This window comes from Eptesicus fuscus, chromosome 3, assembly GCF_027574615.1.
Source record: "Eptesicus fuscus isolate TK198812 chromosome 3, DD_ASM_mEF_20220401, whole genome shotgun sequence".
NCBI classification, from domain to species: Eukaryota; Metazoa; Chordata; class Mammalia; order Chiroptera; family Vespertilionidae; genus Eptesicus; species Eptesicus fuscus.
The window spans coordinates 790,689-860,639 of record NC_072475.1 but is presented as its reverse complement, the minus strand read 5'-3'; the positions used below and the strand labels follow the sequence as shown (position 1 = coordinate 860,639).

Genomic DNA, 69,951 nt, shown 5'->3' with positions numbered 1-69,951 from the left:
CCCGCGTCACCTCTGAGGCCGCCGCTCAAGGTCAGAGAGGTCATCCGACAGCCACACAGGAGACCACCTCCCGTGTGTCTGAGACGCAGAAGGGGAGCGAGGAGCCAGGCCCGGGCATTGCAGTCTGTCTGTCCGTCTGCCGGCAGCGGGGTGCCAGGTGACCTCGGCGTGGGGACGGGGCTGGCTCCCGGGACAGGAGCCCCTACAGTCCTCAGGGCGTGTCAGCTGGAGTCGCGGGTGGGCCGAGGTCAGCACCTGTGGGCACGGCGCCCTGGACTCCTCACCCTGGACCCTCACCCGGGACTCCTCACCCTGGGGCACCTCACCCTGGACTCCTCACCCTGGACTCCTCACCCTGGACTCCTCACCCTGGGGCACCTCACCCTGGACTCCTCACCCTGGACTCCTCACCCTGGGGCACCTCACCCTGGACTCCTCACCCTGGACTCCTCACCCTGGACTCCTCACCCTGGGGCACCTCACCCTGGACTCCTCACCCTGGACTCCTCACCCTGGGGCACCTCACCCTGGGACTCCTCACCCTGGGGCACCTCACCCTGGGGCACCTCACCCTGGGACTCCTCACCCTGGGACTCCTCACCCTGGACACCTCACCCTGGGGCACCTCACCCTGGACTCCTCACCCTGGACTCCTCACCCTGGGACTCCTCACCCTGGGACTCCTCACCCTGGGACTCCTCACCCTGGACTCCTCACCCTGGGACACCTCACCCTGGGGCACCTCACCCTGGGGCACCTCACCCTGGGACTCCTCACCCTGGGACTCCTCACCCTGGACTCCTCACCCTGGGGCACCTCACCCTGGATCCTCACCCTGGGGCACCTCACCCTGGACTCCTCACCCTGGACTCCTCACCCTGGGACACCTCACCCTGGGGCACCTCACCCTGGGGCACCTCACCCTGGGGCACCTCACCCTGGGACTCCTCACCCTGGACTCCTCACCCTGGGGCACCTCACCCTGGGGCACCTCACCCTGGGACTCCTCACCCTGGGACCCCTCACCCTGGATCCTCACCCTGGACTCCTCACCCTGGGGCACCTCACCCTGGGACTCCTCACCCTGGGACTCCTCACCCTGGGGCACCTCACCCTGGGACTCCTCACCCTGGGGCACCTCACCCTGGATCCTCACCCTGGGGCACCTCACCCTGGGACTCCTCACCCTGGGACTCCTCACCCTGGGGCACCTCACCCTGGGACTCCTCACCCTGGGACCCCTCACCCTGGGACCCCTCACCCTGGGACCCCTCACCCTGGGACTCCTCACCCTGGACTCCTCACCCTGGATCCTCACCCTGGACTCCTCACCCTGGACTCCTCACCCTGGGGCACCTCACCCTGGACTCCTCACCCTGGGACTCCTCACCCTGGGACTCCTCACCCTGGGGCACCTCACCCTGGGACTCCTCACCCTGGGGCACCTCACCCTGGGACTCCTCACCCTGGGACTCCTCACCCTGGATCCTCACCCTGGACTCCTCACCCTGGACTCCTCACCCTGGACTCCTCACCCTGGGACTCCTCACCCTGGGGCACCTCACCCTGGGACTCCTCACCCTGGACTCCTCACCCTGGACACCTCACCCTGGACTCCTCACCCTGGACTCCTCACCCTGGGACTCCTCACCCTGGACTCCTCACCCTGGACTCCTCACCCTGGGACTCCTCACCCTGGGGCACCTCACCCTGGGACTCCTCACCCTGGGGCACCTCACCCTGGACTCCTCACCCTGGGACACCTCACCCTGGACTCCTCACCCTGGGGCACCTCACCCTGGGACTCCTCACCCTGGACTCCTCACCCTGGGACTCCTCACCCTGGACTCCTCACCCTGGACTCCTCACCCTGGGGCACCTCACCCTGGGGCACCTCACCCTGGGGCACCTCACCCTGGACTCCTCACCCTGGACTCCTCACCCTGGGACTCCTCACCCTGGACTCCTCACCCTGGATCCTCACCCTGGGACTCCTCACCCTGGGGCACCTCACCCTGGACTCCTCACCCTGGACTCCTCACCCTGGACTCCTCACCCTGGACTCCTCACCCTGGGACACCTCACCCTGGACTCCTCACCCTGGGACTCCTCACCCTGGACTCCTCACCCTGGGACTCCTCACCCTGGGGCACCTCACCCTGGACTCCTCACCCTGGACTCCTCACCCTGGACTCCTCACCCTGGGGCACCTCACCCTGGGGCACCTCACCCTGGGACTCCTCACCCTGGACTCCTCACCCTGGGACTCCTCACCCTGGACTCCTCACCCTGGGGCACCTCACCCTGGACTCCTCACCCTGGGGCTCCTCACCCTGGGGCTCCTCACCCTGGACTCCTCACCCTGGGGCACCTCACCCTGGACTCCTCACCCTGGATCCTCACCCTGGGGCTCCTCACCCTGGGACTCCTCACCCTGGGACTCCTCACCCTGGGCTCCTCACCCTGGGACTCCTCACCCTGGGGCACCTCACCCTGGACTCCTCACCCTGGACTCCTCACCCTGGACTCCTCACCCTGGGACTCCTCACCCTGGATCCTCACCCTGGACTCCTCACCCTGGACACCTCACCCTGGACTCCTCACCCTGGGACTCCTCACCCTGGGGCACCTCACCCTGGGACTCCTCACCCTGGATCCTCACCCTGGATCCTCACCCTGGGGCACCTCACCCTGGGGTACCTCACCCTGGGGCACCTCACCCTGGACTCCTCACCCTGGGACTCCTCACCCTGGACTCCTCACCCTGGGGCTCCTCACCCTGGACTCCTCACCCTGGATCCTCACCCTGGATCCTCACCCTGGGACTCCTCACCCTGGACTCCTCACCCTGGACTCCTCACCCTGGATCCTCACCCTGGATCCTCACCCTGGATCCTCACCCTGGGGCACCTCACCCTGGACTCCTCACCCTGGGGCACCTCACCCTGGGGCTCCTCACCCTGGGGCTCCTCACCCTGGGGCTCCTCACCCTGGACTCCTCACCCTGGATCCTCACCCTGGGGCTCCTCACCCTGGATCCTCACCCTGGGGCACCTCACCCTGGACTCCTCACCCTGGGACTCCTCACCCGGGACTCCTCACCCTGGGACTCCTCACCCTGGGACTCCTCACCCTGGACACCTCACCCTGGACTCCTCACCCTGGGACTCCTCACCCTGGACTCCTCACCCTGGGACTCCTCACCCTGGGACTCCTCACCCTGGACTCCTCACCCTGGGACTCCTCACCCTGGACTCCTCACCCTGGACTCCTCACCCTGGACTCCTCACCCTGGGACACCTCACCCTGGGACTCCTCACCCTGGATCCTCACCCTGGGGCACCTCACCCTGGACTCCTCACCCTGGGGCACCTCACCCTGGGACTCCTCACCCTGGATCCTCACCCTGGACTCCTCACCCTGGGGCACCTCACCCTGGACTCCTCACCCTGGACTCCTCACCCTGGACTCCTCACCCTGGACTCCTCACCCTGGACACCTCACCCTGGGGCACCTCACCCTGGACTCCTCACCCTGGGACTCCTCACCCTGGACTCCTCACCCTGGACTCCTCACCCTGGACTCCTCACCCTGGACACCTCACCCTGGGGCACCTCACCCTGGACTCCTCACCCTGGGACTCCTCACCCTGGACTCCTCACCCTGGACTCCTCACCCTGGACTCCTCACCCTGGGACTCCTCACCCTGGGACTCCTCACCCTGGGGCACCTCACCCTGGACTCCTCACCCTGGGGCTCCTCACCCTGGATCCTCACCCTGGATCCTCACCCTGGGGCACCTCACCCTGGGGTACCTCACCCTGGGGCACCTCACCCTGGACTCCTCACCCTGGGACTCCTCACCCTGGACTCCTCACCCTGGGGCTCCTCACCCTGGGGCACCTCACCCTGGGGCACCTCACCCTGGGGCACCTCACCCTGGACTCCTCACCCTGGGGCACCTCACCCTGGACTCCTCACCCTGGGGCACCTCACCCTGGACTCCTCACCCTGGGGCACCTCACCCTGGGGCTCCTCACCCTGGGGCTCCTCACCCTGGGGCACCTCACCCTGGATCCTCACCCTGGGGCACCTCACCCTGGGGTACCTCACCCTGGGGCACCTCACCCTGGACTCCTCACCCTGGGGCACCTCACCCTGGACTCCTCACCCTGGATCCTCACCCTGGATCCTCACCCTGGGGCTCCTCACCCTGGATCCTCACCCTGGATCCTCACCCTGGGACTCCTCACCCTGGATCCTCACCCTGGGACTCCTCACCCTGGATCCTCACCCTGGATCCTCACCCTGGGGCTCCTCACCCTGGATCCTCACCCTGGGGCACCTCACCCTGGGACTCCTCACCCTGGACTCCTCACCCTGGACTCCTCACCCTGGATCCTCACCCTGGATCCTCACCCTGGGGCTCCTCACCCTGGGGCACCTCACCCTGGATCCTCACCCTGGGGCACCTCACCCTGGGGCTCCTCACCCTGGGGCTCCTCACCCTGGGACTCCTCACCCTGGACTCCTCACCCTGGACTCCTCACCCTGGACTCCTCACCCTGGATCCTCACCCTGGATCCTCACCCTGGGGCTCCTCACCCTGGGGCACCTCACCCTGGACTCCTCACCCTGGATCCTCACCCTGGGGCACCTCACCCTGGGGCTCCTCACCCTGGGGCTCCTCACCCTGGGACTCCTCACCCTGGACTCCTCACCCTGGACTCCTCACCCTGGGGCCCCTCACCCTGGACTCCTCACCCTGGGGCACCTCACACTGGACTCCTCACCCTGGGGCTCCTCACCCTGGGACTCCTCACCCTGGGACTCCTCACCCTGGACTCCTCACCCTGGGACTCCTCACCCTGGGACTCCTCACCCTGGACTCCTCACCCTGGATCCTCACCCTGGACTCCTCACCCTGGGACTCCTCACCCTGGACTCCTCACCCTGGGGCGCAGCGGGCTCTCCTGCAGACATCTTGTGTTTCTTGAACTTTCTATGTTCACTTGTGTTCCCTGTTCCTCACAGAAATTTCAACCAAAAAACAACAAAAAATGCTCCTTTTGGGTGATTTCTGGGGCAGCAGTGACGTGGGGGCTGCTGAGGAGGGGACGGGGCTCGGGGCGCATCTCCTGGGCTTAGGTCCCGGCTCCCTGTGAACCAGGGGCTCCCGCAGGAAAGGGCTCAGGCGAGGGTCCGAGGGTGGAGCGGCTGCCGCGGGGCTGAGCCTCCAGCGGGCCCGGGAGGATCTGGGGGGGCCCGGGAGGACATGGGGGGCCCGGGAGGACCTGGGGGGCCCGGGAGGATCTGGGGGTCCCGGGAGGATCTGGGGGCCCGGGAGGATCTGGGGGGACCCGGGAGGATCTGGGGGGGCCGGGAGGATCTGGGGGGGCCCGGGAGGACCTGGGGGGCCCGGGAGGATCTGGGGGGGTCCCGGGAGGACCTGGGGGGCCCGGGAGGATCTGGGGGGCCTCGGGCAGGGGCCCAGCAGGAACCAGAGAGAGAGCTGAGGCTCCGTTCGGGGCGGGGCTCAGGCCGGCGCCCCCCACAGGCCGGGCCACGTGCCAGCGTTTCCGGCCCCCCCAGCGCGCCCCACGGTCTCCGGGGGCCTCAGCGCCCGCCCCGCGCAGGTGCCCGGGGCCGGACACGGGGGACACAGACCCGCTCCGCCTGTGGGCCTCCCGGGGCTCCCCCCCGCCCCCCGGGGCCGCCCGCCCTGCCCCCCTGCGGCGGGAGGAGGAAGTGCGGGCTCGGCCTCGGGGCGCGATGCTCCAGCTGCACCGAGGCCGGTAGCCAGAGCGGCGCCTGCACTTCCTCCCGGCGGCCAGCAGGGGCCGCTCTCCCCCCACCGATGTTTTTGGGGCGCAAAGCAGACTCCAGCCCCCCTCTGCCCAGAGGACCGCTGTTCTCATTTCAGAAAGAAGGTTCCTTCCCGGGTCCCACCGTCTCTTTTCTGCTCCTCCGTCCACCCGTGTGACCCCAGAGGCGGGCCCACGCGCCGCTTCCAACGGGGACAGTTAACCAGCAAACCCGTTATCGATTAGGAAGGAATCGATCCAACCTTCGTTACGACGTCGCCTCCATTTCGGTTTCCTCGGCGAGGGCAGCGGCCGTGACCCCAGAGAGAGGCTGCGTGTCCGCAGGAGGCTCACCCCGCCCTGGGCTGGGGGACCCCTGGGCTTTAAGGACGGGGCTCCCCTGGGGGGGAGGGAGGGAGACGGCACCCCTTTAATCAGCGCCGGGGAGGAGGGTGCGGGTGCCGCCCTCCCCGGACTCAGCGGTCCCTCCTGGGGGACCGGAAGCCGGTCTCCGGGCCCCCGCTGTCCCGGCCACAGAGGGGGGGCTCCTGGCGGCGGCCAGGCCGCCCAGATGCCACTTTGGGGTTCCTCCCGCCTCTGGTCTGAGGAGCTGACCCTCCTGCCCGCCTCTCCCGGTTGCATCAGGGTGACCGGCCGAGGGAGGGCGTTTCCTGCAGAAGAAACTGCTCACCCCGCAGTCAGCTGGGGACGGGGGGGGGGGGGGGGGGGGGGGGACGGGGGGGGTGGGAGGGGGGGGGAGGGGTTGAGGGGGTGGGGAGGGGGGGTGGCGGGACCCAGCCATCCAGGCCCCAGGCCCCACCGCACGGGGCGCAGCTGCGAACCCCGCGGACTCAGGATGCTGCCCGAAAGGCCGCAGGTCGGATGTGCAGAGGGAGAGAGTGCAACATTGTAACAAACAAACAAACAAACAAACAAAAACAACAGAGAAACAAAAAAACCACCCAAAACGGTCACAGCCCAGCGACGCAGGAGGCAGGACCAGAGGGGGGGGGGAAGAGGGGGGCAGTTCGGGTCTCTGGTCCCGAGAATCAGATCCAGCCGCGAGGGGACGGGCCCGGCCTCAGGGCCACGTGGAAGCGACTCAGAAATGTGGGGGGGCGGGGGGGGTGGCGGTGTGGGGGTGGTGGGGGTGTGGGGGGTGGACTGTGAGGTGCTGTGCTGGTCACGTGTGAAAACGAATCACAACTGCGCTCACACTGAGGTCAGTGGGGGGCACGGAACGACCGTGCACGGCCGGAATCCTGGGTGTTTCTGGGGAAGGGAGAGGAGGCCGGAGGATGGGGTGGTGGGGGGGGTGGTGGGGGGGAGAGGAGGCCGGAGGATGGGGTGGGGGGGGGAGAGGGGGGGGTGGGGGGGGAGGAGGAGGGGTCGGGGGAGAGGAGGGCGAGGTGTGGGGGGAGAGGAGGAGGGTTGGGGGGAGAGGAGGGGGGGAGAGGAGGGCGGGGGGGGGGGAGAGGAGGACAGGGTGGGGGGGGAAGAGACCAACGTGATCACTTGTTTCCCAGAAGGAGGGGAGCGAGCCTGGGCGACAGTGGGGGTTTGGCAGCCCTGGCGATGGGTCCCGGATGGCCCGGTACCGGCCTCTCTATTTCTTTCTTCTTTTTAATACATTTTTATTGGTTTCAGAGAGGAAGGGAGAGGGAGAGGGAGAGAGACACATCAATGATGAGAGGGAATCACTGATCAGCTGCCTCCTGCACGCCCCCCACTGGGCACGTGTTCCCCGCCCTGACCGCCTGGTCATGGGTTGACCCGGTCACGGAGCCACGCGCTGGGCCTGCGTTTCCCTTTATTTATTATTTATTTATTTATTTTTTTAAGGAAGGAGAGGGAGAGAGAGCTAGAAACACCGACGAGAGAGAAACATCGACCAGCTGCCTCCTGCACGCCCCCTACTGGGGATGTGCCCGCAACCAAGATACATACCCTTGACCGGAATCGAACCCGGGACCTTTCAGTCCGCAGGCCGACGCTCTATCCGCTGAGCCACACCGGTGAGGGCCTGCGTTTCCCTTTAAGCCGCGGCGCTGAGGCTGGTCTCCGCCGGGCCTGCCGGGCGTGCACCTGGGCCCCCGAGACCCGCGCCAGGTGAGGCCGCTCGGGGCTGGACCGGAGGCGGAGGGCGCAGGGCGCCCTGACCTCACACCCGGAGAATGGACCCGGGTCCCTGCGAGTGGAGAGCCTCACCCCGTGGGGGGCCCTCGGTGAGCGAGGCCCCGCGTGGGAGCCGCCACGGTCGCCCCGAAGGTGAGTGAGGACCGGCCGCCCTCGCCGCACCTGCCGGTCACGGAGGGAGGGGGTGGGGAGACGGCCAGGACGTGGCGATGTGGCTGTTGGGCCACAGCCGGTCCCAGGACGCGCTCTTGCCCGGGAAACGCGGCTCCTGAGCGGCCCGCTGGGCCCCGCCGGCCTTTAGGCGGCACCGGCACCGGCACCGGCACCGGCACCGGCACCGGCACCGGCACCGGCTGCATCTGTGTGAGAACCGCCCCTCCTCACCGGGGACGCGGCCCGGTCACCCCCAGGGTCTCCTGTCCCGCCCGTTTCGTTCCCACCGACAATGCCCGTCGGTAAGAACCCCCCTCCCCGGGCCGTGGGCGATGCCCCCATGCAGCCAGGTGCTGGCGTGTCCGTGGCCGCGGGAGCAGGTCCCGTGGGTGAAGCTTTGTGGGCACCTTGACGCCCAGGAACGCAGACGCCGCTTCCGCTCCCCCCGCTGTCCCGGCTGCTCCCGGCCGGGCTCTGCCATGTGGATTTTGAAAAAAATGTGAGCAGTTACCCCCACACTCAGTGTGGTTCTGATGAGAAGCGCCTTTAACCTGCAGGTTAATTTACAGAGAATCCCCCGATCTATAAACATGGTATCGTTTCCACTTAATTAGAACTTCTGTGAAGTCTTTTTTTCACCCGAGGGCATTCCCCCCCCCTTTTTTTTTTAGAGAGAGAGTGGAAGGGAGGGATGGAGGCTGGGGGGGGGGAGGGAGAGAGAGAGATCAATTGGTTGCCTCCCACATGCACCCCCCTGGGGCCAGGAGAACGCATGCCCTTGACCGGGATTGAACCCTTGACCCTTCGGGGCACAGGCCGACGCTCTAATCACTGAGCCACACTGGCCGGGCCAGAACTCAGGTGAGCCCCTGTGTTTTTAAAGATAGTTAACATATCGATAAAGGTTTTATACACGTTTTGCTAATTTTATTCCTGTGAACACACACACACGCACACGCGCACACTCGCTACGATTGGCCCGGTGAGTGGAAAGACGGGTCGGATGCGTTTTTCCTTCCTGCTCTAAGTGGCCGTCTCTTGTTCTGGGTTGGCAGACGTTTAGGTGTTTTCGTTAAATCAGGAGACAGTTTGTCAGGCCCACAGACTGTGATGTGTTTTCTCGGACGGCGAGCCGGGCGCCGCTGCCCGTTTCTGTGAGCCACAGCGGGCGTCGCTCGCGATCGAGGCGTAGCCACACCTTCTGCGCCGCTGCTCCCGGCGAGCGTCCCTCCTGGCCCGTCCGTCCCCGGCGAAGGCTCTGCTGGTGATGGGCAGCCGCTCGGGGCATGTGTCTTGTTTGTCTGTTTATTTTTAAGGAAAACGTTTTGACCGAATCCAGTGTCACAGCCTGAGAAGCTCGTCCACGGTGTCTAACTGCCCGGGGCGGTTGGGTGAGTGGCTGGCGTGCGGCTGCTGGGCCCTTTGAAGACCGGGCGCGTCTGTAATTTTGTTGTGTTCGTTCCCACGTTACTCACTCCCGCTCCTCGGGCAGACCTGCCGGCCGCGCGGCGAACCCGGTTCCCCACGGCCATTCCTCTTCGTGGCCGGCTCCCTCCCTATTACTTATTTCCGTCCCTTTATTTCTTCTCCCTCCGATGCTATTTGGATACTAGATACCTTTCAGCTTTTTACCTTTTCGATTATAATCACCTTACACTATAAATTTCACTCAGGCTGTGTTGCCTTTATTTCACGAGGTTGACGGGACATGTGCTACTTTTGTTGTGATTTCAGTTCTAAATATTTTATTAGTTCCCTTGCGATTTCTCTTTGACCTCTGAGATAGTAACCGTGTGCTTTTATATGTCCAAATATGTGGGCGTTTTCACCTCTATCTGTGGTGTTAAAGTAATAATTACAAAATTACTTTGTAGTTAGAAACAAGGACCTACATGATATCAATTCTTTGACGTTTATAAAGTGACTTTAACTCTAGTAAGTGATCTGCTTTTATAAATGTTCTTTTATGTACTTGAAAAAGTGTGTATTCTGAGGACACAATTCGACATACGTGCATTAGGCAGTGTTCTGTGTGTGTTCTGTTCAAATCCACGTCCTCACGAATACGTTCTGTTCTTGACTTATTGTTGGGAGACGTAAGGGCCTGCCCGTCACGGCGGAAAGGCCGGTAGCCCTGCCCGTCGGCCAGCGTTTGCGTCACGGGTTCGAAGCTGCGCTTCTCGGTGTCTTTTGTGTCAGCGGAATCCTGGGAGGGCGGGCGAGCATGGCTGGCTCGATTGGGGTTCGTTTCCGTGGCGTCACCAGCTCCCCAGAGATCTGTCCACGTCCCGGAGCTCACGGCCACAGGCAGGCGGGGCGCACGGGTAAGGGAACGCACCGGCCGTGTGAGCCACGCAGCAGCCCGGGGGACCGCGTGGGTCTGGGGTGTCATTTTAGTGCCGGGGAAGCTGGTTTGTGTCCTCTGGTTGGATTCGTCACATAAACGTGTTCCTTTGTGACATACGTGCTGCGTGTCCTTGTTCATGACTCTGAGTCTGTTCTGTCCGCCCGGGGGGGACCTTGGTGCTGGGCCGTGAGCAGGGAGGGGAGGAGGAGGGGAGAGGCCAGGCGATGACCGGTGGGCTGACCTCTGACCCGTCTGAGGGTCCTCGCCGCATCTTCTCCCCCCCCATCCCCCGGGGCAGCACGTGGCCCTAAGGAGGCAGGAAGGAGGGGAGGACTGGGCTCAGTTCCCTCTGCCTCACGGGACTCCATCGCTCCCCACAGTGGGTGTGAGCAATCACACCTCGCACACCCGACGGGCTGTGGGAGTCCCAGCTTGGGGCACCATTTTATTGTATATCTACATATCTACATAACTATCTACATATCTATATATCTACATATCTACATAACTATCTACATATCTATATATCTACATATCTATATATCTACATATCTACATAACTATCTATCTAAATATCTACATATCTACATATCTACATATCTATCTATGTATCTATATATCTATATATTTATATATCTATATATCTATCTACATATCTACATATCTACATATCTACATAACTATATATCTATATATCTACATATCTACATAACTATATATCTATATATCTACATATCTACATAACTATATATCTACATATCTACACATCTATATATCTACATATCTACATAACTATCTATCTATCTATCTATCTAAATATCTAAATATCTACATATCTACATATCTATATATCATCTACATATCTATCTATCTATCTACATATCTATCTATCTACATAACTATATATCTATGTATCTATCTATCTATCTATCTACATATCTATCTATCTACATATCTACATAACTATATATCTATGTATCTACATATCTACATATCTATATACCTACATAACTATATATCTACATATCTACATATCTACATAACTATATATCTACATATCTACATATCTACATATCTACATATCTATATATCTACATATCTACATATCTATATATCTATATATCTACATATCTACATATCTACATAATTATATATCTATCTATCTACATATCTATCTATATATCTACATATCTACACATCTATATATCTACATATTTACATATCTACATATCTATATATCTACATATCTACATATTTATATATCTATATATCTATCTATCTATCTACATATCTACATATCTATATATCTATATATCTACATATCTATCTATATATCTACATATCTACATATCTACATATCTACATATCTATCTATCTACATATCTACATATCTACACATCTACATATCTACACATCTACATATCTACATATCTATATATCTACATATCTACATATCTATATATATATATATCTACATATCTATCTATCTACATATCTACATATCTACATATCTATATATATACATATCTACATATCTATATATCGATCTATCTATCTATCTATCTATCTATCTATCTACATATCTACATATCTACACATCTATATATCTACATATTTACATGTCTATATATCTACATATCTACATATCTATCTATCTATCTATCTATATATCTATATATCTACATATCTATATATCTACATATCTATATATCTACATATCTATATATCTATATACCTATCTATATATTTACATATCTATATATCTACATACCTATATATTTATATATCTACATATTTATCTATCTATATATCTATCTATCTATATATCTATATATCTACATATCTATGTATCTATCTATATATCTATATGTCAATACATCTATACATATATATATCTCTTTCTCTCTATCTCTATCTCTATCTCTACCTCTATCTCTATCTCTATCTCTATACCTATATCTATCTGTCTATCTCTCTATATACTAGAGGCCTGATGCACGAAATTCATGCACAGGTAGGGTCTCTAGGCCTGGCGGGCGATCAGGGCTGATCTGTGGGGCGACCAGCGGGGCGATCAGGGGGCCCCCGCTGGCACCTGCCTTGGCTGGCCTGGGTCCTGTGGGCCGGGGGAAGCTCCTGCGTTGAGTGTCTGCCCCCTGGTGGTCAGTGCACATCATAGCAAGTGGTTGAGTGGCCTTAGCATATCATTTGCATATTATGCTTTGATTGGTTGAAAGGATAACCAGTCGGCTGGACACTTAGCATATTAGGCTTTTATTATATAGGATATTGGTCGGCTGCCTCCTGCACGCCCCACACCGGGGGTCAAGCCCACACCCGGGCACGTGCTCTGACTGGGAATCGAATGGTGACCTCCTGGTTCTAGGCTGACGCTCAGCCACTGAGCCAGGCCCGCTGCAGGCTGCCTGGAATCCTAGCGAATTCAGAACAAGAGAGCAATTACTCCTCATTGTCAGCTGAGCAGGAACAATGGGTTTTGGCTGACGGAGGCCGGTTTGAAGTGCGCCATCAGGAATGGAAATGACGGAAATGACGGGGTGGCTGTGAATATGCAAATGCGTCCCCGCAGCAAGCTCACAATTAAAGAGAGATGGGTTTGACGCTGAGCCCTCCGGTGGCTGTAGAACTTCACATGGGTAATTAGGCTCTGAGAATAGCGCCTGTTCTCCGTGGGGTGGAGAGGGGGTGTCATCCTCTCAGCCGGCAGATGCATTCCAGCTCGGGCCGTGCGTCTCTGGCCGGCTGTGCAGCAAAAACACACACAGGCGGGTCCTGTTCCTCGTGCCGCTCCCCCCTCAGAACAGTCCCCACGTCGGTCCGTCCCAAACACACTGCCCGCGGGGCCTTAAGGGACCTGCCAATGGGCCGTGCTGGGTCCCTTCGTGGGCGAGCCCTGAACCGAGGGCGCCCCTGGTGGGGGGAGGAGTGAGAGAGGGCTGAGGGCGCCCCCTGGTGGTGGGAGGAGGCGGTGTCTCTTGGTCTGGAAGTTCATGGTCAGAGGGCTCATTTCTGATGGGCTGACAGGCGGAGCAGACCAGCTCCCAGGTCAGGGGTCAGGCTGCGGAGGGGGGACCCTGTGGGGTGGCCTGGCGAGTGAAATCAGTGCATTTCCTCGCAGCTTCTCCCCTGAAAGGAGACCCTCCCACCCCCTCGCCGCGGCTGCAGCTCCTTATCGTTCTGTTAATCCTCCCCCGAGGGCACTCCCCACTGATTTTAGAGCGAGTGGAAGGGAGGGGGAGAGACTGAGAGAAACACTGACGTGAGAGAAACACATCGATGGGCTGCCCCCTGCACGAGCCCCGGCCAGGGCCCCAGGCCGGGGAGGAGCCTGCAACTGAGGTACGTGCCCTTGACTGGAATCGAACCCGGACCCTTCGGTCCGCAGGCCGACGCTCTATCCACTGAGCCACACCGGCCAGGGTTGCAGCTTATTTTAATTTTCAGATGTCGGTCTCACTGTCATTGGGGTGGGATTCCGTCAGAGGGCTGCAGACAGGCCCTGTCACCCCGTCCCAGGAGGAGGGGGCGCCAGGCCAGGCAGGGCCATAGGCAGCACCTGGCCGCGAGGAGGCAGCGGGACAGGAAGCCGAGGGGGTTAAGGAGGTGCAGCCGGAAGGAGCAGGCCAGGCAGGTGAGCAGGCCTAGGACGGGCCGTTAGGACGATCTCAGGGGCTGGGCATCCGGCTGTCCTCTGGGGGCACAGGGCTGTCCTCTGGGGGCACAGGAATGTCCTCTGGGGGCACAGGGCTGTCCTCTGGGGGCACAGGGCTGTCCTCTGGGGGCACAGGAATGTCCTCTGGGGGCACAGGGCTGTCCTCTGGGGGCACAGGGCTGCCCTCTGGGGGCACCGGGCTGTCCTCTGGGGGCACCGGGCTGTCCTCTGGGGGCACAGGAATGTCCTCTGGGGGCACAGGAATGTCCTCTGGGGGCACCGGGCTGTCCTCTGGGGGCACAGGGCTGTCCTCTGGGGGCACAGGGCTGTCCTCTGGGGGCACAGGGCTGCCCTCTGGGGGCACAGGAATGTCCTCTGGGGGCACAGGAATGCCCTCTGGGGGCACAGGAATGTCCTCTGGGGGCACAGGAATGTCCTCTGGGGGCACAGGAATGTCCTCTGGGGGCACAGGGCTGTCCTCTGGGGGCACAGGAATGCCCTCTCGGGGCACAGGAATGTCCTCTGGGGGCACAGGAATGTCCTCTGGGGGCACAGGAATGCCCTCTGGGGGCACAGGAATGCCCTCTGGGGGCACAGGACTGCCCTCTGGGGGCACCGGAATGCCCTCTGGGGGCACCGGGCTGCCCTCTGGGGGCACAGGAATGTCCTCTGGGGGCACAGGAATGTCCTCTGGGGGCACAGGAATGTCCTCTGGGGGCACAGGAATGCCCTCTGGGGGCACAGGAATGTCCTCTGGGGGCACAGGAATGCCCTCTGGGGGCTCAGGAATGTCCTCTGGGGGCACAGGGCTGCCCTCTGGGGGCTCAGGAATGTCCTCTGGGGGCACAGGGCTGTCCTCTGGGGGCTCAGGAATGTCCTCTGGGGGCTCAGGAATGTCCTCTGGGGGCACAGGAATGTCCTCTGGGGGCACAGGAATGTCCTCTGGGGGCACAGGAATGTCCTCTGGGGGCACAGGGCTGCCCTCTGGGGGCACAGGAATGCCCTCTGGGGGCACAGGGCTGTCCTCTGGGGGCACAGGAATGTCCTCTGGGGGCACAGGGCTGCCCTCTGGGGGCACAGGGCTGCCCTCTGGGGGCACCGGGCTGTCCTCTGGGGGCACAGGAATGTCCTCTGGGGGCACAGGAATGCCCTCTGGGGGCTCAGGGCTGTCCTCTGGGGGCACCGGGCTGTCCTCTGGGGGCACAGGAATGTCCTCTGGGGGCACAGGGCTGCCCTCTGGGGGCACAGGAATGCCCTCTGGGGGCACAGGAATGCCCTCTGGGGGCACAGGGCTGCCCTCTAGGGGCACCGGGCTGTCCTCTGGGGGCACAGGGCTGTCCTCTGGGGCACAGGAATGCCCTCTGGGGGCACAGGAATGTCCTCTGGGGGCACAGGGCTGCCCTCTGGGGGCACAGGAATGCCCTCTGGGGGCACAGGAATGCCCTCTGGGGGCACAGGGCTGTCCTCTGGGGCACAGGAATGCCCTCTGGGGGCACAGGGCTGTCCTCTGGGGGCTCAGGAATGTCCTCTGGGGGCACAGGGCTGTCCTCTGGGGGCTCAGGAATGTCCTCTGGGGGCACAGGAATGCCCTCTGGGGGCACAGGGCTGTCCTCTGGGGGCACAGGAATGTCCTCTGGGGGCACAGGAATGTCCTCTGGGGGCAAAGGAATGTCCTCTGGGGGCACAGGGATGTCCTCTGGGGGCACAGGGCTGTCCTCTGGGGGCACAGGAATGCCCTCTGGGGGCACAGGGCTGTCCTCTGGGGGCACAGGAATGTCCTCTGGGGGCACAGGAATGAGACGGAGGAGAAAAGGCCCCGCTCTGGGGGTGGGACTCCCTCAGGGCAGAGGGCGGGCGGCTCCTCGGCCTCGGGCCTCTGTCCAGCAGGGCGGCTGCCGGTCGTGCCGATGAGTCTGGTTTGGGGACGAGCGCTGGCGCAGCCACATTTCCAGGCCACTGACCAGGCCGATCGGACGCCGAGGAGCGTGAACAAGACCTGACCCCCCGCTCAGCCGCTGGGAGAGCTGGCCGCCCGCGGGAGCCGCCGGGTCGGGAGCCACATCTGAAACGCGACGGCCTCCGGGCTCAGTGAGTCCTGCGCGAACCACGTGACGGACTCCGCGCTCCCACCTCCGCGTGTCAGCTGGGCCCGCGTCCGAGGCCTCCGGGGGCCAGGAGGAGGGGGCTTTGTCTGGTGTGTGTGACTGTGTGTGCGTGTGTGAGATTGCATGTGTCTATCTGAGTGTGTGCATGTGAGTGTGTGCGCGAGCATGTGTATGTATACTGTGCGTGTGTGTGCGTGCATGTACATGTGCACATGTGAATGTGTGAGAGTGTATATGTGAGTGCATGTGAGTGTGTGTGCACGCACGTGTATGCATACTGTGTGTATGTGAGAACGTGTGTTTGAGTGCATGTACATGTGTGAGTGCGCACACACGTGCACATGTGAATGTGTATACATGTGAGTGTGTATATGTGCGCACACATGTATGTATGTGTATATATGTATATGTGTATGCGTGAGTGTGTATATGCGTGTGTGCATGTCAGTGCGTGTGTGTGTGAGTGTGGATGGATTGCTAGTTGCTTCCTCCGTGGTCCTCAGGGGGGCGTGTGCGGCCAGAGGAGGCCTGGCGATCCCCAGAGGCAGTTCGGTTGCCACACCTGGGGGTGCGATTGGCATTGGGGGGCAGGGTGCTGCTTTGACCTCCCACGATGCACAGGACAGCCCCGCCCCCCGGAACGGCCAGGGCACAAGGTCAGCTGTGCAGGGCCCAGAAGCCATCATTCCCACGGGGCTGTAGACGGGCGTCCGGTGGGTCCTGCTCTCACGCTTCCCACGGAGCCGCTGTCCCCTCGGCGCCCCGTGCCTGCGGGGCGAGGGCTGACGTTGGGGTCCAGGCGCTGTTTGGAGGGGGCCCCAGGCCCCCAGGACTCTGAAAGGTCGGGGGCTCGTGTCCCGGCCCCTCAGGCTTGGCCTCCGCGGCCACACTCCCAGGCGGGGCTCCGGCCTCCTGCTCCGCGGCCTCCGACCCACGTGGGCACGCCACCCTCTCCTTCATCGTCACGGACGCCGCCTCACGCCGGCGCCAGGGCCACGGGCTCTGCTGACGTGGTTTTGGGGAAAGTGTTTACTTTTCAGCCACAAGAGCAGCCGCGGCTGTTAACACGCTTCTCAGCCTCCACGCTGCCCCCTTCCTTCCCCGCGTCCTCAGTCCCCCGCGAGGCCCGTGCCCTGCGCTCCACGGCACCGTGACCGCGTGGCTCCAGCCCTCCCACCGGGTGGGCGCATCCTGGGCCCTGCGCTCCCTCAGCCCCAGGCCAGAAGACGGCGGGACCTCTGATGTCTTCCTTCCTGACTCTCAGACCAGACAGACGGACGGACGGACGGATGGACGGAAGACACACGGAGACGCTGTGCGCCCCTTCCGGTTCCGCTCAGGAGTTAGGCTGGGCTTCCCACCCCCCCTTCTCCCCGTGTACAAAGCGGTTGGACCCCGGGCCAGCGCCCACGCTCCCATCCCGAAGGCAGAGGCCCAGGAGCCACTGCCGCAGCCGCTCACGGGGGAGCGGAGCCTCGCGGGAGGAGCCGGGCGCTTCCTGGTGTTTGGGGCCTGAATCCCGGTGCCTGTTTCCCGGGAGAAAAGAGCCAAATGCAGTTTCCAAGGAGCTCTCAGTGCGTGTGCGTGAGTGTGCGTGAGTGTGTGCGTGTGTGTGAGCGTGTGAGTGAGTGTGAGTGAGTGTGAGCGTGTGAGTGAGTGTCAGAGTGAGTGTGAGTGTGTGTATGTGAATGTGAGCGTGTGAGTGAGTGTGAGTGTGTGTGTGTGAGAGTGTGAGTTGTGTGTGTGAGGTATGTGACTGTATGTGTGAGTGAGTGTGTGAGAGTGAGTGTGTGTGTGAGTGTATGTGACCAAAAGGGGGATGTGTGGACGAAAGAAGCCACCTGCTAACCTGACAAGCTCAGGGGAGGCCTGCGTGGCAGTCTTGAGAACTCAGAGACCTAAAATAACCACAAAAGATGGCCCGAAAATTAAATGTTTAACTACAAACAGGTTATAGTGGGCAGTCATTCCTAGGCTGATATCTTCCCTGACAAAGATCAACTTAGATCTTTCCTGAGCCCATTTGCCTTTTTGCCTCTAAGATAACATATCTGTGAGATGTCTGGGTAACCTGTAACTTCCTTCTTTTGCTGGAGCCCCTGGGGCACAACCAAATGTGGTGGGCGCCAGGACAGATACTTCAAATTCCTTCATTATCATGTTAATTGTTCCTGTACCCACCTAAGTATGTGTCCATCATTTTACTCTTTATCCAATCCCAGGGGTTTCCCACCGTTTGACTTTATCCCACCTCCTTAATCCGTCACCAATGAATTTCATGTAGCCGACCTATGTCCCTCCTTTGATGGCAATGTATAAATACAGATGTAACCCGCCATTCCTGGGAGCATTATCTCAATTCATTGAGGTTCTGCTTCCCGGCATATGTCGACAGTTTGGCTCAAATAAACTCACTAAAATTCTTTACAGGTTTCAATGTGTTTTTTTTTTTGTTAACAAAAAATTTATTTTTATTGATCTCAGAGAGGAAGGGAGGGGGGGAGAGAAACATCCATGATGAGGCGGAATAGGGACTGGCTGCCTCCTGCACGCCCCCCATGGGGATCCAGCCGGAAACCTGGGCCTGCGCCCTGACCCTGCGCCCTGACCCCACCGTGACCTCCTGGTTCGTGGGTGGACGCCCAACCACTGAGCACACGGGTCGGGATCCCCACGTGGCTCTTAAAGGGCACCTCTGGCCACGCCCCTTTGTCCCCTCTCCTGCTCCTCCTGCTCCTCCCCCCTCCCCTGTCCCAACGCCAGTGCAGCCCCCAGAGTCCCCTCACACCGCCCCCAACCCAGACCCCTCACGCCGCCCCCAACCCAGACCCCTCACGCCGCCCCCAACCCAGACCCCTCACGCCGCCCCCAACCCAGACCCCTCACTCCGCCCCCAACCCAGACCCCTCACTCCGCCCCCCAACCCAGACCCCTCACGCCGCCCCCAACCCAGACCCCTCTCGCCGCCCCCAACCCAGACCCCTCACGCCGCCCCCAACCCAGACCCCTCACGCCGCCCCCAACCCAGACCCCTCACGCCGCCCCCAACCCAGACCCCTCACGCCGCCCCCAACCCAGACCCCTCACGCCTCCCCCAACCCAGACCCCTCACGCCGCCCCCCAACCCAGACCCCTCACGCCGCCCCCCAACCCAGACCCCTCTCACCGCCCGGAGCGTGGCAGCGCTTCATCCCGTTGCCCGCGTTCAGGCTCCACTGCACGGACGTCGGGTCTGGTCTCGTCCCCTCAGCACCGTCCAGGGCCTCGCTGGGCCGGGCTGTTACCCTGCAGTCAGGGCGGGAAGCTCCGGCCCCGGGCGCACAGGCCTGAGACATCGTGTGGCCCGGCCACGGCCCGGGGGGCGTTCGTTCCATGTTTGGCCACATGAGCAGGCGTGTCCTGAGCGGATGAGGGGATACGTGTCCCGTGGCCCTGGGCCGGGAAGGTTCCCCCCACTTCCTCAGAGCCGAGCAGACCCACCGTCCGCCCTGCTTCTCTCACGCTCCCCCCGGCCCCACGCTGAGCACCCTGTCCCCGGGCGCCCCTCACTCAGAGGCAGCGGCTCCGGGCCCAGGGGGTCCTGACGCTGAGAGGCAGGCGCTGCCCGCTGTGCCTCACCCGGCCCTCACGCCCTCTCTCTCCCTCTCGCCGAGGAGCCCGTCCTTCAATGCCCGTCCCAGACAAGCCCGTCCCGTGGGCCTGCGTGCGCTCCGGCCGCAGTGACCCCCCTTCGGTAAGTCCTGTGTCCCCCGGGGCCTTCCGGAATCTTCCACACTGTGTTTCCGCAGGTGCGTGCGGTGCCGTGGCTCACTCTCTGGCTGCGCCGAGTCACCTGCGTGGCCGGTTGGACAGACGCCGCTCCAGGATCTCTGGCTCGGGGGTCTGCACGCGGCAGGAACGCGCGTCTGTCTGAGAACCAGGTGTGGGTGCTGTGGGCCTGGGGACCACGCTCGGGCCCCTGTCCCGGGTCCCGGGCCCCCGGGGTGGGCGGAAGGGGAGACCCCACGGAGGGCGCCGGGCAGTCTATGGAAAAGCACGCCCCGTCGTCCTGACTCGGTCCCGTGTCTGCGCTGGCGTCGGGGCCGGTGACCTCTGAGCCCCCTCTCTCTCGCCGTCTCTCGGCTCCTCCTGCTCTCTGATCCACCGCATCCGGCTGCCGGCCAGCGTGCCCCTGACTCTGACCTTGTAAACGGCGCACGCTCACACGCCCTCGCTCTCCCTGAGGGAGAGGCGGCTGTAAAGGTGACACAGCCATGACTCGGCGGGGGGAGCCCTCCACGGCTTCTCCTTTATATGGGGCTTTATATGGGGCTTCTCCCCCGGTCCCCCCGCACCCCTGTCTCCCCGGGGCAGTGTGCGGGGGAGGGGGACCACGGACCAGCAGGGACTGCCTCCCCCAAGGGGCAGACGTCCTGGGGACAACCTCAAATACGAGGAAAATAGAGAAAAGAGCTTCTTTTTACCTCAAGGAATGCCCAGGGGGATAGCCGCTCCCACTGGCTTTCCTCCCGGGGGAGTGCACTGTGTTTTTTTATTTAAAAACTAGAGGCCCGGTGCATGAAATTCGTGCATGGAGGGGGGGTGTCTCTCAGCCCAGCCTGCACCCTCTCCAATCTGGGACCCCTCGAGGGATGTCCGACTGCCCGTTTAGGCCCGATCCCAGGATCAGGCCTAAACGGGCAGTCAGACATCCCTCTCACAATCCAGGACTGCTGGCTCCCAACTGCTCGCCTGCCTGCCTTCCTGATTGCCCCTAACCGCTTCTGCCTGCCAGCCTGATCACCCCCTAACCACTCCCCTGCCAGCCTGATCACCCCCTAACCACTCCCCTGCCAGCCTGATCACCCCCTAACCACTCCCCTGCCAGCCTGGTTGATGCTTAACTGCTCCCTTGCCAGCCTGTTTGCCCCCAACTTCCCTCCTCTGCCAGCCTGGTCACCCCTAACTGCCCTCTCCTGCAGGCCTGGTCACCCCTAACTGCCCTCCCCTGCAGGCCTGGTCCCCCCCAACTGCTCTCCCCTGCAGGCCTGGGTCCCCCCTAACTTACCCCCTCTGCCGGCTTGGTCACCCCTAACTGCCCTCCCCTGCAGGCCTGGTCCCTCCCAACTGCCCTCCCCTGCTGGCCATCTTGTGTCCACATGGAGGCAGCCATCTTGTGTGTTGGAGTGATGGTCAATCTGCATATTACTCTTTTATTAGATAGAATAGAGGCCTAGTGCACGGGTGGGGGCTGGCTAGTTTGCCCTGAAGGATGTCCCAGATCAGGGTGGGGGTTCCCTTAGGGTATGGGGCGGCCTGGGAGAGGGGCCTGTGGTGGTTTGCAGGCTGGCCACGCCCCACCACACCCGTGACCCAAGTGGAGGCCCTGGTATCTGGGGTTTATTTATCTTCTATAATTGAAACTTTGTAGCCTGGAGCAGAGCCAAGCCTTCTGCTCGCTCTGTGGTGGCAGCCATTTCTGTTGGGGTTTATGTATCTTCTATAATTGAAACTTTGTAGCCTTAAGCGGAGGCATGGGCAGGCCAGGGTGTGCAGAAAGCTTGGCTTCCTCCATTGCCGGGGGCAATCCTAGCCTCCTGCTCTTTCCAGCTCCATGGCTGCAGCCATTTCTGTTTGGATTTATGTATCTTCTATCATTGAAACTTTGTAGCCTTGAGTGGAGGCCTAGGCCGGCAAGGGCAGGCAGAAAGCTTGGCTTCCTCCATTGCTGGGGAAACCCAAGCCTCCCTCCTGCTCTCTGTGGCGGTAAGCCATCTTGGTTGGGGTTATTTGCATATTCGCTCCTGATTGGTTGGTGGGCGTGGCTTGTGGGTGTAGCAGAGTGATGGTTAATTTGCATATTACTCTTTTATTAGATAGGGTATTTTTATTGACACTGAATTGATCCTGGAGACCAAAGTGCGGTCACGGAGCCCCCGGGGACCTGGGGTGTAGGGCCCTCACTGGCCGTCAGAGGCAAAACGTCCACTTGACCGGCGGCACCGAGCCAGCAGCACGAGGCCTGTCGGCGTCAGAACCTTGGTCGTCGGACCCAGGCCCACGAGAGTCTCAGAGGCGTCGCCACGGCCACGCGTCTTGGAGGCGAGCGATACCGGCGTGTCCGTCAGAGGGTCTGTGAAGGCCACGCCCCGTCGGTCGCGGGAGGACAGGTGTGCGGACAGAGGCCGGCGGGTCTGCCCAGCTCCCACCCCTCAGAGCCGACTAGCTCTTGGTGAGCTCCTGTCCCTCTCGGGAGCCAATGACTTCACTCGGAACAGGACGCGGAGCCCGGCCGCGTGGCTCGGGGGTCGGGCCTCGACCTGTGAACCAGGAGGTCACCGTTCCGTCCGGTCGGGGCACGGGCCCGGTGGCGGGCTCGGTCCCAGGGTGGGTGTGCGGGAGGCAGCCGATCCGTGACTCTCTCATCATCGATGTCTCTCTCCCTCTCCCCTCTTCTCTGAGATCAATAAAAAAAAATGTATTTTAAAAAAGAAAGAAAATGGGGATGATGAACATACCAGCTCCCAGGCTGCTGGGAAGACGGGATGAGGGACGTGTGTGCTGTGGACGCTGAGAGCGTGGGGGAGGGGGGCCGTCTCTCCGTGAGGCCGGGAGGAGTGGGGGGGCGGGAAGGCGGGGGGGCCTGGTCTGATGTGGAGGAGCCGCTGCCCGTCAGCAAAGCTCACAGGCCTCTGCCGTCACTGTTCTCCCCTCGCCCCGGAGGCGCGTCCGTGGCCGGGACCTGGGAAATCGCAGGCGCGGCGCCGGCCTCTCGGGGGACGTGTCTGAGGACACGTTTGCTTCACGTCCTCTTAGCGAGCAGCGCCGCCCGGTGTGGGATCGAAGTTTATTTCCTGAAAGAAAACTCCCCCCTCAACTTAGGAGCATGCACCGCGGCCCGGGGGTCCCGGGGGTCCACGTCCGGAGAGGCAGGGGGAGGGCTCTGCTCCGCGCTTGCTGCTGCCACGTGTTCTCTGCGAGGCTGCCTCCCGCACCCACTGCCCCGCCATCCGTTAAACCGGGCTCTCCACAGCGCCCGGCTTGTAAGACGGCTCTGCCTCTGTGGGTCCGAGGAGAAGGGCACGGGGCTGCCTGCTCCCTGGTGATGTGTCCTGTCCCTTTAACTCCCTGTTCCCACTCTGTCCGTGGAAGCGCCGCGTCGGTTGCCATGGCAGCGGTCCCTGCAGGCGCCCTTTGCTGTGGGAGTCCAGCCCTCACACTCCACGTCCTGTCTGCTCCCCAGCGGCAGCGGGGACTGTGGGCTGACCTCTGACCTATGAGACCTGCCGTGTGTGTGTGTGCGTGTGTGTGTGTGTGTGTGTGGTGGGGGGGGGCGGGGGAGGCGGGCAGGAGCCTCGGGCAGCGCGTGGGCAGAGCGCCAGCTTCCCAGCGTTTCGGGTGCGCCATGGGGGTGCGGGTGGGATGGGGCGACGGCGTGAATGGGGGACAGGAGACCCCGGCAGCTACTTGGGGGCGAGGCTTCCTGTCCCCTCCCTCTGTAAGCGCTGACCTTTCAGTAAAAATACGGTCAGCTTCCTTTTGCTGATGTGATTATGGGATTATCACCTTTGTCTTGGAAATCCTGCTATCGCCCTGGCCGGGTGGCTCAGTGGAGAGCGTCGGCCTGCGGACTGAAGGGTCCCGGGTTCGATTCCGGTCAAGGGCACATGCCTGGGTTGTGGGCTCCTCCTGGCCAGGGCCCGGGTCAGGGTGCGTGCGGGAGGCAGCCGATCAGTATCTCTCTCACATCGATGTTTCTCTCTGTCTCTCCCTCTCCCTTCGACTCCCCCTAAAACCAATGGAAAAATATCCTCGGGTGAGGATTAAAAAACACCAAAAAACCCACAAAAACCCAAACTATTTGTGGAAAGTTCCAGATTGAGCTGTTGAAGGTGAAAGTCTCGCTTTGACTTCACGCCCGTGACAGACACGCGTCTCCCCCGCCACCCGAAGGGAGAAGGATTTAAACAAAGTGACGTCATGTCTCTTCTCGGCCGTGAGATGCGAGGGGACGTGGGGGGCACAGGCCTGTGAGCGGGGTCAGCGCTCAGACGGCCGAGGCACCCGGACGAGGGGAGCTTCCACGCCGGGAAGCTGTGCCGTCATTTCCGGGCAGAGATAATGCCGCCGCCGCCCGGCCGCCCAGGCATGGCACCCCGTCACCCGCAGACCCCGACCTCCCGCCGGGAGCTGGGCCTGGACGGCCGGAGGGCAGGTCCTCGGAAAAGCGGGGTCTTCGGGAGCGCAGGGCCGGCAATGTCACGAGGCGGTTGGAGCGCGGGGGTGGGTGGGCAGCCTGCACTGAGCGGGTCGCTCCCCTGGTGTGTGGCGGGGGGGGGGGGGAGGGAGAAGGGGGCCAAGGACAGAGGAGAAAGGTTGTCATGGTGACGATGGTGGCCGTTCTGCTGCTGGTCCCGTCTCTCGCCGTCCACGTGCGCCGTGGCCTCTTCCTCCTGACGCTTCCCCGCAGGATCAGGGTGCTCCTTCTCTGGGACGGGAATGCCGTCGCGGCAGATTTCGGGGGGAGCGTACCCTCCCTTAGAAAGAGCTGCGACATGGACTCGGACGGCGGCGCCCCTACGGGAAGGCCCTCGACTGGGAAGAGGGCGGATGCCAATCAGGTCTGCCCAGCGCCGGGGCTTCTAACGGAGGGAACGGCTCCTTCCTGGCGGCTGCCGCTCTCAGGGGAGGTGAGCGCAGTGCAGCCCCCAGACCGTCAGCGGCGCCCAACGCGGTCCCTGCACAGGCCACGCGGGACGTCGCCCACAGCGCCCGGGGCGTGCGGGGAATTGCGGGGCAGCGTGGACGCCTCGGCTCGTGGCGCTCAGTGTTTTCGTTTTAATGTCCTCTGGTCCAAGGACGAACCCCAGGGGCTCACCCTTCATCCACTTGTCCGTAAGGCGTGGGAATCATCGCTCCGACTTCAGGAAGTTCAAGGGGCACGTGAGGTTGGGGTGCCCGAGACCGGCAGGCCCAGAGCTGACCCCGGCTGGCTCCCGCCTTCCCTGTTCTTGCTGGGAGCGGGGTCTCCACTCCTGGGGTGCTCGCTGTGGTTCTGAACACCCGCTGGCACCTGTGCGACGTGGGTGTCGCGGGGAAGCTGAGTGGGAGGGACGCTGCCTTTCATGTGTGACTCACAGAGCCTCCTGCAGAGCAGGCTCGGGGCCGCGGCCGCCCTGGAAGCGAATCCCACGGACGCCGTTTTACGGGACCCGAAGCAGCTGGAGCTTAACGAGCGGCTGAGCTCAGGCCGTGAGTCAGTGGGAACGTCGGGGCGCGCTGGAACTCGTGACGTGCCCCGGGAATCGGATGCCGTCAGGAGGGCGAGGGGTTACTGGGAGCGAGAGGCGGAGGCCCCTGGGAGAGCTGCCCTGGTTCTGATGAGTGACGTTGTGTCTTGGCTTAAACGAACCCGAAACCGCAGGCTATTTCCCTGCCAGGGCCTGAGGGCAGACGGTTTTTTGGGTAAATTGGCCTTTGCATTTAGCATTTGGGTTCCTGTGTAAATGGGAGGCTGTAGGACTCCTCGCAGGTGATGCAAGTACCTAGAGAGGGAGATATTGAAACTATGCAAAGCAGAAAAGGCAGGGGAGGGGTGGGATGAAAAATAATGACTGCTGATACAGTGTAGCAGTCAGGGCTGCAGCTGATACAGTGTAGCAGTCAGGGCTGCAGCTGATACAGTGTAGCAGTCAGGGCTGCAGCTGATACAGTGTAGCAGTCAGGGCTGCAGCTGATACAGTGTAGCAGTTGGGTCTGCAGTTGATACAGTGTAGCAGTCAGGGCTGCAGTTGATACAGTGTAGCAGTTGGGTCTGCAGCTGATACAGTGTAGCGGTTAGGGCTGCAGCTGATACAGTGTAGCGGTTGGGTCTGCAGTTGATACAGTGTAGCAGTTGGGTCTGCAGCTGATACAGTGTAGCAGTCAGGGCTGCAGCTGATACAGTGTAGCGGTTGGGTCTGCAGTTGATACAGTGTAGCAGTTGGGTCTGCAGCTGATACAGTGTAGCGGTTAGGGCTGCAGCTGATACAGTGTAGCAGTTAGGTCTGCAGCTGATACAGTGTAGCGGTTAGGGCTGCAGCTGATACAGTGTAGCAGTTAGGTCTGCAGCTGATACAGTGTAGCGGTTAGGGCTGCAGCTGATACAGTGTAGCAGTCAGGGCTGCAGCTGATACAGTGTAGCAGTTGGGTCTGCAGTTGATACAGTGTAGCAGTCAGGGCTGCAGCTGATACAGTGTAGCAGTTAGGGCTGCAGTTGATACAGTGTAGCAGTTGGGTCTGCAGCTGATACAGTGTAGCGGTTAGGGCTGCAGCTGATACAGTGTAGCAGTCAGGTCTGCAGCTGATACAGTGTAGCAGTCAGGGCTGCAGCTGATACAGTGTAGCAGTTAGGGCTACAGTTGATACAGTGTAACAGTCAGGGCTGCAGCTGATACAGTGTAGCAGTCAGGGCTGCAGCTGATACAGTGTAACAGTCAGGGCTGCAGCTGATACAGTGTAGCAGTCAGGGCTGCAGCTGATACAGTGTAGCGGTCAGGGCTGCAGCTGATACAGTGTAGCAGTCAGGGCTGCAGTTGATACAGTGTAGCAGTCAGGGCTGCAGTTGATACAGTGTAGCGGTTAGGGCTGCAGCTGATACAGTGTAGCGGTTAGGTCTGCAGCTGATACAGTGTAGCGGTTAGGGCTGCAGCTGATACAGTGTAGCAGTCAGGGGCTGCAGCTGATACAGTGTAGCAGTTGGGTCTGCAGTTGATACAGTGTAGCAGTCAGGGCTGCAGCTGATACAGTGTAGCAGTCAGGGCTGCAGCTGATACAGTGTAGCGGTTAGGTCTGCAGCTGATACAGTGTAGCGGTTAGGTCTGCAGCTGATACAGTGTAGCAGTCAGGTCTGCAGCTGATACAGTGTAGCGGTTAGGGCTGCAGCTGATACAGTGTAGCAGTTAGGTCTGCAGCTGATACAGTGTAGCGGTTAGGTCTGCAGCTGATACAGTGTAGCAGTCAGGGCTGCAGCTGATACAGTGTAGCAGTTAGGGCTACAGTTGATACAGTGTAGCAGTTAGGGCTGCAGTTGATACAGTGTAGCGGTCAGGGCTGCAGCTGATACAGTGTAGCGGTTGGGTCTGCAGCTGATACAGTGTAGCAGTTAGATCTGCAGCTGATACAGTGTAGCAGTTAGGTCTGCAGCTGATACAGTGTAGCGGTTAGGGCTGCAGCTGATACAGTGTAGCGGTTAGGTCTGCAGCTGATACAGTGTAGCAGTTAGGGCTGCAGTTGATACAGTAGCGGTTAGGGCTGCAGCTGATACAGTGTAGCGGTTAGGGCTACAGTTGATACAGTGTAGCAGTCAGGGCTGCAGTTGATACAGTGTAGCAGTCAGGGCTGCAGTTGATACAGTGTAGCGGTTAGATCTGCAGCTGATACAGTGTAGCAGTTAGAGCTGCAGCTGATACAGTGTAGTGGTTAGATCTGCAGCTGATACAGTGTAGCGGTTAGGGCTGCAGCTGATACAGTGTAGCGGTTGGGTCTGCAGTTGATACAATGTAGCGGTTAGGGCCGCAGTTGATACAGTGTAGCGGTTAGGGCTGCAGTTGATACAGTGTAGCGGTTAGGGCTGCAGCTGATACAGTGTAGCAGTTAGGTCTGCAGCTGATACAGTGTAGCGGTTGGGTCTGCGTCAGGGAACAAGCAAGAAGCTGAGCCCTTCTGCCAGGAGGTCCCAGTCGGACTCGGCTGCCCTTAAACGGGAGGGAATTCTATTTGCTGCCAGAGCCTGGGAGGGGCCGTCCCTGGGTAACGCAGGACGCGTCTTTCAGGGACATGGGCACCCCTCTCCGTGCAGGGAGGGGACTGTGGTGAGGGAGGAAGTCGGCCGGGTCTGCACTTGATGGAGCCGCCATGCTCTGCTCCCGGCTCTGCCTCCTAAGGGGTAGATTTTGCCGTGTTCCCGGGGTCGGCAGGCGCGGGGCCGAGCAGCTGAGCCACAGGGAGAGACTGCTGCGAGGGAACACGTAGCTCACACGGACACCAGCTGGACGCGGAGTGGACAGGCCCGCCGGACGCCCCCATTAATGCACATTCTCCTGGAGTCCAGGTCAGGAGCTGATGGTCTGAGGGCGTGTCATTTTGTCCTAAAAAGACTTGTTGGCGTTGTGGACAGTGAGGCATCAGCGTGGCCGGCCCACGCCCTGTGGTCTCCACCGGCTACAGAGACCGGCTCCCTGTTCGCGGCTGCATAGTGTTCCACGGCGTGGACGCACCGCGGCTGTTTGTCCGCTCTCTGCCGATGGGCACCCGGCGGCTCCCAGGTCCTGGCTGCTGTAAATGACGCTGCGGTGAACATGGGGGCGCATACTCTTTGGGATTCGTGTTTTGTGACTTTTTGGGTAAATTCCCCAAAGTGGAATCGCTGGGTCACAAGGCAGTTGTATTTTTAATTATTTGAGGTGACTCCGTGCTGCCTTCCATGGTGGCGGGGTGGCTGGTTGGGGGTGGAGGTGGAGGGCTGAGCAATAAAGAAAAAAAGAGAAAAACTCTTGGACGTGGACAGCGTGGTGATTGCCGGGCCGAGAGGGGGTGGGGAGGGGAGGGGAAGGGGGTAACGTGATGGGGGAACCGGACGTGGGTGGCGGGCGGTGTGTGGTGCCCAGATGGTGCGTGTGGAATGTGCCCCCGGAACCTGGATACGTTTGTGAACCAGTCACCCCAATAAGCTCAATAAAAAGGGGGAAAGGACTGTGTTACGTTTGACCTTGGCGAGCCCTTGGGCCTCCATGAACGTGGGCTTCCTCCGGTGGCAGGACAGCCTTGCGGGCGTGGGGCCGTGGGGCCGCGGGGCCGTGGGGCCGTGGGGCCATGGGGCCGTGGGGCCGTGGGGCCGTGGGGCTGTGGGCCGTGGGGCCGTGGGGCTGTGGGGCCGTGGGGCCGTGGGGCCGTGGGGCCGTGGGGCCGTGGGGCCGTGGGGCCGTGGGGCTGTGGGCCGTGGGGCCGTGGGGCTGTGGGGCCGTGGGGCTGTGGGGCTGTGGGGCCGTGGGGCTGTGGGGCTGTGGGGCCGTGGGGCCGTGGGGCTGTGGGGCCGTGGGGCCGTGGGGCCGCCGGGCCACGCCTGGGGGGCGTCGTGTGCTCCGGAAGTGGGTGGCAGGTCCCCCAGACCCTTCCTTTGTCACCCCGGACACTCCGCGGGGAAGAGGAATGAAGTCAGAGGGAGGGCAGGGAGTGGGGTCACGGGCGGGAAACGTCCCCCGTGTGACCTCACCGCCACGGCGTCTGCGCCGGCCCCTGATTCACCACGAGGGGAAGCCCTTCCCACAGCAGCTGCGACCCCGCCACTCAGAGACGACCCGCCCGCGGCCGGCGCCCGCCCTCCCCACCCGGCCCTTCCCACGCGGAGAGCGTCACGGCATCGCGGGCCTCGTCATCGCCCGGGAACCTCCCGACGCCCGGGCACCTGGGTCCCGTGGGAGCGCCGGCCGGCCCCTGGGAGCCGGCCAGTCCCGGGCGTCCTCCCGGCGTCATCAGCCTCGATTCCAGGCCGGCGCTCCCAGTGGCTTCGGGGCTGAGCAGGGCGGGCGAGGCGCCTGCGCAGGGACCTCGGGTGCGTTCCCACCACAGCCGGGCGCCGGGCTCACGTCTAACAGGCCGTCCACCCGGGGCCCCTCCCGCCTGAGCCAGGGAAGACGCCATCGGGCCGCACGTGGTCTTGGCGTGGACATGAAGGCGACTGACCGCCGGCCGTGGCGACGGACGCGCTTCCCGGGCTGAGATGCGGGTGCGGTGCAGAGGCCGCGGCGTCGGGGCGTCCGGAAGGCGGGGGGGGGGGGGGTGTTGCAGCGGGTGAAGTCCCAGAGAACGGGGATCGCATGTTTCCCAGGAAGCGACACGGGTTACATGTCACAGCTCGCCGCTCACAGCCCCTCCTTACCCAGGCCCATGCCTGCCCCCCTCCCCCGCCGCCCTGACCCCTGATGGAGGCGTGACCCTGAAGAGCCCTGGGCGTGTCCCTGATAGAAACACGTCCTATTTTTAAAATACATTTTTATTGATCTCAGAGAGGAAGGGAGAGGGAGGGAGAGAAACATCCATGATGAGAGAGAATCACTGATCGGCTGCCTCCTGCACGCCCCTCACTGGGAATGGAGCCCACAACCTGGATATGTGCCCTGACCGGGAATCGGACCTGGGACCCTTCAGTCCGCAGGCCGACGCTCTATCCACTGAGCCACACCGGCCAGGGTGATTCGCATCCCATCTGCAAGTGTTTGTGTGAAAGTAAATGTCTCCGACTCGAGGGGGCACCTGGAGGGAGACGCTGCACCCCTTAGAGCAGGCGTCCTCAAACCACGGCCCGCGGGCCACAGGCGGGTGTTTCTGCCGTTTTGTTTTTTTACTTCAAAATAAGCTGTGTGCAGTGTGCATAGGAGTCTGTTCATAGTTTTTTTTAAACTGTAGTCCGGCCCTCCACGGCCTGAGGGACAGGGAACCGGCCCCGTTTAAAACGTCTGAGGACCCCGGTGCAGAGGAACACGATGATCCCGTGGGCACAGCGGCCGTCTGTGAGTCACTCGTGTCCGTTCCACTCGGTGGCGATTTTAGGAGTAAAGTTCGTCCGCGGCGCCGAGAAGGGACGTGGCTGCAAACAGCCCTTCGTGAGCTCCCACGCCCGCGGCCCTCGGCCCCCTGCGGGCAGCGGCCGCCCCTCGGGAGTCTCCGAGCCAGCCCTGACCCAAGGCCGCGTCCTCTCCCCGCACAGGTGACGTCACGCCTGACATCACGCAGGGAGGCCGCCTGGGACGCCCGTTAGCGGCGAGCACGGCGAGTTGTGCTGGGATCATCATAGGAGCCGGCGGGGCGGGGGTGCGGGGGTTGGGGGGGGCGGTCATTAGTGCTGGTCGGGGGAGAGTGGACGGGGTGGGTGTGGGCGATGCCGTGTCACTGCCGGCCGACGCTGCGTGTCCAGCCGGAGGGCGGTGTGGGCTGCAGGGCCGGTGGCTTTGAAGCCGCCAACCCGCCTCTCACCCGGGTCTGAGCCCAGAACACAAGGCCGTGACGCAGCCGCCAAACCACTAAACTCGCTTTACGAGGACGCAGGCTGCTCAGGGGGCAGCGAACCCGCAGGTTCCCAGGATGTTCTGAGGCCGGCGGGGGCGTGGATGGGGCGGGAGCCTCAGGAGCCGGGAGAGCAGGCGGGGCCGCCCACCTGCAGGGACGCATAAAAGCCGCAGGGCCCCGGGGACGCTCACAGCTGGAGCAGCCGCAGCCCTAGGCACCTCTCCTCCGCCTCTCAGCTCCGTCCGCACCTCCCCGCTCCGCCCGCACCATGTCCTACCACTGCTCCCCGAGGAACGGCTCGGCCCGGCCCCTGGCGGGAGCCTGCCCCGTGCCGGGCGTGCCGGGGGCCCCGGGCTCCACGCACGACGTGGACTGCCTGAGCGGCATCTGCCTGCCCAGCTCCTTCCAGACGGGCTCCTGGCTGCTGGACCACTGCGCCCAGGAGCCGGGCTGCGAGCCCCCCGCCTGCCCCCCGGCCTCCCGCGTCGCCAGCCCCGGGCGGGCGGCCTGCTCGCGACAGACCGCCTGCGTGGCCAGCCCCTGCTCCGCCGCCTGCAGCCGGCCGCTCACCTTCGTGTCCAGCAGCTGCAAGCCCGCAGGCAGCCCTGCTGTGTGCCCGCCGGGCGGCGCCCCCCGGACCTACAAGCGGCCCTGCGTGTCCAGCTGCCGGAGGACCTGCTGAGTCGTGGGCCGGCGAGCGAGCGAGACCCCGTGACCTGCCCGCCGCCCGGCCTCCTCGCCGCCGCCCGGAGCCCTCCCTGCTGCCCTCCCGGCGGCCGGTGCGCCTCGGGGGCCTCCTGGACGTCCCGGCTCCGCGGCTGCGTCTCCTGCTCCTGATTTCTTGCTTCTGAGGGAAGGAGCTGGTCTCGCTCGGTCCCTCCCAATAAACCGCGTCACTCGGCCTCCACGTGTCTCTAGAGTCCTTTCTCCTCGGTCCCTCGTCCCTCGGGGCCCCCGCTGACCAGGCCTGGTGTCCCCTCCGTGGGGCGGGGCGCAGTCACTTCCGTGAAGGGAAGGGAAGCCTGACCTGGGGGGGCGGGGGCGTGGGCAGTGGGGCAGGCGGGGCCCCAGACGTCCTGAGCGGAGGAGGGTGGGGGGTCGTGTCCGGCCTGAGGCTCGCCGGCAGCGCCCCAGCCTCAGGCCCCTCACCGGCCGCCGGCGAGCGAGAGCTCGGGGCGGGTGAGCCCGGGGGAGACCCACAAACACGCCTCGAAGACACACGTGGACTTGAATTCCGGAGCCGGCTCTGAGCCTGCTCCTCAGGGACACGCTCATGGAACGGACCGTCTGTGGGTGGTCAGCCTGCCGACTCCTTGGACTGTTCTAGATGGGAGACGGCCTGGTCCTCTCGTCAGAGACGCGCCGGGTGTGTCCGCGCTGGTGTGGCTCAGGATGGATTTCCCGGGAAACGCAGGCGGCGTGTGGGCGAGCGGGCCGGGGCCGCGGGGAGGGTCCTGTCGGCTCTGTGGGCGCCGTCGGGGCGTGTGCAACGTTCCTACCGCCCCCCGCCCCGCGGTCAGCGACCCTCCTCACAGGAAGGCGAGGACGGGGGCGCGGGGACGCTCCCCAGGCAGGACCTGGCTTCTGCGCTGCGTCCCTCCCACCCCCTTCTCGGAAGCCATCGCTGCCGCTCAGACGGAGGTTTATTCTAGAACACGGATCCCGGGGGGCCCCGGGCGGCCCCTCGAAGCTGCTGCTTGCTCGCCTCACTCCCCGTTTATTCCGCTCGTTCCCGTGGGATCAGGGGCCCCGCGGCTCCTCAGCGGCGGCCGGTGCTTCCCAAACCCGTCTCTGTCCTTCTCTCCGGCAGCTTCCGGGTCTCAACAGAAAGCGCGCGAGGCCAGAGCCGGCTCTGCTTTGGTTGTGGCTGTCAGTTCTCCCCGAGGAGTTTCCGCCGATTTCAGGGGGAGGGGGAGGGAGAGGGGGAGACAGAGAGACGCATCGATGAGCTGCCTCCTGCACGCGCCCCATCCAGGGCCCCGGCCGGGGAGGAGCCCGCCGCTGAGGTAGGTGCCCTTGACCGGAATCGAACCCGGGACCCTCTGGTCCGCAGGCCCACGCCCTATCCACGGAGCCAACCGGCCGGGCCCTGCTCTGTCTTCGATGCAGATGACCGGCCGCCTCCACGCCCAGGCGTGTGTCCCGGCGCTCCCCGCGGCGTGGCTCAGGCTGCTCGGCTGATGGCGGGACGGCGACGGCGTTGCGGCTGCCCCGCCCGCCAGGTCCTCGCCTTGGCTTCTGTTTGGGGAATCAGCTGTTTTGCTATTAAAGCTCTTCTATTTGAACTTTTTTTTTTTTTTAAAGGTGTCATTAATTGCCCGGCCGGCGTGGCTCAGGGGTTGAGCATCGACCTATGAACCAGGAGGTCAGGGTTCAATTCCTGGTCAGGGCACATCCCCAGTGTGGGGCACGCAGGAGGCAGCCGACCAATGATTCTCATCACCGATGCTTCTGTCTCTCCATCTCCCTTCCTCTCTCTGAAATCAATAAAAAATATATATATTTAAAAATGAGCCAGGACATAGCAAGATTGGAACGAGCATGCGTGTTGAGAAGAGGCCCTCGGTGAAGCCACACTTCCTAATGGGGAAGGGGTCGATGTTCCCGTCCGACGGTGACAGCGGCCTCCAGGACCGCGTCCCTGCCCTCACGGTCCCTTCCTCTGAGGCCCAGCGGCTCGTCTCGCTCGGGGACCCGCCCTCGGGCCGAGGGGCCTGGGACACAGGGGCCGGCGTGGCGCCGAGTCTTTCTCAGGTTTTGCGTTTGGAGCTCAGTGTCTGGGGGCCGTGGGGGCCCTGGGCGCTGTGGGTCAGGCCCCGGGGCCGTGGCCGTGTCCACCGGCCGTGGCACTTCCTCCGAAACCAGGGCCGTTGAACAGTCTGCGAGTCACGGCCTCCTCGGCGGGGGCCTGGGCTCTCGGGTCTGCAGCGCGGTTCCCGTCCCCCCCCTCCACCCCCTTCCCACCCGCTACCACCTTCCTACTCCCCCCCCCTTCCCACCCCTCCCTCCCCCTTCCCACCCCTCCCACCCCCCCCGCCCCGCGCTCCGTGCCGGGGACACAGGGGCCGGCGCCGGGCACGGCTGCTCACGACCGAGAGGCGGAGCGGCTTCCCAGCTGTTTCTAAAAACCAGCATTTTCTCTTCTCTTTTCAACTCGTTGCTCTGCAGTTTGTGTGCATGCGGTTCTGGTTCTGGTTCTGGTTCTGGTTCTGGATAAAGGGAGGGCTCTAGTTCAGCTGACACCGCGCGGCGTTTATCTGCATAATTTCACATCAGGCGCCCGGTGACGGCCGCTGGCTCACAGGAAAGCGTGTTTATTTATTTTTTAAAGAAAGCTCGCAGTAGTCACTTTGCGAAGGAGATGCTGACAACACGAGAGAAGAGCATTACGTGGCGCTTTCGTCCCACGCGTTATCGGCAGAAATAACCCCCCCCCTCGGGGTAACCGGGTGAGACGGAGTGGGAACTGCGGGGGGCGTGGAAGGTAGGGGGATTCCTCATGTCGTCAGCTAGGCTTGCACTGTCCATCGCGAGGCTCTGACATGGACCATGACCTGGCATGCACCCTAAACCCGTGTCCCCCTGAGTGTCTGAAGGGCCAGTCACGGTCAGCACCCCCCGACGCCGCCCGAGGGACGGGGCGATTCCGTGGACGTGCGGCTTCCTCTGCCAGCCGCCTCGCGTGTTCTTCTCGCGTGTTCTTCGTTGGCAGGTGCACACAGGCACAGTGTGTCAGACGGTGACTGGGTCAGGAGGCCGGTCACGTTCCGGGGTTCATTCCTCGCCCACCCTCCCCCCCACTCAGCCAACAGCCGTTTCCTACGCTCGCCTTCAGGGCACGCGCCGTGTGTCCTCAGGGTGTTTCATCGGAGCTCACGTAAGAGCAACAGGTGTAGGGACTGACGTGTGTGTGTGTGCGCCTGCATGCGTGTGTGTCTGCATGTGTGTGTGTGTGTGTGTGTGTGTGCACGTGTGTATTAACCGACTTTAATCCCAGGCCGTTTTGTTAGATTTTCTAGGCTAAGCCCTGCCTGGGGGGAGGATGAGGAGCTGTGGGTGCTGGGGGAGGGGACCAGGTTGCCTGGGGATTATGCTGAACGGACGAGCAGGAAGGAGCGGGACAGCTCAGCAGACACGAATGCAACTGGTGTCTGAATGAAAGCCGGAGTGGGAAGGCCTTAGGGGAACCTGACAGAGGGCCCCTGCACAGCGGTTTAGAGCAGGCTGGCTCTCCCTCAGTGTCCCCCTGTGCGCCCCGACCCCGGACCTGGCTCTGCCCTCGGCCCTGGCCGTCCTGATGGCTAACAGACGCCCCCGACTATAACCTCTGACCCAGGGTAGCATTCGCCCGTGCTGTCCTCTCTCATGACCACGCCGCACACCTCCTAACCAGGCATTGGAATGACCCGGGGTAGCAGGCAGGGGGCGGATTTGCTGCGAAAAGGTCACATTTCAGCAGCTACTCCTCGTGAGCGAGGCCCCTGAGCAGGTGAGACTGTTCCCACCGATGAGAGTGCCGTAAGCTCAGACGTTGGCGAGCGGGTTTCCGTGCCCCCGGGGCTCGGTGACCTTGGAAATGAAACGTTCCCGACGCGCCGTCCGTCCGAGGCTGCAGCCGGCCTGTCCGCGGCTGTGCCGACCACTCGCTCGCCCGCATGGCTGACTCATCCCAGCCTGGTGGAGGGGGAGGAGCTGCGTGGGGCTCGGGGGGAAGGTCACCTGGGGTGCTCGGCTGTCGCTGAGCTCTGTGCCCATTTCCGCCCTTCTCCTGCCGAACCCCCATCCTTCAAGCGGCCTTGGGATTTGGGGGGGGGCGGTGAGCTCTGAGGAAGGGCAGAAGGAAGCCTCGTGGATTCCCCCCGCCCCCCTGGAAAGGGGAAGGTTCAGAGCAGATACCAGGAAGGAACAGAAAACTCCCAAGTTCCCGTGAAATCCTCTTTGTGGTGAGAAGCCAAGGCCGGCGGGGAGCTCAGCTGCCGGCGGTTTATCGACGGCCTGAGCGGAGATTGGCTTTAAGTCCAGGCGCCGCCCCGGCCTCTGGAGCCCCCCGCCTGCCCGGGGCCTGTCTGAATTCCTGGCCCAGAAACCGCGGGCGTGCTGGGGGCTCCGTGTGCGGAATGACGGCGGACGTCGAGTGGGTGACGGAGACCTAGTCTCCACGCTTTCTAACGCAATAGGGTTCCAGCTGGCTGTGGCTGCCCACCTGAGCCTGCCCGTCCCAGCTTCCCTTGCAGCTACGCGTGGCCGTGCGGCCACGTACCGACCAATGGGACGCGAGCGAAAGCCATGAGCCCTCTGACTCTAATTCCTAGCCGAGCTGGGTGTGTGTTTCCTTGGCCAGTGTCTTGCTTGCTGGGATGTGGGAGAGTCAGGACCCCCGACCAGGACCCCACGTGGGTTCTGTCTTTGGAGGACGGTCGGACTGGCGGCCACACTGCCTGCCCCTGCCCTGCTCCACGGGAAGAACAAACGCCTGCCTTTCAAAGCCGCACTTCTTCGTCCTGTTACAGCAGCTGAGAAAGACAGTTACGTCGTTAACACACTGTTTTGTGACGAGCATTGGGGGGGATGCAGGGGGTCATTGTGCTCATGTTTATAGTAGTGGCGGTAGGTCGTTTAGAACTTATCACGCTGAGCCCTGTCCTGAGGGCTGTAATGCATCAGGCAACTGGACCCTCACAGCAGCCCCGCCTCCGCCCCGGGAAGTCACGCTCTGGCTGTTCCTGCTTCGCGGGTCTAAACAATTGCACAGACGTTCAGGGTCTCGCTAACCCTACACGGCTGGCCCGGGTCCAACGCAGGCGCCCTGGCTCCGAACCCGGCCCCCGCTCACCGGGTGGAACGTTGACTCTGCAAAGCTTCCGGTCTCTGGCCTTTGCAGACTGGACACACGTGTGATCCGGGGACCGTTTACCACCCATCATGTCAGACGTTAATTTAAACGCCCCGTGGTGAGGGAAATTTCTTTTGAGAGACGACTTCTGCGCATGGGCCACGAAGTTTCAATTGCACTGTACGGACGCGCCCGCACGTGGTATTTTGTGGAAGAGCCACACTCAAGGGGCCAAAGAGCCGCATGTGGCTCGCGAGCCGCGGTTTGCCAACCACCGGTCTATATATATAGCTGTTAGAGTATAAACGAGTGTGTGTGTAGAAAGAGGGGGTGACGAGGGGAGTTACAGTAAGAGAAGTGGTTGGGCCGCGGTTTGCCGACCACGGGTCTATATATAGCTGTTAGAGTATAAATGAGTGTGTGTGTAGAAAGAGGGGGTGACGAGGGGAGTTGAAGGAAGAGAAGTGGTTGGGCCGGGGGTTGGCACCTGGCGGCGTGGGCCCCGGGCGGCCGATTGGCCGGCTGTTGGGCCCGCACGTTGCTTCGGGGTGGACGCTGAAGCCTTCTCACGGCGTGCGCTGCCCTTCCTGCCACGACCCTGAAGCCGCATCGTCCATCGGCCGTGACTCAGGCGTGTGCACTCGTGTGCCTCTCGGAGGGACGGCCCTCACTGCTCCAGACTTTAATACACGAAACAAACATGAAAAAATATCGGAGGTGGAATTTCAGAACTCCGTGTCTTTATTTCATCTCATTTCCACTCTGTTGTGGTTCATTCATCTCCAGGCAGAAATAGGGGAGAAACGGGTTATTTATTTATTAAAAATCTTTTTTTCTTTCAAATATTTTTATGGATTTCAGAGAGGAAGGGAGAAAGAGAGAGAGAGATAGAAACATCAATGATGAGAGAATCATGGATCGGCTGCCTCCTGCACGCCCCACATTGGGGATCGAGCCTGCAACCCGGGCATGTGCCCAGACCGGGAATCAAACCCTGACCTCCTGGTTCATAGGTCAACACTCAACCACCGAGCCACATCAGCAGGGCTGTTTATCCATTTAAAAAAAAAAAAAAAAAACTTGAAAAGACTTCTCAAACTTAAAAAACTTCATTAGACAGACTTACTTCTTTATAGTGTTAATTCTGCTTTTTATTCAAAGTGATAAAGATGTAAACTCCACTTCTCTACTTTGGGTAAATTTCACTACATTTTTTGGCATCTTTTCACCACAACTTGCGTCTCGAAAGAGCTCCCTACTCATCTCATTTTGTCTTTTTAGCTTGTTTTCATCTCTATTTCCTTTTCACGTAATTGAATTTTACGGAGGTCACAACATTGGCGTTCTTTAAACTTTTCCCTCTTTTGAAAAAGACATTATTTGGAAAGTGCTTTGCTTTCTCTTCTTGAGTTTAACGTTTCCATCTCATCTGTCGCAGAATTCGGCCGCCAGCTGTAACAATGATTTTGTTTTGTGGCGAGATTGCAGCTAAGTTCCTGCGACCCGCTGTGCTCCCTCCCGGTATTTAGAGTAACTTTGCATAAGCTTTTTGCCTGAAGTTTAGGCAGCAGCGGCCATGGATAACGTCTCATAACCCAGCTTTATTTACAGAGAGCACACGGTCCACTCTATGTCGAATAGGGTTGTTTTCTTCTCTTTACCTTCATCATGCGTCCGTTTCCTCTCTCCTGCTTTTTTGAGTTTTGCGAATGTTTCTGTTTCCTGAATAAACACGTGAATTCCAGCGTTGCCACGTGGTTTGCATAGAACCTGATATAGTCTGTTATAAATATTTCTCTCTTTACTGCGTCCAGCACGGCTTGAGAGTGGACAGGAGTCCTGAGTAGGGGCGACGGGGGATTGAGAAAAGGAAAGAAGGAGACAGACACAGAGACAGAGGGAAAAGCTGGGACCGGGTGGGACAGCTGTCCTCTGATGGAGGGACAGTGACCCAGAGCCGGTGCAGCGTGTTTATTCTGTGCAGCATGATTCCAGGAAGTTTTACTAGAGTTCAAGACAAAGGAATTATGTGAAATCATGGTTAAAGATCAGGCTGCAATTCTTCATTCTTGTGGCTTCTGTGTAGCTGTCACTCCTGGCTGAGCCCGGATAATTGCGTCTGTTTCTTGCGCCTGGCTGGACTTAGATAGCGAAACCCACCCCCTGGCACCTGAGCTAAGGGTCAGGCTGACAACACTCCTGCCTCTGGCCCGGTATGTCTCCAGGACGTGGCTCTGCCAGCGCCACTGGACTCAGCTGACAATAAAGAAATGCTCATGTGCCTTCCCAGGCGCTCTCTACAGTCTGTCATTTGGGGAACACTGTGGACTTGGGAAGCAGAGGGTTAATCCCCTCCCCACATTATTTAAAGCCAATTTCAGCCCTCGCTGGTGTGGCTCAGTGGATAGAGCGTCGGCCTGTGGACTGAAGGGTCCTGGGCTCAATTCCAGTCAAGGACACGTGCCTGGGTGATGCTCTGGTCAGGGTCGCAGGTGAGCGCTGGTCCCAGGTGAAGGATGGTCGCAGGTGAGGGATGGTCCCAGATGAGACTGGTCCCCTGCACAGGTGTATATGTGCATGTGTGTGTGCGTGTGTGTATGTGACATTTATGAGCTTTTCTTCATTTCCGTCTGTGAGAGGACAGTTTTTTTTCTGAGTGATTCCCCCCTTTTATCTCCAAAGCACGATTTCATCTCTAAGAGGTGGGTCTGCACCGGAGAACCCGGCAAACAGGCCGGCAAACGGCTGGCTATTTCAGCTGAGCGTATGGCGCCAACCGTGAGCTGGGAAGAGGCGGAGCTGCCGCATCACAGATCTGAGTGCGCGAGGCATCGGCGGGGACGAGGGGATGAGGGAAACTCCTTCCCACCCGCTCAGTAGCCACGTCCCTCAACCTCTCCACCTGCGCCCTCCGCAGGGCTGCTCCCCACTCAGGACACGAGGCCGAGGCCGAGGTGCTGGCACTTAGACCTGGTTCTGCTGCTGGGAGAGACCGTACTGTCTATTCAGAGTGATGGGACCTGTCACTCCTTCCTGGTGTCAGACATGAAAGAAAATTAGTAAAATGTATATGAAAACCTCCCTCCTGTCAGAGTGAACACACCCCTCTTTGTGCAGTGGGCGGGGGAGCTTGGTGTGACCACACCGTGTGCAGTGGGTGTGGACGGAGCTGGGTGTGAACACCCCGTGTGCAGTGGGTTTGGGGGAGCTGGGTGTGAACACCCTGTGTGCAGTGGGCTGGGGGAGCTGGGTGTGAACACTCCGTGTGCAGTGGGTGTGGGGGAGCTGGGTGTGAACACCCCGTGTGCAGTGGGTGTGGATGGAGCTGGGTGTGAACACCCCGTGTGCAGTGGGTGTGGGGGAGCTGGGTGTGAACACCCCGTGTGCAGTGGGTGTGGATGGAGCTGGGTGTGAACATCCCGTGTGCAGTGGGTTTGGGGGGAGCTGGGTGTGAACACCCCGTGTGCAGTGGGTGTGGATGGAGCTGGGTGTGAACACCCCGTGTGCAGTGGGTGTGGGGGAGCTGGGTGTGAACACCCCGTGTGCAGTGGGTGTGGATGGAGCTGGGTGTGAACATCCCGTGTGCAGTGGGTGTGAACACCCTGTGTGCAGTGGGCGGGGGAGCTGGGTGTGAACACCCCGTGTGCAGTGGGTGTGGATGGAGCTGGGTGTGAACACCCCGTGTGCAGTGGGTGTGGATGGAGCTGGGTGTGAACACCCCATGGGCTGTGGGTGTCGGTGAGCTGGGTGTGAACACCCCGTGTGCAGTGGGTGTGAACACCCCATGTGCAGTGGGTGTGGATGGAACTGGGTGTGAACACCCTGTGGGCTGTGGCTGTCGGTGAGCTGGGTGTGAACACCCCGTGTGCAGTGGGTGTGAACACCCCATGTGCAGTGGGTGTGGATGGAACTGGGTGTGAACACCCTGTGGGCTGTGGGTGTCGGTGAGCTGGGTGTGAACACCCCATGGGCTGTGGGTGTGGGGAGCTGGGTGTGAACACCCCGTGTGCAGTGGGTGTGGATGGAGCTGGGTGTGAACACCCCGTGTGCTGTGGGTGTGGATGGAGCTGGGTGTGAACACCCCGTGTGCAGTGGGTGTGGATGGAGCTGGGTGTGAACACCCCGTGTGCAGTGGGTGTGGGGGAGCTGGGTGTGAACACCCCGTGTGCAGTGGGTTGGGGGAGCTGGGTGTGAACACACCGTGTGCAGTGGGTGTGGATGGAGCTGGGTGTGAACACCCCGTGTGCAGTGGGTGTGGGGGAGCTGGGTGTGAACACCCCGTGTGCAGTGGGTGTGGGGGAGCTGGGTGTGAACACCCTGTGTGCAGTGGGTGTGGATGGAGCTGGGTGTGAACACCCCGTGTGCTGTGGGTGTGGATGGAGCTGGGTGTGAACACACCGTGGGCTGTGGGTGTGGATGGAGCTGGATCATCTCCTCGCTGGACGCCCCTCGTTGCTCTGTTCTTTCCAGGGCTCGGCCTGGGTGGGTCTGTAAGGCCTCACGACTACACGGAGGCGAGGCGGATGGCGTGGGGCTCCGCACAGCTAAGAACCTTCCGGCTCACATGCCCAGAGAGCAGCCACGGGGGGAGAAGCACCTGGGCCTCTGGAGGTGGAGAAAGAACATTCCGGACGCCATCGCCTTCTGCTCACCGCCCCTCGCGGGCGGCCACAGCGCCCAACAGGCAAACGAATTCCTCCCGGAGGGTGTGCCTCCTGCCGCAGAGCCCGCCCCCTCGGCTCCCATGAGGAGCCCCCGACAGGCCGTCCTATGTCCGTGGAGATGGTTTCTCTTCCTCCTCGAAGGGGCTGCTTGTGGTGAGTCTGTGGTTGGAGAAAATCAAAGATAAGGTCTGTGTTCAAAAGGAATTCACTGGAAGGACAAGAGGCTCCGTCCTCAAGGGCCCGGCGCGTACAAGCCCTCACAGGCCGGAGGGAAAACTCAGAGAGGTCTGTGTGTGGCAGGGGCCATGGCCTCCTGTGACTGCCGCTCCCCCTGCTCCTGGGAAGACTTCGGTCAGGCCACTGCGGACGGACGGACGGCGCTTGGACCTGTAATTTGGATCGGCTGCCAGCAGGGGGCGGTGGTGATCGGCTAGTCTGGACTCAGGGCTGATTCTCAAATGCAGGCAGGAGCCCCTCAAGAAGCTGACAACGAATCAAGACCTTGTTTGAAACTCACCTCCCCCCGTTCCGTCCGCTCTGACGGCCCCCGTGACATCCCGGAACGTGACATGTTTCACGGGCTCTCAGGTGATTCTCCGGATAATTCACCCCGATATTGGGGCTGCCCTTTATGAGGGTGCAGGGAACTAGTCTTTGCTGAGAAAGGCCTGAGCCTGGCACCTCCTCACACGGCCGTTGGCAGGCCACTCAGCCGAGTCCCAGGGGCGTCCCCTGCGGCCCGGGGACAGGGACAAGCTGCCAGCGCGCTCTGTGCTGCTTCCAGAACATTCCGAAGGAGCATGCGGGGGGCGGGGCTCACGGTCGGGTTGGACGGGCGAGTATGAGGTGACCGCAGGCAGAGCCCGTGGGCAGCACGCCCCGTGGCCCGGCGGCCGCGCTGATGACTCGGCACATTCCTCTGCCGACGGAGCCCCAGGAATGTGGGCGCGGCGCTGCGGCTGCTTCATGTGCGTTTTACGAGCAAACCCGGGAGCTGTGATGCAGACAGTGGGCCGCCCGCCCGCCGGCCTGCCCCGCCCCCGGCCCGGGTATAAAAGGCCCCGCGCTGCCACCAGCCGCATCCCACCGGCACCTGCTCTCCGCCTCCGCCTCCACGTCCACCCAGACCCTCTCCGCCGCCATGACGCGCTTCTTCTGCTGCGGCAGCTACTTCCCCGGCTACCCCTGCTACGGCACCAACTTCCACCGGACCTACCGGGCCACCCCCCTGAACTGCGTGGTGCCCCTGGGCTCCCCCCTCAACTACGGGCACGGCTGCACCGGCTACGGCTCCCTGGGCTACAGCTTCGGCGGCAGCAACTTCGGGAACCTGGGCTGCGGCTACGGCGGCAGCTGCTGGCGGCCCTGGGGCTCCGGCTCCGGCTTCGGCTACAGCACCTACTGAGGCCCAGGGCCGGGCACCCCGGGACGCAGGGCACCCCGCAGAGCAACGCCCGTGCCCGCCTCCGGCTGAGCTGGGAGAGTCCGCCCGTCTCCGCTGACCGCGCCGAGGTCCGGTCTCCGAGGATGCTGAGCCGCAGGCACCGGCGCTGGGCCCATCCCCGCTGCCAAGGCGGCCGGGCGCCCTCCGGGCCGGGAGCGGGGCGGCGAGGCGCGGGGCTGGCTTCCCGGCGGCTCTGCCCGTCAGGGTGACTTCCCCGCGGCGTCCCGGTGGCAGGCGGGTGGGTGGGGGGTTCCGCTGTCGTCTCTAATAAATCTCACTCCTTCCGCATGACCCCCGTGTCCTCGTGGTCCCTCTGCGGCTCTCACGCGTCAGCCTCGTATCGAGTTCCCACCTGTCAGGGCGCCTCGAACCAGGTCTTCTTCTGACGTCAGGCAGTGGTGGGGACGGGGGACGCCTCACATTCTGTCTCTTTACTTTTAAGGTCTCAATGTTAAAAAACTTCATTAAAATGTCCTAAATTTTCCCGGCCGGTGTGGCTCAGTGGTTGAGCATCGACCTGTAAACCAGCTAGATTCCCGGTCAGGGCACACGCCCGTGTTGCGGGCTCCATCCCCATAGGGGGCGTGCAGGAGGCAGCTGATCCATGACTCTCTCTCCTCATCGCTGTCTCTATCTCTCTCTCTCCCTTCCTCTCTGAGATCAGTACAAACGGATTTAGAAAGAACTCCTGGACTGACCCCAAAGATGCTGACGGTGTCCGTGGGCGTCCGTGCTGGTTGTAAGGAGGGACTCTTCCCGGCTGCTGGGCGCTGGAGCGTCCCTGCCTTCATGAACGACCGTCCCCTCGGGCCGCCCCTGCCCCTGCTCAGAGCTCAGCACGAGAGGTTCGAGCCTCAGGCTGTTGACGAGTTCCCACTGGACGGACTTGGCCACGAGTCTGGTTCTTAGGGGCTCCTGAGCTCTGGCCAGAGAGAGACAGCGGCTCAAACACACAGCGTCTCCCCCTCGGATAGAGGGCGTGTGCTTCTCGCCTCCTTCCCCCGGGGACACGGGCGGCTGTGTGGACAGGACCCTCTGATTCTTGGAACAACAGTGGCATCGGAAGCGCCTGTGATGTTGGGGCGTCTGCACACAGAGGCACCTCTCGTCTCGCTGGCCGGGAGCCTCCGCTTTGTCGAAGCCAAATGCTCCGTGAGGGTGAAGCTCGTTCCTTCCCGGGTCAGGTCCTCATGCGCCTGCTGGGTCCATGGAAGATGCTCAGGAACCGTCCACGGCCTTCCTAACCGCTTCCTGGGCCCGGGACGCTGCACCGGCCCACGGAAGCTCACGCACGCGTGTGGGGTGTGGCTGGGCCTGGAACGCTGCACCGGCCCACGGAAGCTCACGCACGCGTGTGGGGTGTGGCTGGGCCTGGAACACTGCACCGGCCCACGGAAGCGCACGCACGCGTGTGGGATGGGGCTGGGCCTGGAACACTGCACTGGTCCACGGAAGCTCATGCACGCATGTGGGATGGGGCTGGGCCCGGGACACTGCACTGGCCCACGGAAGCGCACGCACGCATGTGGGATGGGGCTGGGCCTGGAACACTGCACCGGCCCACGGAAGCTCATGCACGCGTGTGGGATGGGGCTGGGCCTGGAACACTGCACCGGCCCACGGAAGCTCACGCACGTGTGTGAGGTGTGGCTGGGCCTGGAACGCTGCACCGGTCCACGGAAGCTCACGCACGTGTGTGGGGTGTGGCTGGGCCTGGAACGCTGCACCGGCCCACGGAAGCGCACGCACGTGTGTGTGGGGTGGGGCTGGGCTCTGGCCACCAGGTCACGACGTGGGGCCTGTGAACCCTGGACGGAGATTCCGGCCGAGGAGCCGGCTGCCTGCCCGAGGTGCTCACGCCCAGACACTCCCACAGCACAGCGCTCAGCACTTCCGCAGGTTTGGGGACACAGAGAAATGGTCCTTCCCTAAAAGGTGCCCGGCCGGCGTGGCTCCGTGGCTGAGAGTCAACCTGTGAACCAGGAGGTCAGGGTTCAATTCCCGGTCAGGGCACAGGCCCGGGTTGCGGGCTCAATGCCCAGTGGGGGCGTGCAGGAGGCAGCCAATCCAGTGATTCTCTCTCATCATGGATGCTTCTCTCTCTCTCCCTCTCCCTTCCTCTCCCTTCCTCTCCCTTCCCCTCTGAAATCAATAACATGGGTCCTAATTTTAAATGTAATTGCTCTTACGTGGAGTTTATGGCCGGCAAGGACTTTGATGACCTGACGCTTCCCGTGGCCTGAGCTTGCCATCGTGTCTTACTTGGCAGCGATAGGAGGCGTCACGTTCAAGGTCATCAGAAGGACATGACCTCCGGCCTCCAAAGGGCAGCAAAGGGGGGTGAGACTCGGGGCGGAGTCTGTCCCACATGGAGGAAACCGAGGCCGGCCCTTCTCCTTCTTCCTCCTCCGGAGCTCGGGGCGGCCGTGCTGTGCTCTGAGCTCACACACACGCGCAGGGTGTGGGTCCCCCCGGCCCTCACGGCGACCCGTTGCCATGAGCTCCCCCTCGCCATCACCCAGGACAGAGGGAGACGTAGTCGCCTCTCCCTCCCCGCAGCCCCCGCCCCCGCCCCCCGCAGGGGCTCAGCGCTGGAGCAGGGACGTGCCTGCCCGGACTTGCTGTCCATGTTGCTCGTGAAACACGTGGGAGGCCTTCCCGCCGGGAGGCTGCGAGCCTGGGGTGCGCACAGCGTGGCTGGGGGGTCCTGTTCCTTTTTCAGAAAACCAGGCGGGTCCCCTCTAATCGCCAACGTCAGGAGTTAGGGGCTTGCTCATGTCCTCACCCAAGGAGCCTCACAAACGTGGCTGAGCCCCCAAAGCGCTGAGAAGGCGAGAGATTGGAGCCGTGTCTCCAGGGAGCCCCGAGACGGGTCCGCGGGTCTGGCCTGCGACACGCCTGGGGAGAGGCCGGCAATCCCAGTTGGCGGCACGTGACCTTGACTTTAGATCAGCATTTTTTGGCCGTGGCTTTATTGACATTGTGGGGTAGATGTGTGTGTGTGTGCATGTTTGCATGTGTATGTATGTATGCGTATGTTTTTGTGTGTATGCATGCGTATGCATGTTTGTATGTATGTGTATATGTATGTGCATGTGCGTGTGCGTGTGGTTGTCCTGTGCCTTATGGGTGGTTTGCAGCCTCTCTGGCCCATGTGTACCCGTAGATGCCAAACAGCACCCCAGTCACGACGCACAGACACGTCTCCCGACGTTGCTGACGGCCCGGGAGCAGGGACGCGATCGCGTTGCCTCCGTTGTTGAGCGCGAAGGAGGCGTCGGCTCTCTCCTCTGAGTTTCACCCCCGTGGTGAGCCGTGTGTTTGTGCAGATGGCGCCGCTCAGACAGCTCGCCCAGGCGCCCAGATCTTCCGAGGGGTGACAAAGCCCGGCTTCGCGGACGCCCGGGCTGCGCACGTCAAATGCAGGTCCCCGGGCCCCGCCCCAGAGCCAGCGCCTCAGAGCCTGACGCGCAGAAACATGCGTCTACCGAGCTCTGAGCGGTTCGTGAACCTTCTGCAGCGTCACCGTTCTCTCCGTGACCCCAGAAAGCGAGGTCACTCAGCTCACAGTGAACGACTCGGGGCCCAGGGAAGTGATTCGCTTAAATTCTCCCCGTGGGGTGATGGCCACGCGAGGCCGTGACCGTCACGCATTCACTTCCTCGCCCAGCGGATGCTGGTGGAGGCCATCTGCTCCGAGTCCCGCACCGGGTTCCTCTCCGGGAGGTGGGCTTGTCAGCCGCAGACGTCAATCACACGGACGGGGCGGGAGGAAGTCCAAGTCCGTGGCGATGGTGGGGGGACGGCTTCCGGGGGTCGCTCCCAGCCCCGCTCCCACTCGCCCCGAGCCTGTGGCAATGGGGGTGCAGGACCGGGGGTCCTAGTCCAGCGGGAACTTGGCCGTCACCTCGGCCCAGGACACGTCCTGCAGGAGGACGCCGTTCGAGATGGCGGAGCCGGAGTCGCCCACGGGCACACGCTGCGGAAGCCCATCGGACAGTTCAGCAGATCAAGGTGTTTTCAGAGTTTTGTACTGTTTGTGATTTTTGTCAGTGTTTAATTTTTTGTGTGAGTTCTGGTAACATTTTAACAAACATTTGCTATTTAATTACATGCATCTATGTGTATGTATGTTTGTTAATTCTCACCCAAGGATGTCTTTTCCATTGATTTTTAGAGAGAGAGGGAGGGAGGGGGAGTGACAGAGAGAGGCATCCCTGTGAGAGACACACATCGGGTGGTTGTTTCCTGCGTGTGCCCTGACCACGTCTGGGGATCGAGCCTGCAACCGCGCCGTGCCCCGAAGCACATGCCCTTGACCGGAATGGAGCTGGGACCCTCCAGTCCTCGGGCCGATGCTCTATCCACTGAGCCACGCCGGCGAGGGCGATTTTATATCTCAGTGTTGCATTATTTTTCATAAAGGGGGTTCCCACACTGTGAGCTTCAGGCTCTACAGAGCCTGGGTCCCCCTGTGGTAAACGGAGTCAGATTCACGCTTCCTTCGGCCCAAAGCAGGACTCAGCCAGCTGCTGGCTTTGTTTTTGAATGATTTGTTGATAAACATTGTTTTCCCCTTAAATACTTTTGGGTTAGAATTTCTAGACAAAACGTAGATCCCGTAAGTGGGGTTTAAGTTTTTAAAACACATCATATATATATATTTAAATATTTTTATTGATTTCAGAGAGAAAGGGAGGAGAGAAAAAGAGAAACATCAGCGATGAGAGAGAACCATGGATTGGCTGCCTCCTGCACGCCCCACACGGGGGATCGAGCCCCCAACCCAGGCCTGTGCCCTGACCGGGAATCGAACTATGACCTCCTGGTTCATAGGTCGACGCTCAGCCCCTGAGCCACGCCGGCCGGGAGAAGACATCATATTCTAATTCTTACTCACCGTTGCTGCTCAGACACCGAGCTGGTGTTCTGCCTGGGGCACAGCCAGCACCTTCGGTTGGAAAAGAGGCGGGAGAGAAACGCGTCTAAACCGAGCCCCGTAATTGAACGCTGGCGCTCGTTCAGACCGCCTGCCTTTGCCAGTGCAATGCTGCCTCCGCCCGGGTCTTCTCTGCTCCGGCCGCCGCCGCCGCCTTTCCCGCCAGGCAGAGCGGGGCGACCACGCAGGAACGTAACCGCTCCTTCCTGCTTCCCGGGCAGGACCTGCTTTGGGGTTGTTGCGGTTCAGGGGTGACGGGCACTGGGGTTCCCTGGCCACAGGAGTGCTGGGATCTGAGGTGCTGAGTCACCGTGCCCTGGGTTGTGGGGAGGAGGAGGGGGCCGCGCGGCTCGCAGACGCGCCTCTGCTGTCACCGGCCATTAGTGGTCAGGACGCCGCGCAGCTTTGCGTTGTTCCACGCGTCTCCCCGTCCTTGGGCTCACCCTGCGGTCGCCAGGTGCCCCCGACATTGACGTCTCGGCCGCAGCAGCCGGAGGAGAGTGGCCCCCGAGACCTGAGGCAGGTTGGGGGTCAGTGGGTCACACAGCCGCCCGTGCCTGCTGGGAGGGGTTCCTCAGGCCCCGCCTTCCGGTTCCACGCCGCGTGCGTCCCTTCTGCAAGGCGCTGGCCGGGCCCGGGGAAACCATCAGGGCCTGCCTGACCCCAATTAGCTTTTTGTTTCCTTTTCATTTTTAAAAAAATAAATCTTTATTGTTCAGATCATTACGGTCCTTCCTCTTGCTCTGATGGGCCGTGTCGCTCCGCGACTTCACACTGGAGACCAATGTCTGCGTGGAGAGGAACGGGCGTCTGCTCCCTGTCCTGGGCGTGTGGTCCCCGGAGAGGAAATGATGTCGATTTAATGTTGTTACCCGGCCCTTCAGAGGCCCATCAGCTCGGACAGGCCGTCTGGTTTCATTCGCCTAATAGAAAAAAAAATAAAAAAAAAATATATATATATATATACACGTTTTAGGGCAAAATTTCACACGTGTTTTTCTGTTATTATTTTCAATATTTACTTCAAAAAGTTTATCAGACCCACGCATCACAGTTGCTTGATAATTTGTGTCCAGGATCCAGTCGCATTTAAACATCGTTAATTTCTTCACAATGACACACTTGCTCGTCTGGGCAGCGGGCGGAAGTGTGATGTCGGGGTCATCGGGAGAGGTCTGTAATAGGGAAACGTTTCACCAGTTTCCCAGACAGGGTGACTCTCAGCGGAGAAAAAATAAAAGTAAAAGGATCTTTCCGATGAGCCCATCGCCTTGGCCTTGCCCCCTGCCCCCTGCCCCCAGGGAACCCTTTTAATTAAAGGTCCGGGGTGACCCCGACTAGCAGGCTCATAGGGTGTCAGGCGTGGGTTTCCATGTTCCACGGTCTGTATGCCCACCACCCAGTCACATCTCCCGTCACATCTGAGGGAACCCCCTTCACCCGGGAATCCCGACCCCGATTCTGAGGCGGGCGCCCCGTGTGCGTACGCTTCCATGCACACGCTTACTCAGCACCTGCTCACGGCGCTCCTGTGTGTCCCTGCGGACTCCGGAGAAGAGGCTGGGCCCGGGTTAGCCGCTGCCACAGGGCGCCTCCGGCCACGCGTGTCCGTGCCTCGTCCGGGGGAGGGACCGCCTCCTGGGGACCCGCCGGGAGCGCCCTCGCAGCTGGAAAGACATCTGAGCAAAGCCCGTTAATGAGCTTCCCGGACGCAAATTGGTGCCACGCGGCGTGTGCCGGCCCCGCCCGCCCGCCCGCCGGGGGATAAAAGGGCGGCGGCGGCCGGGGGCAGCACACAGCACCGGCCTCCTCTCCCAGCTCCACCGCCAGCCAGCCAGACGGACAGCCAGACGGACAGCATGAACTGCGGCAACTTCGGCAACTTCTCGGGCGCCGTCTTCCCCGGCTGCTACTGGGGCAGCTACGGGTACCCCCTGGGCTACAGCGTGGGCTGCGGCTACGGCAGCACCTACTCGCCCGTCGGCTACGGCTGCGGCTACGGCTACGGCGGCTGCCTCAGCTACCGGCGGTACTGGCCCTACGGCCTGTACTGAGCCCGCCGGCCCGGGGCACCGCACCGGCTCCAGCCCCGCCACCGGCTCCCGACCCCTCGCTCACCCCGACCAGGACCCGGGACGGAGATGAAGGCCGCGGGCTGCCCCCCCGCCCGGGGGGGCCTGTCGGGACCTTGGCAGCAGCCTGGCCCCCGCACCTGTCTTCCCTCCGGGCGTCCCCCCAGCCTCACCCCTCCTGCCACCCCAGCGTGTGGGTGGGCCCGTCCCAGCCTCAATAAACCTGTCTGACTCCGCAGAGCACCGCCCCGAGTGGCTTTCGTTTCTGGGGGTGCACGCCTCCTGTCGCGTGGGGTGGGGAGGCGGGCGATGCGGTGGTAGAAGCAGCCAGAGCCCCGGCCGGTGTGGCTCAGTGGATAGAGCGTCGGCCTGTGGGCTGAAGGGTCCGGGTTTGCTTCCGGGTCAAGGGCACAGGCCCGGGTTGTGGGCTCGACCCCCAGTAGGGGGCAGGCAGGAGGCAGCCGATCCATGATCCTCTCTCACAATGGATGCTTCTATCTCCCTCTCCCTTCCGCTCTGACATCAATGAAAATGTTAAAAAAATACAAACAACACATTAAAGAAAAACAGCAGCGGGAAAGCAAAGACTCCCGATCCCGAGTGACCAGCAGGAGGAGGGGCGCGGGGCTCCCCTCCCCGAAGGCCGTGGATCAGCGCCCCCCGCCAGGCGGCCCTCCTCCCTCCATCCCTCCTCCCAGGGGGACCCGGCGGGGATTTAAAAAATCTTCGTTGTTGGAAGTATTACATCGGCCGCCCTTCCCCTACGGACCTCGTCCAGCCCCGCCCGCCCGGCCCTCACGGCCCATTGTCTGTGCCTCGGTTGTGCATGTGTGCACACATGTGCACCGGCTATCTCTTCCCTCCCCCCGGCCTGTTCGGTCACTTCCACGGCAGTGCAGGCGGCGGAGCCGGCGGTGACCTCAGACTGTTGACCGCGGCGCCCCTCCGGGACCCGGCCGGAACGGAGCGTGTCCTCTGTTCCGTCCGGGCATCGGCCACGGGCTAGCACGGACAGGCGGGGGGTCTGAGGGTCTCTGGGGAGGGCGCCCCGTGTCACACCACCCGGATGTTCGCTGCAGGCTCCGCACCAGGGGGACGCCCTTCATCTGTGAACCCCACCAGGTAGTGAGCGTCCCCCCTCACCCGACTCAGACCCGAGGGAAGGCCTTTCGGGGCGTTACGTTAGGGACAGAGCAACGTGCCTTTCCTGAGCCGAGTGAGGGAGGTCGCAGTCCGCCTTCGCCTGGTGAGGCATTTTATGCACAGCAGCGGGGGGGGGGGGGGCGGGGGGGGGCGCAGGGCGAGGGGTGTAGGGGGTAGGGGTGCTACGCACAGCAACGGGGAGGAGGCGGGGGGGTTATGCAAGGTGATGGGGGGATGCATGGTGATGGGGGATGTATGGTGATGGGGGGATGCATGGTGATGGGGGATGTATGGTGATGGGGGGATGCATGGTGATGGGGGATGCATGGTGATGGGGGATGCATGGTGATGGGGGGATGTATGGTGATGGGGGGATGTATGGTGATGGGGGATGTATGGTGATGGGGGATGCATGGTGATGGGGGGATGTATGGTGATGGGGGGATGTATGGTGATGGGGGGATGTATGGTGATGGGGGATGTATGGTGATGGGGGATGTATGGTGATGGGGGATGTATGGTGATGGGGGATGCATGGTGATGGGGAATGTATGGTGATGGGGATGTATGGTGATGGGGGATGTATGGTGATGGGGATGTATGGTGATGGGGGATGTATGGTGATGGGGATGTATGGTGATGGGGGGATGTATGGTGATGGGGGGATGCATGGTGATGGGGGATGTATGGGGATGGGGGATGCATGGTGATGGGGGATGCATGGTGATGGGGTTAAGCATGGTGATGGGGGATGTATGGTGATGGGGGGATCTATGGTGATGGGGGATGTATGGTGATGGGGGATGTATGGTGATGGGGGATGTATGGTGATGGGGGATGTATGGGGATGGGGGATGTATGGGGATGGGGGGATGTATGGGGATGGGGGATGTATGGGGATGGGGGGATGTATGGGGATGGGGGATGTATGGGGATGGGGGGATGTATGGGGATGGGGGGATGTATGGGGATGGGGGATGTATGGGGATGGGGGGATGTATGGTGATGGGGGGATGTATGGTGATGGGGGATGTATGGTGATGGGGGGATGTATGGTGATGGGGGATGTATGGTGATGGGGGATGTATGGTGATGGGGGGATGTATGGTGATGGGGGATGTATGGTGATGGGGGATGTATGGTGATGGGGGATGTATGGGGATGGGGGGATGTATGGGGATGGGGTTAAGCATGGTGACGGGGCATTGGCTTAGCTGCGCTTTTGTGGCGTCTGCCTGGGGTGTGCTGTGTGCCATCCACCTCGCGGCTGAACGTGTGCAGGCGCTGTGGAGAGTGTGCTTTCTCCCCATGTCCCACCCAGAGGGGATCTTATTTCTCTTAAAGCATCGAGCTCACGGAGCTGCTGAGCAGATGCTTTCCCAGGAGGCTGTGGGCACAGCCAGCCACGTCCCAGCTTGGGCCCTCCTGTAACCACGTCCCAGCTTGGCCCTCTGGCAGGCTCACTGAGTGAGAGCGTAGGTCAGCGTGCAGCCAGCAGGGCAGAGCCTGAAGCGGGTCGGGAACCGGAGGGTGTGCGTTGATGGCTCCCGAGCGAGTTTGTGCTTGAACGGACCCCAGAGGGCGTCTCTCCACTCCCCGCCCCCCTGTGGTGGCAGGAGAGTCAGCGGGGGCGGCTGAAGGGGCCCACGCTCATGCCCCCCTGAGTCCTGGAAGGAAAGTTGCCGAAGCCGCAGCAGGTTCGGCAGAGGCGGGACAGTCTCCCCCAGGGCTGTCCGAGGGGCACGCTGTGCTGGGCCTCCCCCCCCCCACCCGCTGGGGTTCCCGGGCTCTGCTCAGAGGATGAGCTCGCATTCTCCACGCCGAACGGCTTCAGTTACCAGTGCCACTCGGTGACCTTTAGCCGCACGCGCCCTCGGGAACGCCGAGGAGAAGGGTTTCTCCGGGTCTGGGATCTGTGTGCAAACAAACCAACCACCCTGGCCCTGGCGGGAGGCTCAGTGGTTAGAGCGCTGGCCCGCACACCTCAGGGTCTCGGGCTCGATTCCCGGTCAAGGACACGGACCTGGGTTGCAGGTTCAATCCTGGCCCCGGCGGGTGCATGCCGGCGGCACCCAACGGACGCGTCTGCCTCACACGGGTGTCTCTCTCTCTCTCCCCCCGTCCCCCCTCCCGCCCACTCGCTCTGACAGCCAATAGGAAACACGTCCTCAGGTGAGGATTAACAGCAACCGGTCTCCGTGCGTCATGTGCCCACGTGCCGCCGATTTAGCAATCTCTGGTCCTTTATCCAGCGGGTCCGGTTCCCTCCCCCTCAGCTTCCTCGTTCATTCCGAATCGTGGGACAGAGAGATCATCCAGGCTCAGAGAGGGCTCCCGGCAATGAAAGCAGCACGGACACAGCTGACGGATAAAAGGAAGAGGGAAGAGGAAGAACACGGGTGCGGCCCTGGGCTCGGCCTCGGCCTCCGTGTCTAATGGCAGGTCCGCCTTCGTGGACACTCGGTCATCCTGACGGGACACCGGCTCCTCCGGCAGCAGGGCCTGCGAGGCCTCCGCTGGTAACACCTCGCCACCGCCTGTGCCCCGCCGTCCCGGATGGAGCCAGGGTCTGCGCCGTGGGACCTGGATTCAGCTCCGAAGGTCGGGCACGAGGAAAAGTGTTGCTTTCTTCCCTCCTCTCCGTTCACCGTTCACCTCTTCTCGTTACGTGAACACGGCGCTGCACATTTGCGGCTTCCTGTGGACGGAGCCCTGGAGCTGAGAAAGTGATTGAATAGAAGGTGACTGAAGGCATCTTGTCTACAGGAGCACCTCTGCCAGAGAGAGAGAGAGAGAGAGAGAGAGAGAGAGCGAGAGAGAGAGAGAGAGAGAGAGAGAGAGAGAGAGAGAGAGAGACGGAGAGAGAGAGAGAGAGAGACGGAGAGAGACGGAGAGAGAGAGAGAGAGAGAGAGAGAGAGAGAGTGAGAGAGAGACGGAGAGAGAGAGAGAGAGAGAGAGAGAGAGCGAGAGAGAGAGAGAGAGAGAGAGCGAGAGAGAGAGAGAGAGAGAGCGAGAGAGAGAGAGAGAGAGAGAGAGAGAGAGAGAGACGGAGAGAGCGAGAGAGAGAGAGAGAGAGAGAGAGGAGAGAGAGAGAGAGAGAGAGAGAGCGAGAGAGAGAGAGAGAGAGAGAGAGAGACGGAGAGAGAGAGCGAGAGAGAGAGAGAGAGAGAGAGCGACGGAGAGAGGTGTTTCTTCCTGTTTTAGGGCGGCTCGGAGGGGGTCTTCCTGCGAGAACGGCGTGGCTGGGATATTCCCAGTGCTTTCCTGAGTTACGAGTCTGTGACCATGTGATGCCAGACAGAATCACACTGCCCAGCCTCCCCTGCCCAGCCTCCCCTGCCCAGCCTCCCCTGCCCACCTCCCCTGCCCAGCCTCACCTGCCCACCCTCCCCTGCCCACCCTCCCCTGCCCACCCTCCCCTGCCCACCCTCACTCGTAGATTTACGAGTCTTTCCTTAGCAAGAAGAGAGGTCAAGAGTGGCACTTCCCAGCAGGAGAAGGTCCCAGCGGGAGAGGAGTCCCAGCAGGAGGAGGTCCCAGCGGGAGAAGGTCCCAGCGGGAGAGGACCGACTGTCCAAATGACCAACCATCCAACCAACCAACCAACCAACCAACCAACCAACCAACCAACTAACCAACCAACCAACCAACCAACCAACTAACCAACCAACTGACCAATCAACCAATCAACCAACTAACCAACCAACTGACGAATCAACCAACTAATCAACCAACTAACCAACCAACTGACCAACCAACTGACCAATCAACTAACTAACCAACTGACCAACCAACTAACCAACCAACTGACCAACCAACTAACCAACCAACCAACCAACCAACCAACTAACCAACCAACTGACCAACCAACTAACCAACTGACCAACCAGCTCCCCAAACTTTGAGCCAAATGTGTGTTTTCACCCGTGGGCCCTTTGTGACCCGGAACGCCGCCCGCAGTGGCTGTCCTTGAGAGGCTAAGCAGGCCATCATTTCTTCGCATCCTGGTGTGATTTCCCGGTCATTTCACCGATGAAGATAATTACGCCAAAGAACGAATATTTAATGTGTTTCTGGGCTGGTAGCAGGTCGTTAATCCTCGTAACAACCTCATGAGGTTGGTTGTATTCCAGGTTCTCTGACCTCATCTCACACACACGGAAGCTGGAATCGGGAAGTTCAAAGACATTCGTGGTCGCAAAGCGGGAGAGGGACGGGTGTACAGTCCCGGCCTGTCTGGAGCTGAGCCCGCTGCCCGCCTCCTGCCGAGCGGGTGACCCCGATTCAATCCCGCAGGTCCGTGTGCAGCAAGACTTGTAAATCCCATCCTTCTTGCTCACCCCTGTGTCCCCAACATAAAGCACAGCATCGGGCTTGCATGGAGCCCCCAATGAACATGTCATTAAGGAAAAGACGGCGGTATGTTTTTTCAAATGAAAATAAAGGACCTTAACGATGGCCGTGCGTGCCTTGCCCTCTAAGGTTTGGGTTTTCTGTGGCCCCGGGAGAGATGGCTGACTGTGGGCTCTGAGCCCAGACAGGGTCCTGAGGGGGAGGAGGGGCTGAGGTGCCCTTTGAGCTGGACCCCGAGAAGACGGAGCAGTAACCTCCCGCAGGGACGCCGTCTCTCCGGCTCTCAGCGATGCTCCTGACCATCGCTCAGTATTGGAGAGTTAGCAACAGAGGGCGTGTTCCAGCACACGTCTCCATACGTGTCACGAACGCCTTGGCGTGCTTGCCTCAAGGAGGAGTAAGGTGCACACGGGACAGAGACAGAGCTGGCGAAGGAGGGGGGACGGAGGGGGAGAGCTTGCCCACCTGACCCCCTGAGTCAGGCTCCCGAGCTCTGCCCAGCCAGGCTGCGCGCCCACGTGTGTCTCCGCGTCGTCTAACATGTGAGAAACCTGCTGAGTCAGCTACACCGGAACTTCCATCCCTGCTGTCCACCTGCCCGGTTCTTCCTCCCCCGCGTCTCCCAGGTGATGTCGACGCCTCAGCGAGATTCCTGTTCCGTTGGTTTGGCCCAGCGGTGCCCACGTGGGCACTCGCCCCACAGGGGAGCATTGGATGTTCGAGGGGGAAATTCGAGGATGAGTTAGTAACTGTGAATGTTTTGCGTTTCTTACGGTTCTAGGGGGCCTCATGTACAGCTTATGAATATACTAGAGGCCCGGTGCACGAAATTCCTTTTCCTGGCTGCCGGCACCGGCTTCCCTCTGGCCCCCAGGATCTGGGCTTCCCTTGCAGCCCTGGCTTCGTCCGGAAGGTCGTCCAGAAGGACGTCTGGTCTAATTAGCATACTATGCTTTTATTATTACAGATATTGTGACATTTAGGCATTTCAGTTCTCAATTATATGTTTTAAAACTTAATTTGCTATTTTTTCATGTCACTTCATATTATTATGATGATGTTTTTAACAGTTTCTTAGTGACGTCTTCCTCAGGACCCCACGGTCCTTTCGTCCTTTTGTTTTTCTCTTTCGTGGCTGCCGTGTTCTTCGGAAGCTTGTGCCGACCACGTTCATGGCCTTTCAGGCTCCCTCCCGTGACTGGGAGTCACTTTCTGAACAACAAGGATTCTGTGTCTCAGGGGCACAGGATGTTAGAGATGCTCGGGGAGGGGGGGCGTGGTCAAAAGAAGGTCGGGGACCCCTGGGCTAGCCTGAAACCAGCCCTTCCCCAGAGGCCTCCTCTTAGCGATTTTCCACCCACCGGCTCTCACCGCTCCTTGGCTGTCAATGCCCACGTCTCCTTGTGCTCGGAATTGAGCCCCATCTCTCCTCCTCCTCCCCCTCCCCCTCCTCCTCCTCCTCCTCCTCCCCTCCCCTCCCCTCTTCTTCCTTCCCTTCCTCCTCTCCTCCTCCTCCTCTCCTCCTTCTCCCCCCCTCCTTCTCCTCCTCCCCCTCCTCCTCCTCCTCCCTTCCCCTTCCCTCCCCTCCCCTCCCCCTCCTCTCCTCCTCTCCTCCTCCTCCTCCCTCCCCTCCCCTCCCCTCCCTTACCCCTCCCCTCTTCTTCCTCCCCTTCCTCCTCTCCTCCTCCTCCTCCCCCCTCCTTCTCCCCTTCCCCTCCTCCCCCTCCTTCTCTTCCAAGGTCCAGTCCAAGGTGCCCCTGACTGCACTGCAGGGGCCCCGCCCTGAGTCAGGTCAGCCTCTGCCTTTAACCAGCGTCCTGGGTGGCGTTTGAACCCACCTCAGCGCTCAGTGTTCCTGGCTTCGTCCACTTTTGTTTTGTGGTTCGTATCACAAAGAGGACTTTCCTTTGTCCCGGCGCTAAGCTGCACTGCTTGGTCCTAACATCCACCTTGCAGTTCAGCCCCGAACCCTCTGATGCCGTGCTCCGCTGGAACCGCCCCCGCCCCCCGCGTCCCCGCAGCGCTCTGTAATTAGGGCGGCTGGCTGCGTGCATTTCTGCTGACGGTCGGCTGGCTCGGCCCCTGCTGCTCGTTTTAAAGGTTTGTTAGGTCTGCGGGCTCTTTAATAGCTCACCCTCCAGCCCAGGTGGAGGCGTAAGGAAGCTGGGGTGTCAGTAGATCCGCGGTTCGTGTTATTGCGACGTCTGAACACTGCCGTCTGATGTCACCAAAGGCTTTGAAGACGGCGGTAGCTTCTCATCCGGGACGGACGGCGGGAAGGTCCTCTGTGGCCGGCCGTCGGTCAGGCTCCTTCCAGCCGTCACGGGGTGTCTTCTTCCACCGAGACCCGGAGGCGGAGGGGACAGTCCCGCCTCAGAGGCCGGAGAAGGTGCATCTCGCGGCCCTCGTGGCGCTTCCAGGCGTCCCCGGGGAGAAGGGCCCCGGGACTGGTCGCTGTTAATCGACCCCGACCGTGTGACCTCGGTCACAGGGTGCCCGGGACCCTCACCTGACGCAGCGCGCTCTCAGCAGCTTTCCGGAAGGCGGAGCGTGGGCCTCAGGCCCCGGGCGGACGCTGCGGGGAGCAGGGAGCGTGAGCGTGAGCGTGGAGAGCGGGCCTCCGCGGATCTTCGCTCCTCTCGCTGGGATGCTGGCCTCAGCTCCACGCTCCCGGGCACCTGGCTTCCCGGTGTCGTCCTCCGTTCCGGCCCGTCTGCTCCTGCCGTCGGTCCAGGCCTGTCCTCTCTCGCTTCCTTTCGGTGCGGATGTGTGTCCTTTGCGGTGAGGATCATCCTTTGCTGCTTTTCGCCTTCTGGCTCCTGGAGTGGGTGGTGCAGGGAACATGTGAACAGCCCACCGGAGCCTGCATGGCCCCCCTCTCCCTCCCCCCCCCCCCCCCCCGCATGCCTGTCCTTCCCGTGCCGCCCGGGGTAGGAGATCCGGGCACTGAAATGAGCTCTAACCTCTCCGACATCCGGGGTGTTGTGTGCCTCAAGAAAGGGTGTTTAGCTTTTATTTTTTAAAAAATATTTTTTTAATTGATTTCAGAGAGGAGGGGAGAAGGAGAGAGAGAGAGAAACAGCAAAGATGAGAGAGAGTCTTGGATTGGCTGCCTCCTGCACGCCCCCTACTGGGGGTCGAGTCACAGCCCGGGGCCTGTGCCCTGACCGGAATCGAACTGCGCCCCGCAGCGCGGCGAGGCCTGGCCACCAGGATGCGCTGCAGGAGGCGGCATGGTGGCTCCGGGCCTGTGGGCGCCGGCCTCCCTCCCGTGCTGGGTCCTCCCATGTGGACACGTCCTCAGTCACTCGGCTTCCTGGTGAGAGTGCGGGGGGGGGGGGGGGGGGGAGGGTCAGCCCCCAGAGCCAGGGCTGGGGAGGCCGCGTCCTCCACTGGAGAGTCTCCCAGAAACCCCGCTCCTGGCACGTTCACCCAGCAAAGGCTCCGCGGGGACACGGGGTCTTCTCGGGGCACAGAGATTGGAGCCCATGTGAGCGGAGCAGGGCAGTCTGGCTTCTGAGCTCTATTTTTCAGATTCGGGCTGAAACACGTTAAAGATTTCCTTTTTCGTTCACTGCAGATGGAGATGGTTTCGGGGAAATTGCCACTTAGTCTGAAAGCAAAGCTGAGTGTCTTTTTAAAACCCTCACCTGAGGACATTTCCCCACTGATTTTTACGGAGAGAGGAAGAGAGGGAGAGACAGAGAGACATCGCGGTGAGAGAGACCAGGGCCCGGCCGGGGAGGAGCCTGCAACCGAGGTACGTGCCCTTGCCCGGAATCGAACCCAGGACCCTTTAGTCTGCAGGCCGACGCTCTGCCCACTGAGCCGACCTGCCAAGGCGCCGTGTCTTTAATGAGCTCTGGCTGAAGGGCGGTGATGCATGTTCCTGTTGAACACCCGTCCGCTGAGCTCTCCCCTGGTCGGCCCTGCTGGCCTCCGCTACCTCTGAGAGCAGCAGCCGGGTTCCCAGCATGCCCTCCAGTGGGGGTGCATCGTTCCGCATGCAAACGGAGACCACGTGGGCGGCGTGAGCAGGCGGCCGTGGTGGGAGCGTGTGCGCCCCAAATCCATCCGTTGGAACCCTGATGCCCAGCTCAGGCACATTAGGGGGGGCTTTGGGACGAGCTGGTTATGAGGGGGCTTTCCTGGTTGGAATTAGTTCCTTACAGGAAAGGCCTGAGGGGGCCTTTGCCCTTCGCGCCTGGGCGGGTCCCAGCAGGAGCCGTGCCGGGGGGCGGGGGGGGGTTGGCCCTCCCGGACCACAGGGGCCCCTGCCCTCAGCCTCGGGCTCCGGCCTCCGGCACCGTGAGCGGTAAATCTCCGTGGTCCCGTCTGCCCGGTCTGTGATGTGTGAGCAGCCTGACCGGCTAAGCAGCACCTTGTTAGTAACACACAAAGCCACAGGGGCACCCCGGGAGCCAGGAGGTGCGGCTCCTCACCTGGACTCCCTCCTGTGCACACGGTCCCTCACCTGTAATCCCTCCTGTGCACACGGTCCCTCACCTGGAGTCCCTCCTGTGCACACGGTCCCTCACTTGTAATTCCTCCTGTGCACACAGTCCCTCACCTGTCGTCCCTCCTGTACACATGCTCTCTCATCTGTAATTCCCTCCTGTGCACACGGTCCCTCACCTGGAGTCCCTCCTGTGCACACGGTCCCTCACCTGTCATCCCCTCCTGTGCACACGGTCCCTCACCTGTAATCCCTCCTGTGCACACGGTCCCTCACCTGTAGTCCCTCCTGTGCACACGGTCCCTCACCTGTAATCCCTCCTGTGCACACGGTCCCTCACCTGGAGTCCCTCCTGTGCACACGGTCCCTCACCTGTAGTTCCCTCTTGTACATGCGTTCTCTCACCTGTAGTCCCTCCTGTGCACACGGTCCCTCAGCTGTAATCCCCTCCTGTGCACATGGTCCCTCACCTGTAGTCCCCTCCTGTGCACACGGTCCCTCACCTGTGGTCCCTCCTGTGCACACGGTCCCTCAGCTGTAGTTCCTCCTGTGCACACGGTCCCTCACCTGTAGTCCCTCCTGTGCACACGGTCCCTCACCTGTAATCCCTCCTGTGCACACGGTCCCTCACCTGTAGTCCCTCCTGTGCACACGGTCCCTCACCTGGAGTCCCTCCTGTGCACACGGTCCCTCACCTGTAGTCCCTCCTGTGCACACGGTCCCTCACCTGTAGTTCCTCCTGTGCACACGGTCCCTCACCTGTGGTCCCTCCTGTGCACACGGTCCCTCACCTGGAGTCCCTCCTGTGCACACGGTCCCTCACCTGTAATCCCTCCTGTGCACACGGTCCCTCACCTGTAGTCCCTCCTGTGCACACGGTCCCTCACCTGTAGTCCCTCCTGTGCACACGGTCCCTCACCTGTAATCCCTCCTGTGCACACGGTCCCTCACCTGTAGTCCCTCCTGTGCACACGGTCCCTCACCTGTAGTCCCTCCTGTGCACACGGTCCCTCACCTGTAATCCCTCCTGTGCACACGGTCCCTCACCTGTAATCCCCTCCTGTGCACACGGTCCCTCACCTGGAGTCCCTCCTGTGCACACGGTCCCTCACCTGTCATCCCCTCCTGTGCACACGGTCCCTCACCTGGACTCCCTCCTGTGCACATGCTCTCTCATCTGTAATTCCCTCCTGTGCACACGGTCCCTCACCTGGAGTCCCTCCTGTGCACACGGTCCCTCACCTGTAGTCCCTCCTGTGCACACGGTCCCTCACCTGTCATCCCCTCCTGTGCACACGGTCCCTCACCTGTAATCCCTCCTGTGCACATGGTCCCTCACCTGTAGTCCCTCCTGTGCACACGGTCCCTCACCTGTAATCCCCTCCTGTGCACACGGTCCCTCACCTGTAATCCCTCCTGTGCACACGGTCCCTCACCTGTAGTTCCCTCTTGTACATGCGTTCTCTCACCTGTAATCCCTCCTGTGCACACGGTCCCTCACCTGTAGTTCCCTCTTGTACATGCGTTCTCTCACCTGTAGTCCCTCCTGTGCACACGGTCCCTCAGCTGTAATCCCCTCCTGTGCACATGGTCCCTCACCTGTAGTCCCCTCCTGTGCACACGGTCCCTCACCTGTGGTCCCTCCTGTGCACATGGTCCCTCAGCTGTAGTCCCTCCTGTGCACACGGTCCCTCACCTGTAGTCCCTCCTGTGCACACGGTCCCTCACCTGTAGTCCCTCCTGTGCACACGGTCCCTCACCTGTAGTTCCTCCTGTGCACACGGTCCCTCACCTGTAATCCCTCCTGTGCACACGGTCCCTCAGCTGTAATCCCTCCTGTGCACACGGTCCCTCACCTGTGGTCCCTCCTGTGCACACGGTCCCTCAGCTGTAATCCCTCCTGTGCACACGGTCCCTCACCTGTGGTCCCGTCCTGTGCACACGGTCCCTCACCTGTGGTCCCTCCTGTGCACACGGTCCCTCACCTGTAATCCCCTCCTGTGAACACGGTCCCTCACCTGGAGTCCCTCCTGTGCACACGGTCCCTCAGCTGTAACCCCTCCTGTGCACACGGTCCCTCACCTGTAGTTCCTCCTGTGCACATGGTCCCTCACCTGTAGTCCCTCCTGTGCACACGGTCCCTCACCTGTGGTCCCTCCTGTGCACACGGTCCCTCACCTGTAGTCCCTCCTGTGCACACGGTCCCTCACCTGTAGTTCCTCCTGTGCACATGGTCCCTCACCTGTAATCCCTCCTGTGCACACGGTCCCTCACCTGTAGTCCCTCCTGTGCACACGGTCCCTCACCTGTGGTCCCTCCTGTGCACACGGTCCCTCACCTGTAGTCCCTCCTGTGCACACGGTCCCTCACCTGTAATCCCTCCTGTGCACACGGTCCCTCACCTGTAGTCCCTCCTGTGCACACGGTCCCTCACCTGTGGTCCCTCCTGTGCACACGGTCCCTCACCTGTAGTCCCTCCTGTGCACACGGTCCCTCACCTGTAGTTCCTCCTGTGCACATGGTCCCTCACCTGTAATCCCTCCTGTGCACACGGTCCCTCACCTGTAGTCCCTCCTGTGCACACGGTCCCTCACCTGTGGTCCCTCCTGTGCACACGGTCCCTCACCTGTAGTCCCTCCTGTGCACACGGTCCCTCACCTGTAATCCCTCCTGTGCACACGGTCCCTCAGCTGTAATCCCTCCTGTGCACACGGTCCCTCACCTGTAGTCCCTCCTGTGCACACGGTCCCTCACCTGTGGTCCCTCCTGTGCACACGGTCCCTCACCTGTAGTCCCTCCTGTGCACACGGTCCCTCACCTGTAATCCCTCCTGTGCACACGGTCCCTCACCTGTAGTCCCTCCTGTGCACACGGTCCCTCACCTGTAATCCCTCCTGTGCACACGGTCCCTCACCTGTAGTCCCTCCTGTGCACACGGTCCCTCACCTGTAATCCCTCCTGTGCACACGGTCCCTCAGCTGTAATCCCTCCTGTGCACACGGTCCCTCACCTGTGGTCCCTCCTGTGCACACGGTCCCTCACCTGGACTCCCTCCTGTGCACATGGTCCCTCACCTGTAGTCCCTCCTGTGCACACGGTCCCTCACCTGTGGTCCCTCCTGTGCACACGGTCCCTCACCTGTAGTCCCTCCTGTGCACACGGTCCCTCACCTGTAGTCCCTCCTGTGCACACGGTCCCTCACCTGTAATCCCTCCTGTGCACACGGTCCCTCACCTGTAGTCCCTCCTGTGCACACGGTCCCTCACCTGTAGTCCCTCCTGTGCACACGGTCCCTCACCTGTAATCCCTCCTGTGCACACGGTCCCTCAGCTGTAATCCCTCCTGTGCACACGGCTCCTCACCTGTAATCCCTCCTGTGCACATGGTCCCTCACCTGTAGTCCCTCCTGTGCACACGGTCCCTCACGTGTAGTCCCTCCTGTGCACACGGTCCCTCACCTGTAGACCCTCCTGTGCACACGGTCCCTCAGCTGTAATCCCCTCCTGTGCACATGGTCCCTCACCTGTAATCCCCTCCTGTGCACACGGTCCCTCACCTGTAGTCCCTCCTGTGCACACGGTCCCTCACCTGTCATCCCCTCCTGTGCACACGGTCCCTCACCTGTAGTCCCTCCTGTGCACACGGTCCCTCAGCTGTAATCCCTCCTGTGCACACGGTCCCTCACCTGGAGTCCCTCCTGTGCACACGGTCCCTCACCTGTAGTCCCTCCTGTGCACACGGTCCCTCACCTGTAATCCCTCCTGTGCACACGGTCCCTCACCTGTAGTCCCTCCTGTGCACACGGTCCCTCACCTGTAGTCCCTCCTGTGCACACGGTCCCTCACCTGTAGTCCCTCCTGTGCACACGGTCCCTCACCTGTAGTCCCTCCTGTGCACACGGTCCCTCACCTGTAGTCCCTCCTGTGCACACGGTCCCTCACCTGTAATCCCTCCTGTGCACACGGTCCCTCACCTGTAGTCCCTCCTGTGCACACGGTCCCTCACCTGTAGTCCCTCCTGTGCACACGGTCCCTCACCTGTAGTCCCTCCTGTGCACACGGTCCCTCACCTGTAGTCCCTCCTGTGCACACGGTCCCTCACCTGTAGTCCCTCCTGTGCACACGGTCCCTCACCTGTAATCCCTCCTGTGCACACGGTCCCTCACCTGTAATCCCTCCTGTGCACACGGTCCCTCACCTGTAGTCCCTCCTGTGCACACGGTCCCTCACCTGTAGTCCCTCCTGTGCACACGGTCCCTCACCTGTAATCCCCTCCTGTGCACACGGTCCCTCACCTGTAGTCCCTCCTGTGCACACGGTCCCTCACCTGTATTCCCTCCTGTGCACATGGTCCCTCACCTGTAGTCCCTCCTGTGCACACGGTCCCTCACGTGTAGTCCCTCCTGTGCACACGGTCCCTCACCTGTAATCCCCTCCTGTGCACACGGTCCCTCACCTGTAGTCCCTCCTGTGCACACGGTCCCTCAGCTGTAATCCCCTCCTGTGCACACGGTCCCTCACCTGTAGTCCCTCCTGTGCACACGGTCCCTCACCTGTAGTCCCTCCTGTGCACACGGTCCCTCACCTGTAGTCCCTCCTGTGCACACGGTCCCTCACCTGTAGTCCCTCCTGTGCACACGGTCCCTCACCTGTAGTCCCTCCTGTGCACACGGTCCCTCACCTGTAGTCCCTCCTGTGCACACGGTCCCTCAGCTGTAATCCCTCCTGTGCACACGGTCCCTCACCTGTAGTCCCTCCTGTGCACACGGTCCCTCACCTGTAGTCCCTCCTGTGCACACGGTCCCTCACCTGTAGTCCCTCCTGTGCACACGGTCCCTCACCTGTAGTCCCTCCTGTGCACACGGTCCCTCACCTGTAGTCCCTCCTGTGCACACGGTCCCTCACCTGTAGTCCCTCCTGTGCACACGGTCCCTCACCTGTAGTCCCTCCTGTGCACACGGTCCCTCACCTGTAGTCCCTCCTGTGCACACGGTCCCTCACCTGTAGTCCCTCCTGTGCACACGGTCCCTCACCTGTAATCCCTCCTGTGCACACGGTCCCTCACCTGTAGTCCCTCCTGTGCACACGGTCCCTCACCTGTAGTCCCTCCTGTGCACACGGTCCCTCACCTGTAGTCCCTCCTGTGCACACGGTCCCTCACCTGTAGTCCCTCCTGTGCACACGGTCCCTCACCTGTAATCCCTCCTGTGCACACGGTCCCTCACCTGTAGTCCCTCCTGTGCACACGGTCCCTCACCTGTAGTCCCTCCTGTGCACACGGTCCCTCACCTGTAGTCCCTCCTGTGCACACGGTCCCTCACCTGTAGTCCCTCCTGTGCACACGGTCCCTCACCTGTAGTCCCTCCTGTGCACACGGTCCCTCACCTGTAGTCCCTCCTGTGCACACGGTCCCTCACCTGTAGTCCCTCCTGTGCACACGGTCCCTCACCTGTAGTCCCTCCTGTGCACACGGTCCCTCACCTGTAGTCCCTCCTGTGCACACGGTCCCTCACCTGTAATCCCTCCTGTGCACACGGTCCCTCACCTGTAGTCCCTCCTGTGCACACGGTCCCTCACCTGTAGTCCCTCCTGTGCACACGGTCCCTCACCTGTAATCCCTCCTGTGCACACGGTCCCTCACCTGTAGTCCCTCCTGTGCACACGGTCCCTCACCTGTAGTCCCTCCTGTGCACACGGTCCCTCACCTGTAGTCCCTCCTGTGCACACGGTCCCTCACCTGTGGTCCCTCCTGTGCACACGGTCCCTCACCTGGAGTCCCTCCTGTGCACACGGTCCCTCACCTGTAATCCCTCCTGTGCACACGGTCCCTCACCTGTAGTCCCTCCTGTGCACACGGTCCCTCACCTGTAGTCCCTCCTGTGCACACGGTCCCTCACCTGTAGTCCCTCCTGTGCACACGGTCCCTCACCTGTAGTCCCTCCTGTGCACACGGTCCCTCACCTGTAATCCCTCCTGTGCACACGGTCCCTCACCTGTAGTCCCTCCTGTGCACACGGTCCCTCACCTGTAATCCCTCCTGTGCACACGGTCCCTCACCTGTAATCCCTCCTGTGCACACGGTCCCTCACCTGTAGTCCCTCCTGTGCACAAGGTCCCTCACCTGTAGTCCCTCCTGTGCACACGGTCCCTCACCTGTAATCCCTCCTGTGCACACGGTCCCTCACCTGTAGTCCCTCCTGTGCACACGGTCCCCTCAGCTGTAATCCCTCCTGTGCACACGGTCCCTCACCTGTAATCCCTCCTGTGCACACGGTCCCTCACCTGTAGTCCCTCCTGTGCACACGGTCCCTCACCTGTAATCCCTCCTGTGCACACGGTCCCTCACCTGTAATCCCTCCTGTGCACACGGTCCCTCACCTGTAATCCCTCCTGTGCACACGGTCCCTCACCTGTAGTCCCTCCTGTGCACACGGTCCCTCACCTGTAGTCCCTCCTGTGCACACGGTCCCTCACCTGTAGTCCCTCCTGTGCACACGGTCCCTCAGCTGTAATCCCTCCTGTGCACACGGTCCCTCACCTGTAGTCCCTCCTGTGCACACGGTCCCTCACCTGTAGTCCCTCCTGTGCACACGGTCCCTCACCTGTAGTCCCTCCTGTGCACACGGTCCCTCACCTGTAATCCCTCCTGTGCACACGGTCCCTCACCTGTAGTTCCTCCTGTGCACATGGTCCCTCACCTGTAATCCCTCCTGTGCACACGGTCCCTCACCTGGAGTCCCTCCTGTGCACACGGTCCCTCACCTGTAGTCCCTCCTGTGCACACGGTCCCTCACCTGTAGTCCCTCCTGTGCACACGGTCCCTCACCTGTAATCCCTCCTGTGCACACGGTCCCTCAGCTGTAATCCCTCCTGTGCACACGGTCCCTCACCTGTAGTCCCTCCTGTGCACACGGTCCCTCACCTGTGGTCCCTCCTGTGCACACGGTCCCTCACCTGTAGTCCCTCCTGTGCACACGGTCCCTCACCTGTAATCCCTCCTGTGCACACGGTCCCTCACCTGTAGTCCCTCCTGTGCACACGGTCCCTCACCTGTAATCCCTCCTGTGCACACGGTCCCTCACCTGTAGTCCCTCCTGTGCACACGGTCCCTCACCTGTAATCCCTCCTGTGCACACGGTCCCTCAGCTGTAATCCCTCCTGTGCACACGGTCCCTCACCTGTGGTCCCTCCCGTGCACACGGTCCCTCACCTGGACTCCCTCCTGTGCACATGGTCCCTCACCTGTAGTCCCTCCTGTGCACACGGTCCCTCACCTGTAGTCCCTCCTGTGCACACGGTCCCTCACCTGTAATCCCTCCTGTGCACACGGTCCCTCACCTGTAGTCCCTCCTGTGCACACGGTCCCTCACCTGTAATCCCTCCTGTGCACACGGTCCCTCACCTGTAGTCCCTCCTGTGCACACGGTCCCTCACCTGTAATCCCTCCTGTGCACACGGTCCCTCACCTGTAGTCCCTCCTGTGCACACGGTCCCTCACCTGTATTCCCTCCTGTGCACACGGTCCCTCAGCTGTAATCCCTCCTGTGCACACGGTCCCTCACCTGTGGTCCCTCCTGTGCACACGGTCCCTCACCTGGACTCCCTCCTGTGCACATGGTCCCTCACCTGTAGTCCCTCCTGTGCACACGGTCCCTCACCTGTGGTCCCTCCTGTGCACACGGTCCCTCACCTGGAGTCCCTCCTGTGCACACGGTCCCTCACCTGTAGTCCCTCCTGTGCACACGGTCCCTCACCTGTAATCCCTCCTGTGCACACGGTCCCTCACCTGTAGTCCCTCCTGTGCACACGGTCCCTCACCTGTAGTCCCTCCTGTGCACACGGTCCCTCACCTGTAATCCCTCCTGTGCACACGGTCCCTCACCTGTAGTCCCTCCTGTGCACACGGTCCCTCACCTGTAATCCCTCCTGTGCACACGGTCCCTCACCTGTAATCCCTCCTGTGCACACGGTCCCTCACCTGTAGTCCCTCCTGTGCACACGGTCCCTCACCTGGACTCCCTCCTGTGCACACGGTCCCTCAGCTGTAATCCCTCCTGTGCACACGGTCCCTCACCTGTAGTCCCTCCTGTGCACACGGCCTCTCACCTGTAATCCCTCCTGTGCACACGGTCCCTCACCTGTGGTCCCTCCTGTGCACACGGTCCCTCACCTGGAGTCCCTCCTGTGCACACGGTCCCTCACCTGTAATCCCTCCTGTGCACACGGTCCCTCACCTGTAGTTCCTCCTGTGCACACGGTCCCTCACCTGTAGTTCCTCCTGTGCACACGGTCCCTCACCTGGAGTCCCTCCTGTGCACACGGTCCCTCAGCTGTAATCCCTCCTGTGCACACGGTCCCTCACCTGTAGTCCCTCCTGTGCACACGGTCCCTCACCTGTAATCCCCTCCTGTGCACATGGTCCCTCACCTGTAATCCCCTCCTGTGCACACGGTCCCTCAGCTGTAACCCCTCCTGTGCACACGGTCCCTCACCTGTAGTTCCTCCTGTGCACACGGTCCCTCACCTGTAGTCCCTCCTGTGCACACGGTCCCTCAGCTGTAATCCCCTCCTGTGCACACGGTCCCTCACCTGGAGTCCCTCCTGTGCACACGGTCCCTCAGCTGTAATCCCCTCCTGTGCACACGGTCCCTCACCTGTAATCCCTCCTGTGCACACGGTCCCTCACCTGTAGTCCCTCCTGTGCACACGGTCCCTCACCTGTAATCCCTCCTGTGCACACGGTCCCTCACCTGTAATCCCTCCTGTGCACACGGTCCCTCAGCTGTAATCCCTCCTGTGCACACGGTCCCTCACCTGTAATCCCTCCTGTGCACACGGTCCCTCACCTGGACTCCCTCCTGTGCACACGGTCCCTCAGCTGTAATCCCTCCTGTGCACACGGTCCCTCACCTGTAATCCCTCCTGTGCACACGGTCCCTCACCTGTAGTTCCTCCTGTGCACATGGTCCCTCACCTGTAATCCCTCCTGTGCACACGGTCCCTCACCTGTAGTCCCTCCTGTGCACACGGTCCCTCACCTGTGGTCCCTCCTGTGCACACGGTCCCTCAGCTGTAATCCCTCCTGTGCACACGGTCCCTCACCTGTAGTCCCTCCTGTGCACACGGTCCCTCACCTGTGGTCCCTCCTGTGCACACGGTCCCTCACCTGTAGTCCCTCCTGTGCACACGGTCCCTCACCTGTAATCCCTCCTGTGCACACGGTCCCTCACCTGTAGTCCCTCCTGTGCACACGGTCCCTCACCTGTAATCCCTCCTGTGCACACGGTCCCTCACCTGTAGTCCCTCCTGTGCACACGGTCCCTCACCTGTAATCCCTCCTGTGCACACGGTCCCTCAGCTGTAATCCCTCCTGTGCACACGGTCCCTCACCTGTGGTCCCTCCTGTGCACACGGTCCCTCACCTGGACTCCCTCCTGTGCACATGGTCCCTCACCTGTAGTCCCTCCTGTGCACACGGTCCCTCACCTGTGGTCCCTCCTGTGCACACGGTCCCTCACCTGGAGTCCCTCCTGTGCACACGGTCCCTCACCTGTAGTCCCTCCTGTGCACACGGTCCCTCACCTGTAATCCCTCCTGTGCACACGGTCCCTCACCTGTAGTCCCTCCTGTGCACACGGTCCCTCACCTGTAGTCCCTCCTGTGCACACGGTCCCTCACCTGTAATCCCTCCTGTGCACACGGTCCCTCACCTGTAGTCCCTCCTGTGCACACGGTCCCTCACCTGTAATCCCTCCTGTGCACACGGTCCCTCACCTGTAATCCCTCCTGTGCACACGGTCCCTCA

At 61.4% G+C, this 69,951-nt stretch overlaps 3 protein-coding genes across 3 annotated transcripts; all 3 read left to right on the top strand.

The window, feature by feature from the left end:
- The first annotated feature begins 31,508 nt into the window (after nucleotides 1-31,508).
- Nucleotides 31,509-31,924, top strand: LOC129147654 (keratin-associated protein 11-1). The gene has a single exon (XM_054710580.1). The coding sequence runs from the start codon at nucleotides 31,511-31,513 to the stop codon at nucleotides 31,922-31,924; it is 414 nt and encodes a 137-aa protein (XP_054566555.1). The 5' UTR covers nucleotides 31,509-31,510.
- A 10,956-nt stretch (nucleotides 31,925-42,880) lies between these two features.
- On the top strand, nucleotides 42,881-43,144 carry LOC103289840 (keratin-associated protein 7-1). The gene has a single exon (XM_008145736.3). The coding sequence runs from the start codon at nucleotides 42,881-42,883 to the stop codon at nucleotides 43,142-43,144; it is 264 nt and encodes an 87-aa protein (XP_008143958.1).
- A 6,837-nt stretch (nucleotides 43,145-49,981) lies between these two features.
- Nucleotides 49,982-50,176, top strand: LOC103289941 (keratin-associated protein 8-1). The gene has a single exon (XM_028151952.2). It carries the CDS (start codon nucleotides 49,982-49,984, stop codon nucleotides 50,174-50,176), a length of 195 nt encoding a protein of 64 aa, XP_028007753.1.
- Nucleotides 50,177-69,951: the final 19,775 nt, after the last annotated feature.

Coding starts and splice junctions, on each gene's coding strand:
- LOC129147654 (XM_054710580.1), top strand. CDS start 31,511: ATGTCCTACCACTGCTCCCCGAGGAACGGCTCGGCCCGGCCCCTGGCG.
- LOC103289840 (XM_008145736.3), top strand. CDS start 42,881: ATGACGCGCTTCTTCTGCTGCGGCAGCTACTTCCCCGGCTACCCCTGC.
- LOC103289941 (XM_028151952.2), top strand. CDS start 49,982: ATGAACTGCGGCAACTTCGGCAACTTCTCGGGCGCCGTCTTCCCCGGC.